This window comes from Sciurus carolinensis, chromosome 9 (genome assembly GCF_902686445.1).
Source record: "Sciurus carolinensis chromosome 9, mSciCar1.2, whole genome shotgun sequence".
NCBI classification, from domain to species: domain Eukaryota; kingdom Metazoa; phylum Chordata; class Mammalia; order Rodentia; family Sciuridae; genus Sciurus; species Sciurus carolinensis.
The window spans coordinates 71,113,568-71,185,656 of NC_062221.1; the positions used below are offsets into that span (position 1 = coordinate 71,113,568).

The window sequence follows — 72,089 nt, forward strand, 5'->3', positions numbered from 1 at the left end:
GAGCCTAGTGGAAGGTCCTTGACTCACTAGGGCACTGCCGTCAGAGGGGATTAAGGTAGCTCTCATGGGACTCTGAGCTTTCAGAGAGTGAGTTGCTTTAAGAGTGAGCTCTTTGGCTTCCTGTTTTGAGATGTGATCTTCCTCCCATATACACTCCTGCCACTGTGACACCATCTGCCATTAGGTCCTCACCAGAGTTCAAGCCAATGGGACCTACCTGATCTTGGAACTTGGAACTAGGAGCTAAGAAAAATTGTTTTCTTTATAAAGGGACACTGCCTTGGGTATTCTGTTATAGTAAAAGAAAATGGATGAATACACACATCCTCAGGGGTAGCCAGCATGGAGGCATAAGTACTGAGGGCCAGACAAGATGGCTCTCAGCCATGTCAACAGGAGTTGCTGATGATGGAAGAACACTAACCCCTTACACGACAAACACCTGCCTGGGAGGGAGAGGAAAACCTCTGAATTTAGTCTTAAATATTTAAATTGATTCAGAAAACTCTGAAGTTACTGAGAAAATCCCCCAATCTGACTAAGATAAAGCTTTTGTCACCAGGCTGAATGAGAATTTGCGATAGAAATTAGTTTGTTTTAGAAAAATAATGAAAATTCATATCTGATACTTCTGATTTGGTGCTGAGATTTGTGCCTACTACATATACATTGGACAATGATGTTGTGTCTACCTTTCTGACCAGAACATTGGTTGGATTATTTGCAAACTGAAGGCTTAACATAACTATTGCATGTTTTCCTGGCTGAGCCTCAGCCACCTTTGCGGGAGGCGGAGGAGTTACCTGGGTGAGGAGAACAATGACATCCAACCCCGGAAGGATGAGATATGATATTGTGACACATTTTTAGAAAGCCATTAAGTTTTCAGTTTTTTTTTTTGTTTTTTTTTTGATAGGGTCTGCTACATTGCCCCGGCTGGCCTCTAACTTCTGAACTCAGTCTTCTTTTTTCTGCTGCCCAAGTGCTAGGATGATAGGCATGCACTTTTATTTGTTTCTTTTATTTTCTATTTTTTTAAGACCAGATAAAATGTTAAATATAAATCCTCACTCAGCTGTGTTCCTTGCTCAGAGGCTGACCAGCAGTGTGGTAGCAGCTGGACAGGGGAGGCAGCATTGGTGCCCTTTTGGGTGGGGCTTTTCCAGATGTGGCCGCCTGCAGTGTCTCACTTCTGCTCCCCATTGTGCCCTCTCTGACTTTTCATCATAATCATAATGACCATCATTTCAACAGTTACCTTCAAAATCATTGACAGTCATCCCTTTGGAAAAAAGCAGTCACAGGAAGAAGTGAGGAAAAACTGTAAAATCTGAGGCTTCAGACAGATTGAATTGCTTTATGGTTTGGTCTTGCAGTAATGCAGCATTCAGAATGATCTGAGAATCTGCCGATTGGTGACAATCTTTGGTACTGGAGGTGGAGGCTCTGGCACCACAGAGCAGCAGGCCCTCTGGGGGCTGCCTGGCTATCTGGCTTCCTCATAAGGAGCCAAATTACTAGGCCTGTTTCATTGGCCTGGGTCCCAGAATTCTTGACTTTATTATGGAGATATTGTGGTCAGTGAGTTAGTCATTAAAATATGAATGGTTAATAAAAATTTTGCTTGGTATTTTGTGTCAGTTAACTTTCTGTCACTGTACCAAAATGCCTGAGATAATTAACTTATAAAGAAAAAAGGCTTATTTTGTTCCAGGCCATGATCAGACAGACCCATCGTGTTTAGGCCTCTGGTAGGGTTGCCACATGGCAATTGTGGGGAGTGCTCAGCAGAGCAAACTGCTCACCTCCTAGCCAGGAATCAAGAGACAAAGAGGAAGGGCCACAATCCCCTTTAAGGATATACCCCTGATGACCTAAGGACCCCCCACTAGGCCCTATCTGCTAAAGTTTCTATCACCTTCCATAGTGCTACCTTGGGGACCAAGTCTTAACATGTGGACCTCTAGGGGACACTCATGATCTAAACTATAGCATAGCCTAAGCAAATGAAACACAGTAATTGTGACATCAGTATTGGTATTAACTGACACCGAGTACTTGCTATGTGTCAGGCACCATGCTTACTTTACATAGTTCTCACTTATTCCCAAAAAAGTTCCAAGGGAAAAGGATGATTATTACCTGCATTTTGGAGATAAGCTGGGGCTCAGAGAGGTTGTGATTCCCTGAATGAGGTCATACAGCTTATAAGTGACCAAGCCTGGGCTTCAACCCTCATCTCTCTGGCTCTGTAGTCTGAGTTCTCAGGGTCTATCGCTTTAACTCCACTGCTGGAGCGTGGCGTTTGCCAGGTAGAGCTCACTTTCTTACCCCAACAACTGTGAGTGGGGCAGCCACCTGGAGCTTATCCTTCACCAGGTCAGGCATGGATCAACTTCAGAGAGCTGATAGGAGAGGGATGGAGGGAGTTCTGGACCCCTGAGGCCCTGAAAGGGCTCACAGAGGGCTCTGCTCATGGGGTGAGGGTGGTGGGATGGGAAAGGAAAATGGAGTTCAATTATACTGCCTTGTAGAAACCAGACTGCAACAATTTTTCAGTTTATATTGTCCACGGACCATTACAACAGAAGCATTTTTGTAAGGATAAAGCTAGATACAACAATATTAATAACAGATATAGCTCATTGACTTTACACAGTCCCTTCCTAACAATTTGAGGTGATTTTTGTGATCCTGGAAAATAAATGTGGCATCACTATCATGTTCTGGAAAAAACCAGACATATCACTACGGAAGGGATGCAGACTTTCTAGATGTCACCCAAGAGCAGCAGCAGGTAGGAGATCAAGGTGGAGAAAATCACATCTTATGGTTTTCATAAATAAGAGGGGGCACATCCCTCTGATGTTTGTGAACATTTTAAATTCTTTCCATTGTCAAGGTATTGGGTGGTTCTGGTGACATTATGTCTTCTAGACTCTTAACTCCAGTGGTGGCAAATTGGATGTTCTGCGTACTTTTGTCTCTGGACCATGATTCAGATCATGGCTGTCTATGATTTTCAGGGCAGGCATTTTTGTACACACACACACACACACACACACACCATTTTTTTTTCTTTTAAAGGAAGGTGCAGGTGGGTAGTTTAAAGCCTTGGTTTCATCTCTGAGTTGTTGGGTGAGATAGAGCAGCAGAAGAGACTTCAGATGGGAATGACAGCAAATCTGACCATGACATAACATTCTAACAAACATGATCACAGAACACACAGCTTTTCTTTCTTTCTTTCTTTCTTTCTTTCTTTCTTTCTTTCTTTCTTTCTTTCTTTTTCTATTATAAAGGGATCAACAGTCAATTGACATTGAAAACAGTGCAACCAAGTTCGGGTTGTTTGATGTGTCTATTATCCCTTCTTCCTCAGAGGAAAGGGGTCTGATGTGATTCATCATCCCTGTGGTTCCAAGACACCTCTCTCCACTCTTCCGGGCCAGGCCCTCTTCTGTTTTAGGAATGCAGTATGTTCTCTGTGACGGTGCTGCCTCCCCCACTGATGACGAAGCTCCGTGAACTGGACACAACAAGTGCTGGGGACATCTCCTCCGGGTCCTCCATCTCTGGCGGGTGGGCCCCTGCCATGGGCCCTTGCAGGCCTGTTTCCTGCACGGTCAGGTCTGAGTCCATCTCTCCACACTGCAGCGGGAGCAATGCCTGGTGTCTGGCCGGGGCATCGCTGCTTCTCTGGGCCTCCAGGGAGTTCTGATGGGTGGAGTTCCTGTGAGCCATGGCGTTCTTCTGAGGCTCATCAAAGCTCAGGGAGAAGGTGACTGTGCCACTGCCGAAGATGACCTTCTGCTTGCATCTGGGCTGCTGCTGCGATGGCTGCTGCTGTGGCTGCAGGGTCAAGGGCTGCTGCTGCTGCTGCTGCTGCTGCTCTTGCTGGGTCAGCGCCAGCGGCTGCTGCTGCTTCTGCCTCTCGGGCTGAGGGAAGGGGTCTTCGCTGTTGCTCTTGCTGCTGATGGAGGAGGAGGGGAGAGATCCCGTGGAGCCCCCGAGGCTGCTGGACCGCTTTCGGGAGACATTGCTGCGTCGCAACGTGGCCCGGGCCGCCACCTTGAAAGCGTGAGCAGCGGTGCTGCAGCGCACCTCCTCGATCGTGTTCCGGGAGGGCTTGAAGAGGATGATGTAGACCTTGTTGAAGAAGATGCAGGCCAGCAAGCCGAAGCTGGCTGCTAGGATGGCGATCACCTCCACGGCAGAGACAAACTTGCCATAGGTGCTGGCATAGGCTGGAATGAAGGAGATCCAGACGATGAAGAAGATGAGCATGCTGAAGGTAATGAACTTGGCTTCGTTGAAGTTCTCCGGCAGCTTCCGGGACTTGAATGCAAAGAAGAAGCAGATGGCAGCCAGGAGACAGGTATAGCCAATCAGGAAGCCCAGGGCCATGAGCGAGCCCTCGTGGCACGTGATGAAGATGATCTCATCCTCCAGCTCGTGGTTGCGGTAGCTGGAGGGGGGCGCCGTGTAGAGCCAGATCACACAGATGACAATCTGCATGAAGGTGCAGAGGAAAACCAGCAGGAACTGCAGGTTGAGCCCCCACCACTTGCGGTGGAAGCTGGTGGGGATCTTGGCTTCAAACACCAGGAGGACGCGGTTGGTTTTCACCAGGATGCACGAGATGCAGAGCACGAAGCTGATGCCAAAGGCCGGCTGGCGCAGGCGGCATGTCCAGTCCTGGGGCTCTCCGATGAAGAACAGGGAGCTGGAGAAGCAGCAGAGCAGGGAGAAGAGCAGGAGGTAGGAGAGCTCTCGGTTGGTGGCCTTCACGATGGGCGTGTTGCGGAACTTGATGAAGACACCCAGCACGAAGGCTGTCAGGAAAATGCCCAGCACTGCAAAGAGGGTGAGCGCGATCCCAAAGGGCTCGGTCCACGACAGGAACTCAATTTCCTTGGCGATGCAGGAAGTGTGGTTCTCATTGGACCAGAAGTCATCCGGGCACTTGATGCAGGCACTGGCATCTGTAAAACGTCCCAGCAACATCTGTGAGTATATGTGGCCCTGAGAGTGCATGGGTTATTGGATTTGGTCACTTTCTACTTTCTTTATTGATAAAATCATTGTGATTTTTACACTATCAAAAACAGTGTACCAGCCAGTAAAGGTGGCCCACGGCCATAATCCCAGAGACTGGGGAGGCGAAGGCAGCAGGATTGCAAGTTCCAGGCCAGCCTCAGCAACTTAGCAGGACCCTGTTTCAAAATAAAAAATAAAGTGTACTGGGGATGTAGCCCAGTGGTAAAGTTCAATCCCCAGAACCAACCAACCAACAACAAAAATTCTAAACTAAAACAAAAACTATGAACCTTTGATGGCTCTGTTTTGTTTTGTTTTTCCTTTGCATGTGACATTTGGTCCCTTTTACACTGTCTGCTGATGGTTTGTAGTAGAGATGGCCCTGTATGCCAAATGTCTACCATGGTCCATCAGCTCTGTACAGCACAACTCAATTCTGCCTGATTTATTTATTTTTAAATAAATTTTATGGTGCATACTAGAGGTTGCATACATGATGTTGTGGGATATGTACAGGTAGTAAAATGGTGACTATGGTGACGTGGATTAACATATTATTAACTTGCATTCATCTTGGTCTATTTTGTGTATATGGACGGACTCCTATACATGTCAGAGCAGACATTCTTTTAGGTCAGGGCAGAGCATTCCATGAATATGATCTATGTTTCCCTCGCTCCTTCCACATCCACGGATTTCCAATGAGAGAGGCTGCAGATGTATTCAAGCAACAAAGATTTGCTAAGTCTGTGCTATGTGTCAGGTAGTGTGGAGTTTGGGGCAGTGAAGGGAGCATGGATTTTGTAGTTAGAGATCTGGATGGGATCCTGTCCATGCCATGTACTAGATCTACCAGGCTCATCAACCTCTCTGAGCTTCAGTTTCTTCATCTGTAATATGAAACCAATGATAAGCCCATTACTGTGTTGAGGATGAAATAATAACAATAATAACAGTGCAGTTAATATTTACAAAGTGCTTTCAATATGCTAGTCAAAGTTTTATTTAACAAACATTTACCTAGAACTTGCCTGTGTCTTACCAATATAATTTGTTTAATTCTCAAGACTGTATAAGGCAGGTCTAATGGTTATCCCCACTTTAAAAGAACTTGAAGCACAGGAAGAACATAAAGAAGACAAATACAGTGCCAGGCACCAGTGGCAACTTGCCATGGCCAATTAACTCTGGAGTCTGGAGCAGATGGTTCTTTCTATTTCAGGGCACTGAATTCCAAGAAAAGGGAAGAATATTGGAGAGCAGTTTCAAAGTGAGTGAAAGACATGTCACAGACGTGTTTCACAGCTTCTATGGAATTAAAAGGACATCTGAGGTTCCTTTTCTCTTCCCCCTCTGCCTAGCACAGTGCAACACTGAGAAACTGTGCTAAGCATCATCTCAACCCAGCCCTTCTGTGGGCTTCGCTGACCCCAGTCCCCTGAAGGAGATAGAACCCCACTTGGTCTCCACCAGGGGCTGGGCCTTTACCTGTCTCATCGCTGTACTCCCCGTCTGCACACTCCACACACTGAAAGCAGCAGGTGGGCTCCCCCTCAATGATCCCTTTCCTGGTCCCTGCCAGGCACTCTCTGCTGCAGTTGGAGAAAGGCACCTGGAGGGCAGAGAGCACAAACTGAGTGGCTGCAGCTGTGGGGTCAGGGGTCAGTCCCACAGCTCCTTGGACACATGCAAGGGGGAAGAGTTTGGGCACAAGGACCAGTGTGGCAGAATTCTGGTCCATTCCAGGCAGAGGTAGGTCCAGGGGTCCTTGGTCCTGTTAGTCTGTGAAAGAGAGTGATTCCTGTTTCTTTTCCAGGGATGTAACAGCTTGAGACAAACTAAAAGATACAGGGACAATGACTCACACACAGAGGCTTAGTCACAAGGTGATGGGGTACTGAGAAAAGGGGAAATTTATTTGAAAGTGATACTCTGAACTTTGCAATGTATTATAATTTTGCTTCTTTCCAGGGTAATTTCTGAGATCCTTGCTACAGCTCAGAGTGGCAGTCAGGACAGGCATGGAAGAATCAAAAGTAAAGTGGATCAGAGAGATATGTCAGGGAACTAACTAACCAACAGAAAGCTGTAGGGCTCCATTAATTTCAGATAACGATCATGGATTTTGTTTTATCATATTTTCTTAATGGACTTCAGGTACACAATATTTGATTAATCATAATCCTTGCTTTCTTCCATCATGACTCATGTTTGACTTACTTATAGATAGGCATTTTTAATGTCTGCTCTCCAAAGCAAAAGCCAGAACTGGGACAATAACTTATATCTAACTCTGTGCTTCCCTCTGCCCTTTGATCCTGCCTCTGCTGTATGTTAATTCCCAAGAGGACATCACCATCCTGTGTCCATGACAGGCAAACAAAATCAAATGTGTAAGAAAGAGATCAATCTAATCTTATACAAACTACCAGAGAATAGAAAAATAAAGGAAGATTTTCTAATTCATTCTTGTAAAGCAAATATAATAATCCTGAAAACAACCAGATAAGGACAGTTAGGAAAAGAAATTGCAGGTGCATCTCACACATTGATTATTTTAGATGGTCTTCGGAAGCAGACGTGAGTTGAGGATTTGTGTACAAGCCATTTATAAAAAAAAGTCCTTCCAGGGGAAACAGGCAAGAATGGGGGATGTAGGATGCAGAAGAGGAGGAGGATGAGCCAAGTCCCTTAGAAGGTAGCCTCTGCTCCAAGAGGGGACCCTGGACGGTGAGTTCTGCCTCAGATAGTCCTGACCTGAGAGGGGGCTAGTTCTTCACACTTCCACTCTACTGACTGGTTTAGGCTCATTGTAGGAAATTATAAATTCTCAGATTTTTCTGCTGCTCTAAGTCTGTGGGCAAAAGTTGGCTCAATCAGCCCACAGCACAGTCTGCTGAAAAAGAGCCACGCATTCAGGTTACTGGAATTAAAAACAGTCAGGATTTTTGGTGCCCACAAAGTGTAGGCAATCCTTTATTTTGTTAATGTAATAAACTACATTTATGAAGTTTGTAGAATTTGGTTAACATTATATTCCTATAAATTCACTACCCACTCTACTGAATCATTATGTATTATATATTTTATGCATTGCTGCTCTAAGTTTGCTGAGATTTTATTTAGGATTTGAGCATTTATGATTAATAAGATTCCATCTTATTCAACAAGATTGGTCTATCGTTGTCTTTACTTGTACTGTTCTTGTCTGTTTGCGACCTTGAGATCATATTAGCCTCAGGAAATGAGTTCAGTCATTTTCCTTTTTGATTTCTGTTAGGCCGTGAAGCCAAAATCTCCAAATAACAAAATGGCTCCAATAGGTTGAAATGCATTTCTCTCTTACATAAACATCTAGGGAGGTGGTCCAGAGTCACAGGGCACTCGTGGTGTTGGAGACCCAGGCTCTTTCTACCTTGTTTTTCTGATACATTAGGTCTTTGCCTCATGGTTGTTGATGGTGGCGTCCTGTTTCTAGGAGGCAAGAAAGAGGAAAGGATACAGAAGAGAACGACGGACACTTGCAAGCAGTTTCTTAAAGAAGGTTCCCAGAAGCCAAGGCACAACGCTGCCACTTAGATCCCATTCCTCAGGATGTAATCACAACCACACTTAGAAAAACGGAGGCTGGGAAATACCATCTTTATTTTGGGCAGTGACGTGTCCCCCAGAGATAGAGTTCTATTATTAAAGAAAGAGGGAAGTGCGGCCTTTTTAGCCTGCCTCTTTTCTCTTCTTCATGTGGTTAATGAACAGCCCGAAGGTCACATTGTGACCCCATTGGCGAGTTGAATTCATATGCAGGTCAGTTGTCAAAGTCTACACTTCTCACCATAACAAATCCTGCTTTATACTAGTTAAGGATTAGAAGAATGTCACCTCTGAGACCTCTTACTTCATCCTACAACATCTGTCAGCCAAAGAGAAAACTTATTACCAAAAGAGTAGGCTGAGGTGGCCACTAGAAAGATCCACTGTGCAAAAAGCCATCAAGTATTTCTAGGTCTCCTCAAAGCCTTATTAAAGATACCCGTCCAATTCTGCCCAAGGAGGCTCATCTGAACTCCAAGCCCTGAATGAAGATGTCTATTTTAATTCTTATTTGTTGCAGCAAAACAAGGAAAGAATTATTGGCAGAAGAGTGTAGAGGATGGAGCATCCAGGTCTTTGGGGTCTAGTTTTAGTCCTTATATTATCCATTGGGTCTGGGAAGTCACCTTTGCATAATTGAACCTCAGTGTCATCAAGTTTGAATTGAAGGAGTGGAGATAAGGGTCTTTAAAGACCCTCCTAACTCTACATTTGTAAATAAATTGAGAACATTTTTTAAGATATAATGCTAGAGGGCTGGAGTAGTTCAGTGGTAGAATGCATGATTAGCATGCCTGAGGCCCTGGGTTTGTTTGCTAACCAAAAAAAAAAAAAAAAAAAAAAAAGGAAGAAATGATAATGCTATAGAAATATGACTTTGTATTCATATAGTGTAATTCAGTTTAAACTATACTTCTACATCTTTGATCTCTTGATTTCATTTGCTCTCAATAACAAATTTGTGAGATATATAAGGAAGTTATTAACATATAATTTATAGTTAAATATACATAGCATTTTTTGGTCATTTCCACAAAAATTTTCAGAAAAGTGTAGATTAGACTCTAAGATTTGTTGAGTGCATGCTATCTGTTAGTTTTGAGGTATAGTTTCTATGAAAATTAGAGTTAATTTATAATTCTAGCAACTATTCAGGAACATAAATGACTGAATGTATGAGGCTTCCCTGTGTTACTCACTCACTAATGGTTAAGGCCATGACACACATAGCCTGGTCAGGGACATTAAGTTTATAGAGAAGTGAACAGGAAATGGCTCCCATGCAGGAAGGGAGATGAGACAGGCACCAATTAGAGATAATAAATTACATGGGGGTGAAAGATAACCTGAATAATCCAAAGGGTGAACAGGTAATGAATGGTACAGCCAATCAGTTTAGACTCCAGTAATTGAAATGTGTGATAATTTAGAAAAGGATATAATTAGTGGGCAGAGGAGTATGATTTCTGGAATCCCAAATCCCCATCTGGAAAAGGTCAAGACACATTTGTAATTGAGATAGACCTGTCCCCTGTGGGTGGGGTTGACTGTCTGTAGGAGATTGTCCCAACCCGTCCTACATCCTGGGGAACAGTGAAATTGCAGCATCTCATCAGACACCCATCAATCTAAGAAGCAACTGGCAACAAGATGAAGTTGAGTCTTTGGACATATTATAAGAAGGGATCCAAGGGTGGTAGCAAAAAGCCAAATGCAAAGAAAAACGCAGTGGCTCTCAGTCAGGCATCCTGAGAATCAAGGAGGATGCCTGCCCAGGTCCTCAGCATCCTGCTGTATCCTAGGCTACAGCCAGCCCACAAGGGCCACCGCCTCAGCACATCACAGGTCTGTTCCACAGTGCATCTTCACTGAATGATGGGCTTCTGGTTATTGTTTGGGCTTCTGGTTGCAGTGACTGCAGGGCAGGGGGGCCTGACTATAGTCACATGCATCCTCCTCTTTGTTACAGGTCCCTTATGGTAGGAGAATACAGGGCCCTTTTGGTTTTTGACTCAGTTCTAGGCTATTTGGAGGACAGAAAGCCACCTCTGTGTGAATTGTCATGCCTCATCCTGAAGCATCCAACTCTGTGCTGGACTTGACTGTCTTCATGGCTGATACTGGGGGTTAGGGTAGGGGATAAATCCTTGCTATATGCAAGATTGTCCCATTAATGCTGGATAGCATCCCTGGACCCTCAGTGCTGAAGGCCATTAGTACTCCTTAATCATTGTGACAACCTAAAAAGCAGCCCCTTCCACTCTCTGACTTCTCTCCCTTACCCAAGGTAGGCAGGATGTCCCCCGCTGTCCCAGCCAAGAGCCTCTGACTTGAAAGATGTTTATGTTCACTTAAATGTTTTGCTCTGGTTGGGAAAGTTTTAGGTAGGGAGACTTTATTACTAGTAGGGAGTCATATATATATCAAGTGAAACTTTCCATATAATAAGAAGGCACAGGGCTCAGGCTCAGAGGCTTCTCCTTAGTATACTAGACTCTCGTGGAGTTCACAGAGCCCTGGACATGCGCAGTTAGTGAGTTAAAGGAAGGGCTCAAGTCTGGGATTGAGTGAAGCCTGAGGACAGTTTCCTGCCCACAGTGGTGACCCCTGGTGTTCTGACGGGCACGCACCTCCCTGGAGAAACCACTCCACAGAATCTTCTCCTCGTTGATGAAGAGTCTTTCTCCCTTCTTGGCATAGACATTGTAATACCCGACTTCCTTAAACACGATGGAGCCATCCTCTGGGGACAAGTGCCAGTTGATGATGGAATAGTTCCCCACCAGGTCACCACACTCGTCGAAAGTCACCTGTTCCCCCATGTTGTTGGTAAAGTTTAGATGCCGTAGGTGCTTCAGGACCTAAAGAAGAACAGAGCTGAATGAATACGAGCCCCAGGACTGCCACATCTGGTTATGTAGGTTGTGCACTGCAGAAGGACAGTAAACTGTCATTACAACAAAGTGGAAGGACATGACTTGAGGAAGAGGTGCTTTTTCCTAACGTTTACTGAAGTACTTGGCATGTGCCAGTGGCAGCCCTGGCAAGCCATGGGCTTTATCTACTACTCAAACTGCAAATGGGGCAGGAAACTCTCCCTCCCTCCCTCCCTCCCTCCCTCCCTCCCTTCCTTCCTTCCTTCCTTCCTTCCTTCCTTCCTTCCTTCCTTCCTTCCTTCCTTCCTTCCTTCTTTCCTTCCTTCCTATTGAACCCAGAGGCAATAACCAACGAGTCACAGCCCCAGCCTTTTATTTTATTTTACTTTTAAATTTTGAGACAGGGTCTTGCTTAGTTGCTTAGGACCTCACTAAGTTGCTGAGGCTGGCTTTGAACTTGTGATCCTCCTGCCTCAGCCTCTGGAGCCCCTGGAATTATAGGCATGCACCACTGTGCCCAGCAGGAAGCATTTTCTTGAAGATGGGAAAGAGAAAAGGACATATTCACCTGGCTATCAGCCAAGTCCAAGCTTCTGCAGGTGCACCATCACCTTGAGGTGCCCTAGGAGGGGCAGAGTTTGTAGTTGGAGTCCCTTCCTGGCATTGTGTGAGATGAGTGCTGGTGAAGGAGAGGAGGGATGCTTAAGGGCTCTAACTACATGCACCTTCTTTTGCTATGGTCTGGTTTCTGTGGAAGAGTCTTGCTGCTCAAAGTCACAGAGTGAGTGGTAGAAAGAAAGAAATGGTGTTGTGGGGGGAGCCCTGGCCATCACTATTGACAGTCATAGGAAATACCTGAATTTATATACTTTTTTCCAATGGGTCACAAAGCCCTTGCAAAAAAAAGTAATTGTAATGATTATTAACACATACTAATCATTTAAAATACTAGACATTTTGCTACCTTTGAGGCATGATCCTAAGTACATTATATTTATTATGTAATCTTACTTTTCACAACAAATAGTGTGATTACCCCTCACTTTATTGATGGAGAAACTGAGGCACAGAAAATTTAAATAGTTGTCCAGGATCACAAGCCTGTGCTCTTAATTGCTATACTGTAGAGTAGCATTACTGGGCTCCTGGCCTTGCTTCTGCTGTGCCTGTGATATAGGTCAGGTGGAGGCAGTGGGCACTAAGAAGCTTATCTTTCATGCAAAACCTGACCTGTGTCACTGTGGTACCAAGCGAGAGGAAGACAAGGTCCAGGCCATGATGGAGGGCCATTTAATTTGGCTGCACCTCAGGAGTCTACCATTCTCCCACTCTGAGCTCATTTCCTCAGCTGTGTAATGAGATCCAGCCCAGCACCTGTTATTCACGGTCACCTGAATCTGCACATTAGCAGCTCAAAGACATGTTTGGAGGCAGTCTGTGCCAGGAGCCTGTGTGCTCACAGGCCCACCCCGACCTCCTCACTTGACTGCCATTTGTGGTTACTTGAGTGTCCTCGCTGCTCCCCTGGCTGCCCTGACTTTTGTCCCAAGTCTATGGGGGAGGGGACCTTCCCACTCCTGTCCCCTGGTTCTGCATCCAGAGCTACAGAGCCATTCTCAGAAAAGATGGAGGATGAAGCCTATGAAGGTCCTATTACCCATGTTCTCCCTCTGGTCATCAAACTTGCTTCTGCCTTCCTTTGTACTGATCCTGAAGCAGTCTCAGTGAGGACGTGTCCCACACATGCCCCTTTCTTAGCTCTCTACCCCCCTTCCTTTTCCTTCTTGCACTTTGATTGGGCTGACCTCCTCCTGAACTCGTAGTGTACATCCCTTTCTCGTCCCCTACATGTCCATGTCTGGCTACATCCTTCCCCGCCTCCCTTAGGAGGAACATGTGGCTTTTCTGCTCTTTGATGCTGTCCCCTCCTGCAGCCCTCAGAGCCTCACTTCTTCTACCTACTCTGGGTCCTTTCTGACAGGGCCATCCATTCTTCTCCAAGCCACAGTAATGCTCCTCCCATTTCCTGATGGGAACCTACCACCGCTCAGATGAAATATGCTTTAATCTTCTCCCGGTAGTCCCCAAACCCTCCATACTTGGATATCATACCTACAATGTCTCCATGCTAATCGTACATTTCCACTGTCCATTCCACATGCCACGCTCTCTGTCTTTGCTCTGATGTGTGTGAAGGGAGATGAGAAGAGTGGAGTGGCAGGGAGCTGTCTCTTACATACACTTCCCATGTGCCAGCTATATATACGCTCTCTCACTCAGTCCTCACAATTGGATAGGCATCATCTCCATAGATAAGGAAGCTGAGGCATAGAAAGCTCAAGAAATTGCAGAAGTCATGCAGCTAGTAAGGGCTGGAGATGGGATTTAAACATGGGTCTTTCTACCTACCATCAATAGAAATTGCTCAGTGTCCATGACAAAGATTTGTCAGAGGTCAGTAATATTTTCCCATTAAATAAACATTTTAAAAAGCATCACTTTTATTTGAAGAATACTTTGACATACACATATGTGATGGTTTATTTTAGGTTTTTAACTTCATTGGATGAAGGAATACCTATAAACCTGGTAAAGTGTTCTTAAGGTATGTGAACGTGTTTCCAGAGGAGGTTTGCATGTGAGTCTGAGTGGACAAGCAGGAAGAATCCACCCTCACGTGAGTGGGCACCACACAGTCTGCTGGGGTAGTGGGGGAACAAATATAGAAAGTGAGTTGGTCTTTCTCCTCAAGAGAGGGCATACACTCACCTCCTGCCTTAGGCATGAAAAGCCCAGGCTCTCTGGTCTCTGGACCCCTGGACTTACACACCAGCAGTATCTTTTCCACATTCTCAGGCTTTCTGCTTCGAGCTGAGAATAACACTGTCAGCTTCCCTGGTTCTGAGGCCTTCAGTATCGAACTGAACCACACAACCAGCATCTCAGCCTACTAACTACCTGTCTTAGGACTCCTCAGCTGCTGTAATTACATGAGATGATTCCTAAAAAATCACCTCTCACGTGTTTATATGCATATCCTATTGTTCTGTGTCTCTGGAGAACCCCCTTGAATACAATATATAATAGTGAAGCTCAAGCAGTTAGCATAAATTTCTTTCTTCCTGTTCAGGTTTCTTGATTCTTAACATGCCAGGCAACATGTTGCCTCTCTCCTTTTTACTGTCTACTAGTCTCTGTGATGGAACTCTCCAGATATTGGCATAGGTGGGGGGAGGGGTGCTGGAACAACATTATTTCATAATTCGATGGCCATCTATTACACTGGTCATTGAATAGATGACTTAAAAACCTCTGGTTATAAGCCTTTTGCATTTCCATTGTCACAGAATGGAGATTTGAAAGAAGAACTTAAAAGAGGAAACAAGTAAAACCATTTTCATAACGATTCCAAGTTTGCATGAAGAAACCCATTGTTCATAAGACTGGACTTCTATTCCATCGGGATTCAGCTTGACCTGACTGCAGCCCTCTCGAGTCATAACTGCCATGATTGTTCCTGAGAAACCCTGATCTGTTTTCTCCACGTAGGTAACCAGCCTACTATAAGCAGACAGACCATTAGAGTGATATGTAGAGCTTTAAAACCTGGACGCTAGCACTGTCAATGCCAGGAATGTGCTTGATGTCTTTGACATTAGCCTGAGATAAACCAGGTACATTCCAGTTCATATGAAATCACTTTTGTCCTGACCGTCATATAAATCCCCTCCTTTGGATCTAAATTATTGGGACACACTGGTCTCACTGCCATCTAGGACCATGCTTCTGTCAGTAACTCTCCAATAAATGTACTTTGTGCCATCTTTGATCTGCCTATTTCTTCAGTTCCATGACATATTTAAACCAGTGCTTCTATATGAGGACCAGCTTTTTCTGGAACAGTACACTGTTGGAATTAATCAACCAGCAAATATTTATACAATATTCACTTTGTGTTCTGAACTGTTTTGCAGAAATAGAAGACACCATCATTCAGCCCTTAGGAAGTTTATATATGGATTAAGGTGACAAAATATAAGACATAAATACTCAATGAAACAGCAAGATAAAACATAGTTAAGGGCTAAGTACAGAGAAAGTCAGGGACAATGGAGATTAAACAGACCTGAAATGGTCAACCTGGGCTTGAAGCAGGGTAGGGATTTTCACTGGCAAAGGTAGAGGGAAGAAGGTGTTAAAGACAGGGGAACAGCATGGGCAAAGGTATCATATCAGGAGTAAACATGACTTGTTATGGGGGCACTGGAGACCACTTTCTCCAAAACTGTGTAAGTGGTGGAGAATAAGGGGAAATACAGTAGAGAAGTAAAGAGAAGCCAAGGCAAAAAGTCTAGATTTCATATCAAAATAGCATGGGGTCAGAGAATAATGAGATATGATGAGGATGTCTAGAAACAGGAATCTTCTACTTAATGCTGGTGGGAATTTAAATAGCATAGCCACTTTGGAACAATGACTTGCAGTTTCTCAAAAACTGGATTACAGTGTCACTATTCAACTCGATTCCACTCTTGTGAATGTACTGAACGGAAATGAAAATATATGTCCACACAAAAACTTGTACCAAATGTTCATGGCAACATTATTTATAATAATCCAAAGTGGAAAAATACCAATGTCCACCAATTGGATGAATGGATAGATAAAAAGACATTAAATGGAATACTACATTTGTCATGCATCCAAAGTACAGATGCATGCTACAACATTGATGAGCCTTCAAAATACAGTATTAGACTTTAGAAGTCACAAAAGACCACACATTATACCATTTATGTGAAATGTCCAGAAATGTCCAGAAGGTATATTAGTGATGATATAGAGATGGGAGTGTCAGGGGGAGGCACTAGGGAATGATAAAGGTATGAGGATTTTTTATGATGTGATTCTAAAATGGGCTGTAGTCATGGTTACAGAACTCTATGAATATATAAAAAAACACAGAATCTAATAATTTAAATGAGAAAATATATGGTATCTAAATTATATTTCAATAAAGCTATCTTTTTTAAAAGGAGGTAATGGAAAGGTATTAAGAAAATCCAAATATTACTGTTTTGGTGGAGCTTATGTTCAGCAGGGATTGGGATAATGTCACCTCTATGATACCTGCCACTGAGAAGTGACCAAGGAGACATAGCGAGTCTAGCTTCAGGGTGATAAAGCATAGGCAGAGGTAAAAAGGTAGAAATTCAGACATCTTGTCCAGAAAAGGAAACACCCTGAAATCTGCGTGGCTGCATCTGGCTTTGCATGATATTTTACATTTTTTTCCTTATCGCACATCCTAACCTGAGGTATTGTAGTGTTTCATCCTCACAGCAGATGTGTAAATAAAATCACAAGAGTGTAAAATATATTGTAGTCAAAGTTTATGCCTTATCCATTGGAAACCAATTGTTTGTTTACTAAGTACTATCCCTAAGTCATCTCTGTCAGCGTCTTTAATATTTCTTTTGGCATGTTGACTTGAAAGTTTTGTATTTAAGCACTTTATTTTCTGCCTAATATTTTGCCTTTAATTCACACAACAGGGAAGATGGAGAGGAAAATCATTTTAAACTTGAAAGCAATGATTGAGACTCTAAGTTGATCATCACTGACCCAAGAAAAAAAGCAATGTAAATTAAAAAATAATTTAGATATTCCCCTCAGAGAGACTGTTCTTTTGCTTTTACAACTTTAAAAGAAGGAGCCGATAGTTCCATCAAAAAAGAAACATAAACATTTACCTGAGATCATAATTCAAAATAGTATACTTCAAAATTATTTTATTTGGGAATAATATGAGTGAAAAAAATAAATGAAGGAGAAGAGAAATGAAACAAAACGATGGACAGGCTCACAAACAACTAAACACTAAGAAAGACACAGGTCTGAAAGAGGAGCCAATACACGTGGAATGCACACTCCTAGAAGGTCATGTCCTCTTCTATGTGGTGATATTCCCATCTTGTGGCATCTTAGGGTATTTCCTCTAAAGGATTTCAAAGTGGAACTATGCATAATGAGCATAAACGAGATCCCTGATTTGTACATACTCTTAGCAGCAACTGGATGTAGCCAAAGACAGGAAGCTAGAAATCCTCCACTGTAGAAGTTTAAGCTGGGCATACAAACAGAAAAAAAATGAGGAATAAAGAATAGCCAGAGAGTATGTATGTGGAAGTCTGATTTGAAGAGACATCCAGAAAAAGTGAATTTTGAAAAAATTTAAAAGTTGGTGGTGGATGATGCTGGTGGACACAGAGAGTGATGGCCCTCTAGGTGTGGGCCCAGGCCTAAGCAAAAATGCTATGCTAAAAACCATGAGAAACAAAGACGTGTCCAAAACAGATACATGGTTTGAAGGGAGATGCCAGGCAGGTTGGCTGATGAGGGAAGAATTGAGAGAAGGCAGGCACAGGATTACAGGCTGAGACATTTAGGTTAGATTGTGCAGGTGACAGGTTTCCATCTAACGATGACAGTGAGCTGCTGGTCCACCTGATGAACAGAGACATAGCTGAGGTCTCACGGTCTGGGATGCCCCCCTAACAGCTTGGGTTATTGAGGTTCAATGGAGACGTGCAGCAAGCACACAGGACCCTGGAACCAATGCCCAGATGGTATTCCTCCCTAGAGCTCTGATCCCATTTTTCTGTTCCTCCCTTCTTCCGGGTGAATTGTACCAGAGCATGTCTGAGCCAGGACACATGTTTATCTGGACAAGGGTCAGGTGAGTTGTCTGTAATTTGCATTTAAGTTTCGTCTGCTTTTCTTCCATTTCCTCCTCCTTTTAGTAACAGTGTCCTAATTCCTTTTGGGGATCCACTCCGCCCTTACTCTTGCACAGTCTCTTTAGTTTGAAAGGACTTAGCATCAGGATTGGATATATGTCCCAGGAGTGGTTAGTCAACATGATTTCTGGGGCATTCACAGGAGGTACTGGGAAGTAAGGAAATCCTTAGTGGCAATGGGTTTTAGCTCAGAGCTGCAGCAGAGGCTGAAAACAGCTAACCCTGGGGACAAAGGAACAGGGAGATGTAGATGAAAGTATTTAGCAGTCCCTGTCTTTGAGATTTTCAGCAACAGGAACCACTACACTTCCTCTTTGGGTTTTTGTTGGTAGTGTGTGTGTGTGTGTGTGTGTGTGTGTGTGTGTGTGTGTGTTTGCTCAAGCCAATTTGGTATGGGTTTTCTATTATAACTAAAAGTTCTAATCTTGACTATAGCCAAACTCTCATGTTGTTTTTTGTTTTCTTTTTTTCCTTTTCTTTTTAGTTTTCTCACAGGCCCAAGTTCTGGCCTTACCCATCTGAATCTTACTTCCTTATCTGAGAGAAGAGTCATCAAAAAGCCATTTCCCACTGGAAGTCTCTTTTCCCTTCAACTCTACTTTGCCCTTGCAGTCTTTCCAAGAGCTGGAATGGTCCTTCTATGGGAAATGGAAATGAAGAATGGAAAGACAGTATATTTACCAGCCAGAGATGGTCCCTTTATTCCTCCTACTTAAAACCCCACACTTTAGCATCATGGTTCTGAAAGTCATTTTAATCTTTGACCTTCATTTGAACTCCTATATCTACTGGAGTAGAGGTTCAGAGCAGAGAAGGAAACTTTCAGGTTAAAAACTTTAGCCAACAATGATGTTCGAGTGAGATTTTTCTACACAAGAAGAGCTGAGGACTTTCAGTCCTGGTTCACTCTATCAGCCCAGACAGTCACTCCTTATCACTCATGAGAATCTCTAAATTGATGGACGTGAGTTGTATACTCCTAGTTTCTTGGTACCTTTCCTGAAGGATCTGTGATGGCTGGATTCTGTTTACAAAGCTGCTCAAATTATGTTTTTTTCCCTGACTGCTTAATTAGGTAGGCATATACTAAAATATTACTATGATAATCACATCTCTGTATAGAGTTAGAAAGTTTACAAATTGCTTTTACACACGTCATCTCATTCACCTTTTGAAGAACCATGGATGGACAGTAGGCCAGACACTAGGTCCATTTTACAGAGGAACAGGCTTAGAGCAGAGTCTTGCCTAAGATCATACAGCTCAAAAATGGGGTGCTGGAGCTGAAGCTTGGGGCTGGGTCATTTGATTCAAATTAAGGGAACCTCACCCTACCCCATGATTATGTACTTTCTCTGATGGGTTAGTCTTGAACTGAGGAAAATACACAAGGAAGCAGAAAGCACAACCTGATTGAAAGAATAAGGTTCATGTGCAAGACATGAGCAGCTGTGTAGGGCATGCGGGAGTAGACTATTTCCTTGAGAAGTTCTACTAAGTGAAAAACATTATGTTGTCTTTCCTACAAAAACAAGACTAAACTATAAGTGTAGGACCAACACTTAAGTTCTGATATTTATATGTAGCTACTTCAGTGTTTCTTTTTAAAACATTCAATATCTAATCTTTTTAAAAAGAGTTTTCTGTGTCTTGGGTCCTAAGGATAGGCTTATATGACTTGAGGGTGGTCCAGCACAGGCGGCAATATGATGGCCAAAGTTGTACGTGGAGAGTGGTGACAGAGGACAGGGGAGCAGTGACTAAGATTGGGGGTCTCTGATGACCTCGTGGCTGTGGCATGCCTGGTGCCTGGGAATGATCCTGTGCAAGGGCACAGGCTGCTTAGCTGTTGTGGCAATGCTCTGCATGAGGAGGCTCTGTGCAAGAGTCCCATCAGCTCTGACCTTGATCTCAGGCACATAGCTGCTGGGAAGGAAGGAATTCTTATGCTAGACAACCACAAGGTTTCACCAGCTCCACTTCTCCTGTTCCTACCTGCTTTACAGTAACTTTTAACAATGGACTTTCTTGAAAGCTACACAAAGCTCCTAGCATTACACTTTGCAAGTGTGGAGGGCTCTTCACTGCTTAATAATACAGTGAACTGCTCTCTAAATGAAGGACTTACCTGCCAAGCCTCAACCTTCTTGATGTCTGCACAGGAACCATTGGTGAAGAGCCCCCTCCCAGGTAAGCAGGTGTATATATCTTGCAGAGCATGAGCAATGGAGTAGACGGCTAAGTACACGTTGTAGGATATTCGAAGATGTGTGTAATCCATGTAAGGGGTCTCCACACTGCTGATGTTCTCGTCCCCTGTGCAGAGGGGCCGGAAAGCAGTGGAGCTGTTGCTTAGCCTGCTGCCACCTTCCTCGTGACCTCTCAGGAAGGTGTCCATGGGTAAAGGTCCTTTAGCACCTTCTTGGAGGTGGCAGTTAAATGTTTCTTCCCAAAACTCCTTGGCAAAACCATTGTGGACCGACTTCCTGGGGTGAACTTTCTGCAGGAATTCCCGGAACCCTGGGATCTGCCCAGCCTTCAGAGCGAATCCAATGGTGCCTCCCACTACGTGGAAGTACTCAGGCATGGCAATCAAGGAGGAGCTGGCCCAGGCCTCGCTGGCCAGCCAGATCCTGCCTGTGATGTTGCGCCGGACGATCTCCTTGATGAGGGGCTCTAGGTCTGGGCCGCTGGAGAAGACGACGATGACCTTGGCTGTGGAGTTCTGGATCACTTCCACCACCTGCTGGATCTCTTCTTCATCAGAGTACTGGGAGATGAGCTCGCTGAAGTCGATGCAGATGTCCCTCTCCTCGGCTTCTTCTCGGAACTTCTCAATCCCTGGGCGGCCATAGTCATCATCGGCTGCAATCGTGCCCACCCAGTTCCAGCGGAAATACTCGATGATGTCTGCCATAGCTGTGGCCTGGTGTTCATCGTTGGGGATGGTGCGGAGGAAGGACTTGAACTGATTCTTATTGCTAAGGAGTCTGCTGGAGGAGGCATAGCTGACCTGGAAAAGAACCAAGAACTCAGAATGAGTGAGTGAGGGAGGAGCTGGCTGAGCCTTGAGGCTGCCTTGGAGGTGGTTTTATGAGTATACTTTAATCTCAACTATCAAACATTGACTGTGAACAGGATGAAAGGGTGAGAAAAATCAGAATCTGTCCCACTCCAGTGTGAGCACCCTAGTACCTGTGAGTCCATCCAGGAGCTTCCTAATTCCTAGGGGTTGATTCTTCACAGCGCTATCTTCAAAAAATAGGTCCAGCCACAGAATCAACTCAACAATAATAGGATGTACTTTTCTTTTTTTTGGAGGGGTGGTGCAGATTGAACTCAGGGGTGCTTTACTACAGAGCTACATCCCCAGTCATTTTTATTTATTTATTTTTGTTTCGAGACAGAGTCTTGCTGAAGTTGCTGAGGCTGGCCTCTAACTTACAACCCTCCTGCCTTAGCCTCCAAAGGGGTTAAGGGAGCGTGCTACCATACCCAGCCTGTGCTGGTATTTTCAAAGAGAGTCTTTCTTTATGCACCATTTCATCCTTCTTCTAACCCCCTCTCTGTGTTGCCTCCCTGGTTATAATACATCCATGTACCCATATCTTCTGCTCCTTGGGCCCAGGTTCTGATCTGAACATTATAGCTTCCTCTTATTGTGAGGACTATTTTGTCCATAACCCATCTCTGGAAGAATCAGGTTTCCCATGGGTTATAAACTTCAGGCTCTTCAGAGTAGCTCTAGATGGGTTCCCTTTTTCTATTCTTCCCAGGTTTCTTCTTCCCATCCTTTAGCTATTTCCCTGCCTCCCTCCTTTTTCCCTCCCCCAACGATTTTAGACAAAAGTAACCACAACTGCAATAATTTTGAAAAACTGTTTATCTTTTAGGCTTGATTAACTAGTTAGGATAATTAAGCTCAGTCCCTGTGCACCACAATAACAGTGATGAATATCATTAAAGGGCATCAGCAGAGCCTCCTTCCCTCTCCCTGTTATCACTAGTTCCACCACCTTCCAGAGCCCTTTTGTTCACTCTGCTGCAAGCGATGCCTGAGCCCTTGGACAGGCTTCTGATGTGTCTCCACCATGTACAGAGGCTGACAAGGAACCTTGGAGAAGCTCAGCTGAAACGGCCCCACTCTCTACGATAGAAGCAGTTCTGCATCTGAACATGGACAGGCACCACCAAGGAGTCCAGAAAGTCCTGCCTTTGATGTGAAGAGATTATGAAGTGTCCAAACGCTGTTAGCCAGTACAGGGCTCCCCAGCTGTTTTTTGTTTGTTCGTTTGTTTGTTTTTTCACATTGTGGCACAGAAGCCCTGGTAAATGGAAGAGGCTGATTAACCCTGGTGGAGATGCTCCAACCCCCAGGCTTCTCCTAACCACCCCAAAGTCTGAGAAGGGTCATATCTTTGACGGGCAGGCGTAGGCCCACATGCGGCACTCTGTGTCATATGGCATACCAGTTAGGGAGCTCCAAGTCATTGGCCCATTTCTTCTGAACAGCGGAACATTTTTACCCTTTATGAAATTTCTTCTAGGGGATGAGGTAGTGTTAAGAGCTCTTGTTCTCTAGTTTTATAGGGAGTTTTAAAAATTCTAACTTAACAAAACAAGTTGAGAAATTTGGGAGAATACCTTTTTAATATTTTCCCTCAATTAAAACAGTTATTTTCTAGGTTCAATATTTTTACATAAAAATTTCCAATGTTTCTTTTTTAAATCAATAATAGTTTTATACTTTGAAAACATAAAAAGGGTTGGTCTGTGAAAGAACTACACCAACTTTCCTAAAGGGCAAGCATGATTTTTTCTGACAAGAGCTTTGATTTCAGAAGCTATAATATGAAATCAATAACTTTTTTCTTTTGTCAGAATAAGCCCCTCCTGCTGTACTCCAGAAATTCATGAGGTAGGTGGTTGAGATGTCGTTGTTTGTGAGAGCTCTGTTTTCAGGCTCAAATGACAGGCTTCTTAATTTAGTTTTTGCAAATCCAACACCACTTTGTAAGTTCATCCATTATTGCTTGTTTCTTGACTTTCTTTTGGAAAAATGAACCCAAAAGGCTATTCAAAGGATAAAAATTAAAAATCAAAATATCCCTCAAGGATGTGTTCTCTGTAAGGATGTATTTATAATATTTGACTTTGTTCTTCCCCCTCAAGGGGAAAAACAAAACCCTTAAAAACACACAGAACTTTTCTCCTGAAGAGGGGAGAATTTCATGAATCAGAAAATGGTTGCAACTTCAATCTGCTAGCTGCTAGCTGCTTTGCTTGTTCCATCCACTTGGTGGCGTGACTGGCATAAGAAATACAACAGGGCAGCTGATCCCACTCTGCACGGCAGAGGTTCCAGGCCCTGCTGCACCCTGGAATCAGCGGGGAGCTTTGGACGCTCCAGGTGCCAGACTGTGTTTCAGCTCAGTTAAGCCACATCTAGGGGTGGACCCAGCCAGCGGTATTTTTAAAGCTCCCTGCGTGACTCCAACTTGCAGCCATGACAGAGAACCACACTGGCAGACAAATTTAATTGGTTTGGTTGATAATCAACATCGTCTTCTCAGTTCTCTTATAATTCCAATTCAACTTCTCATTATCTTTCATTCAAACCATGCTGAATCAGAGCTCTCCCCTGCGAGTTCTTTCTTGACTTCTTGCATCTCTTGGTCATAGGGTGACAACTTACTAGAACTGTGTATTTAAATTAATGCTGCACAGTATGTCAAATTTATGCCCAACACATTTACTAATGTCAACTTTGTCAGACCACTTTGGCACAAAAGTTACAAAACCAGGGCTTCCCCCTGGGGAACACCTTTAATTCCCTGAAGTAAGGATTCGGTAAATATGACAAGGCTTCCTGTCATGCCACATGCGTATAACGATATAAAAGCTATCACCAGGGGCTGGGGTCGTAGCTCAGTGGTAGAACACTTGCCTTGCAAGTGTGAAGCACTAGGTTCAATCCTCAGCACCACATAAAAGTAAATAAAAAATAAAGATATTGTGTCCATCTACAACTAAAAAAATTTTTTTAAAAAAGCTATCACCGAAGAAACAGAGCCCCCCCAGCAGAGAAATGTGAATTTATTAAAGGTACATTTGAAATACAAATTTTAAATATTAAACATTGAAAAAATTAAAATGTGACTTATAATTTGATGTAAAATTTGATACAAAGGGTATATCATAATTGAAGTAATTCCTCAAGCCCACAAACATTTAGGTTGTTTCCAATTTTTCATTATTATAAAGTGATGTCATAGATCTATAGATGTTTAAGAGAGGTTTGTTCTATAGGGTTATGGGGGAAAATCAGTGAATAAAATGGCATTTAGAGTTTGCTGTTACTTTTTTGGGTGTGGACAATGCAACTTTGAAGAAATTACTACAATATTTGTTTCAGTGAACTGTTAGTATTCAAAAATGCAAACCACATGCCCACCAAGACTGAGTCCCTACAGGGAACTGGACAGGAAATAGCAGTCGTTCATATAAGATCTATACATATTTGTTGAATAATTAGAATGTTCTGCATTTCTGGCATGTGCAAGGCAATGATTTTCTGTTTTCTGAGAAAATATGCTCTGCTTCCCTCTGAGCTAAACTTTCAACCAAAGAGTGTGATGCAAAACCAGACCTGGTTGTGAAATGAAATTACAAAAACATTTTGGGAAGAGTCCAATGTCTGGGGAAGGGGTCACTTCCCTTCCCCTCTCTCAGCCTTTCTCCAGGAAGCCTAATTAACCATGGGTCCCTACCTTTTGCATTGTCAATAACTGCCCAGGAGTCTGACTACGCCTTCCTGAAATGTAATAGATGTCTGTGAAGAGAGCTGTTTCTTCTCTGTTCTGTGAGATGCTTTATGTTAGGGACCCTGCACAGGCCGTTAGCCGCATAGATTAGGATTTTTAAAAAAAAAAAGAGGAAAAAGCCTCAATGATAGCATGAGTCTAAGATTACATCAAATAACCTATAAATATTGTGAGAAACTGTGGATCAGGACTCAGAATTTTGGAGTGCTAATCTCCTTTGGGCCCGCTGGCATAAAATAAAGTTTGGTTTCTCCTACTTTTTGAGTGCCGTCTTCTGGTTCCCACAACAAAAGTACAGAAGTAGAAACTTTGAAGGAACAGGATCAACGGCAGATGTTTTAGGTTTGAAAGGTGGGATTTACATTGTATGGATTTGTTCCTTTTAGTAAATACAGAAGAAAGGTCATGTACTAAATAAATGGACTTGAAAATAACACTGAAAAAACCCACAAAATTGTATACTTACAAGGTACATTGAAAATAATTTTGGAAGAGTAGTGAAGGTCTAGTTGACATTATTGACATTTGGGTCTCCAAAATCCCAAATGGTCACGACACAGCACCCTGACTAACTGAAAGTTCTTTTTTTTTTTTTTTTTTTTTTCAGTCAATGTTAAGCCAGACAAAGGAAAATAGCAAACTATATAAACACTGTCAGTGTATCTCCTCTCCACACCTGCTTCTCCTGCCCCTGCCCCTTGTGCCATCTAAGAAGGTGTCAGTACCTGGGGAATGTAGAAGAGCCCCAGCAGATTGGCCACCGCCGTGGAGACGCCTGAGCCAGTTGCTCCCACCACAGCAATAGTTGAAGGGATGTGCTCGGAGCAGTTGCAGAACTCATCAAGGTTCAAAGAATCGATTTTGTTCTGGGCAACAAAACTCAGGGTGGCCTCCAACGCCTTAGAAACGGTGTTGCAAGTGTCAAATATCCTGTAACCCAGCGTCATGTTGGGAAGAAGGGCAGGGCTGCTGTTGATCTCCTCTATGGCAAATATCATAGCTTGTAACCAGCGAAACCCACGGAAATTGTACCTGGAAGAAAGAAAGTGGAAGAAAATGGGAGGTTTTCTGGTCAACTATGTTAGTGTGAGGACTGGGCAGAGCTGGGTTTGAATCACGGTTCTGTTAGGACTTGGTATTGTGGTGTGCTCTTTGAGACTTAAGGTCCTCTCTGCAAAATGGGGAAGATGTTTGTCCCTTGGGGTGGCTGTGAAGATGTTGACATGAGATAATTTGGCAAAATTCTCAGCATGGCACCTCCCACAGAGTTGGGAACAATGATAATAAAAATTGTTATTAGTAGTTTATTGAACAATTTATATCTGCTTCTTCTAGCAAAGAATTTGTAGTACTTCATGTGAGGTACTTCAATAAAAGGATAACTTTAATAAAAGGGATACATAGTCTTGCTCAGTGTGTGGTGGCACATGCCTGTGATCCTAGGCTGAAGAAAAGAGGATTGCAAGTTTGAGACCAGCCTAAGTAACTTAGAGAAACTCTGTCTCAAAATAAAATTAAATATAAAATTAATAAAGGGCCAGGTGGGGGTGGGGTGTTAGCTGAGTGGTAAAGTACTAGCCTAGCATGCAAGAGGCCTGGGTCCAATCCCTAGAACTGCCAAAAACAACCCCCCAAAACAAAAAGCAAGTATCATATTTAAAAAAGAAAGGGACCAGGGAAAATATAAACAGATTAGAATATTAATATGTGGGAGACTAAAAATAATTTCAGATTTGCAGAGTCACATATTTAGACTATGACACTCCTGGAGGTCAAAGGGCAAGGAGGTATGATGGCACTTTCGTAAACAAACAACTAACATATAAAGACCATATATAGACAGTGATCCTTTCTGGATGGTGAATGATGAGCTTTAAAATTATGTGTTTTTGACCTATTTATACTTTCTATTAAAAATGAGTGTGCACAATAATCTTCTTTCAAAGAAGATTAAGTAAAAATCAAGCAAATTAACAAAAAGAAAAAGGGTTCGTGACATGGCTTTCCCTCTTCCTGCACTAGGTTCAGAGTCAGGATTGAATAAATGTGCTGACTCAGTGCACCAAGTTCCAAAGGAAAATTCCTCTGAACACAACAGCTTGTCCCATTATGTTGTGGGTTTCATGACTCAAATCGATGACAGGAGAGAAATATGATCCATAATATTCCACTGTGACTTTCAGGCTCCCAAAGTTCAGGGTCTGACTTTCAATGTGACATTTCCTCTTTGTCCCTTTCTTTATGTTTAGCAGATATAGTTGTTCAATTGTTTGTTTTAAATCTGCCAAATTATTAAGAGATATTAAAAATATTTTTTGTTATACAAAGTCAATGATAAACTGATTTTGCTACTTTTCATTAATGTAGTTTTAAGATATATTATTTCAGGACAAGCTTCTTGCTTGATTTTAGGTATGTACATACGTGGCACATGTATCACTCTGTCCAGAAAGAACAACACAGAGAGCATTTGTCCATACAGGTTATGTAAATGAAATAATCATTAGTGAGATTCTGCACTTAATTTTTCTGCATTCTTAAGAAAATGTAAAAACATTATTTAATGTACTAGTTCTCATTCAAGCACGAACAGAAAGGCAGTTTTTGGGGGATAATCTTGGTTTTCATTTTCATTTTCCAGCTCTCAGGAAGATCAGAAGTGCTGGATTCCTTCTAGAACTTGCTAGTCTGAGAGAGGAAGTGCTGCTCTCTCCTAGAAGTTGGGTCAAAACTTGGAGTGAGGTCATGGGGCCTGATGGATCAATTAAGGAGGTGGTACAGAGTCTCATTTTCTCTGCAGAAGTCAAACCCTACTGCTAAGAGTTGCCTACTCCTGGATAACATTCCAAAAGGGTCATGATAAATTAGGGAGCAACAGATGGAGGGAACTGGAATAATGATGGGTCTAGAAATCATGTCACAGGAGAATTGATGAACAAACTGAGGGTATTTGATCTGGAGAAGAAAAGATTTGATGGGACATATTTGCTGTCTTTGAAAGGCAGGGAGTCTGCAGAGAGTTGGATGTCTTCTGCACTGCTCCATCTGAGTTAGTGGGAGCAGGGTGTGGGCCAGTGGTGGGTGGGATGGGGGTGGAGGTGGGGTTTGGCTGTTATGAGACAGACTTTATAGTGGGAATAGTTCCAAATGCATTTTGAAGGTGCCTGGGCCTTGCTGAATACTGAAGTCTATTTCAACTCTAAGTTCCTTTATGAAAACAACAACAACAAAAAGAGCCAAGGCGAACCACACTCAGGCATTGCTGACCACTGGGGCAAGTAAGGTCAGTGGGGAATTTACTACTGAAGTTTGCAAGAGCAAACTAAGCACCTAGAAGGTACTTAGTTTTCCATTAAGTGATACTGTTGTCAGGTGCTACCAGCAGGTAGCATGACCTAGTTACCAAATGACTGGCCTTTAATAGGCCATTGATTTTTCTACTCAATATCCTTGACATTTTTATTTCTAGCAAAAAAAAAAAAATCTTTAGGGATAAAAAAGGGAGGGACCAATAGGCTTCAGCACGATAACCAATCACCATATTGGAAAAGAGAGACTCAAGTTTCAAAAAATTATTCTGGCTTTAGGGCAGCTCAGCTCTTCTCCAACAACCCAGAAATGGACCCAGATTTGTCTCCTTGCTTACCTGATACATTCCACTGATTCTGGCCTTGATTTCAGATCTTGATCTTTGGCTGCTACTCCAAAATGAATAGGGAAGAGTCCCCCAAGGATAATGTCCCCTTTCTTCTGGGCTCGCTGGTCGGGCCCATAGGCAGAGGAGTACCAGGAAAGTGTCAAGAGGACCAAACAGTAGCTATATGGAGCCATGATTCTGCCTTCTCTCCAGGGAGCAAGACAGTGGTGCTAGTGGTCTGGGGCTCTTGGTGAGAACTTCCCCTTGGTGCAGTTCACACCCTGCAGTGGAGACACATGCCTACAGAATGATTAATAACAGAATGGAAGCTGTGGGGTCACCATCTCCACTTCTGCCTTCTTCTTTGTAGATGTGTAAGGTGGGTGGTCCTTGCGTCTTGAGAAGCCACATCATGGAGAGACTGCCTGTGATGCTTTCTGAAAGAACAGATACACAGAATGGATCCAACTGAACTTAAATCCCATCTTGTTATGATTGCAACAGTGGTGGTTCAGAATTTCCATTTAGAGGGGCTTAGAGGTAGCAGATTGAGAAGCCATGACTTAGAGTCACATTTTTATAGTACTTCATGTAAGACATGGAAAATTTTAATTGGCCATATTGTAGGACTGTGTTCCATTATGAGAGGCTCCATTTTTAAAGAGACCCTTGATAAGCCAAGGTCTCCCTCCATTGGGGTTGCTGCTGGATTGTGATCCATTCATCTTCTGCATAAATAATGCATGGGGTTGGCCTAGTAGCAGAAGCAGCTTCCTCTATCATAATATTAATGATATTTTATTCAGCACACATGTTCTCATAGAAAGTCCTGAACAAATCATTTTTAAGTTTAAATCTGACTTTGAACCAGACAGAAATGTCACAAAAGACCATTAATTCTTTAGTTATTATGACCCGCCCCACTTTAATGCGGGTCTCTGGTTCCAGTTTGTAATGTGACACTCTGTGAGGTTTTTAGAAACAGTTCTTGTAAAGGACACAGATAAATCGTGGGTCAGATTATGTTTTGCAAGGCTTAGCTGTTGGATCTAAGGAAAAGCCTTTCTGCTATAGCACGATTAGTTTAGAATGTACTCTCTGCTCTCTTTGCTGCACCCTATCTCATCCACCTTGGATCAATTACCGACTTCATGTTGATATTGGCTAAATGTAGGGACTTTCCTGAGGCTGGGGGCCAAGCACTGAGCTGTCAACTGGCACCTCCACTTGGATGTCCCAAGGTGCTTCACCCTAATTTCACCTCCCTCTCAGACTCCTTCTCCTTCATTGTTTTCCATTATGGAAAATTCCATGCCATTCACAAAGACCCCAAATTAGAAGGCATTTGTAGCCTCCTTTCTCTTCTCATAATTGCCCTTTGTGTTCAAACAACCACCAAGCCCTATAGATTTTTCTTCCTAAATTTCTCTGGAATCCATCCACTCTTTTTTCTGATTGCATCTAAATCGACCATCATTTCTTACCTGAATTTCTGCACTTGTATCTAATTGGCCTTCCCACCTTTGGTTTTATCCCCTTGAAATCCACTTTTGTTCATCTTTGGATTTGGTAGAATAAGTGGTTTGGAGCACAGGCTCTGGAGCTAAACCTGGCTTTGATTCATAGTTCTACTACTTCCTAACATGACTTCGGGTAAGTCATGTTATCTCTGTAATTTCCATAAAATAATGTGTGGAGAGCCAATTGCACAGTGCAACCAGTTAAGTCACAGAAAATGCTAGCTGTGATGAATCCCTTTCCAACCTCTCTTGCTGGTTTTCCCTTTGAACTTCACATTCCAGTTTTATTGAACTTCCTTGTTCCTGAAGGCCACTTGGCTTTTGAAATACCCAGACCTCCTACATTCTGTTCCCCCTCCTTGGTCCCTTTGGTTCAAATTTTTTTGTATAGCATCTGCTTATCTTTCAGATTTCAGATGTCCACAAGTGTGGGGCATGACGTGGTGAACTGTGGCACCTTTGTGTGAAGAACAAAAGAGCTCCTTCTGGGGCAGGCATGGCCTTGCATCAAGGTGCACAGATGGGGAAGTGGAGCAGAGGTTGGATCTCAGCCCATGTTGACCTAAGTGGCACAGTGAGCAGTTTACAGGACTCCATTGGGAGGCCTTCCCTGAACCACCAGGCTAGAAGGGCCCACCCATAAGGCTCTTGGAGCTCCCCTCTTGGAAGGGCCAACATTCTTGCAGAGCCCAAGCTCTTCACCATTGTCATCGGATACTTATTGTCCCATAGGAATCTCCAGCGGACATTCTAACTGAGGGATAGGTACTTGGCCTCACATGGAAGGAGCACCCAGCAGACACTCAGTTTCCATGGAATTGATTCTAGAAGTGTCTGAGCACCTGTGACCATCCCAGTTTTCAGACTCCAGTCTTGCTTTTAGATTTTTGGCTTCATTTCTTGGACCGTGGTCATATGTTCATACATGGATTTAATGAGACCTTGTGCTGAGGTCTGGGTATATAAAGGTGAGAAACACATGCGTGTTTCCATTCTCAAGAGCTCCCAGTCCAGTGGGTAAGAGCACTGGTGTATGATATCAGAATTTACCTCCATACTCAGAAGCAACAAACACAATTATAACTTTGCTACCTCTGACTAAATTCAATTTTGTCCCCCATGACCACCCCAGCATTTAGTATAATGTCTGAAATAGTAAATGTTTAATAAATGTCTGTCAGATGCCTAGAAAAAGAAGGTACTTTGTTTTTTTTTTTGTTTGTTTGTTTGTTTGTTTGTTTTTTGGTACCAGATATCGAACCCAGGGGTACTTAACCACTGAGACACATCCCCAACCCTTCTGTTTGTATTTTTTATTTTGAGACAGGGTCTCACTAAGTCCTTATGGCCTCACTAAGTTGCTGAGGTTGACTTTGAACTTGTGATCCTCCTCCTCAGCCTCCTGAGTCCCTGGGATTACAGGTGTGCACCACTGTACCTGGCAAAAGAAGGTATTTTGGAGAGAGACAAAAACTGGCATTTATTTATCAGGCATTATGACACTCTTGAAACTTCAACACACACTAAGCTTTACAACAATTTGGAAATCCCACTTTCTAGATGGGGAAATAGATCCTCTGTATATTCAGTTTACTCAAGTGAAAAATGCTGTTATTTTAATTGAGTGCCTCAAGAATTCGAAATTTCAAGGAGTACTGCTGTTCTGAATCAGGCAGGAGGGGGGACACTAGAACTGGCTGGGTAAGTCACTAAAAACAGTTAGATTTTTCCTGTGAAAGATTAACTACTTGGAGAAGTTTATTAACTTCATTAGCCTACTCAACAGAAACTTCATGGTCAGAAGCAATAGATGAAGGAGAGATTTCAGGTCAATTTGTGTCAGTTAACTCCACCAGTCTAATGTGGTCTCTACACCATTCTTTATAGTCCCATTACGAGGGTCTAAATTGCTTTCAGTGCTGAGACTCACTCTTGAGCCTTCATCTTCTGTTATGGTTTGGATAGGAGGTGCCTTCCATGAACTCATAATTAGATTATGGAGCTGTAACCTAATCAGAGGACTAATTCATTTGATGAATTAATAATTTGAACTGGCTACTGTATGGGGTGATAAGCTGCAGGCAAGTAGGGTGCAGCTGGAGGAAGTAGGTGGGGTGGGGCTGGGGCCGTGCCTTTGGGGTGGGGCACCCCGCTTTCTCTTTGCTTCCAGGCTGCCATGAGTGGAGCAGCTTCCCTCCTCCATACCCGTTCCACTGTGATGTTCTACCTCACCTCAGGCCTGGAGCTCGCTGGCCCTGGACTGAACCTCTGAACCCATAATCCAGATACACTCTTCTTCTTTACGTCATTCTTGTCAGGCATTTTGGTCACAGTGAGGCAAAGCTGCTTAACACATCTTCCTTTCCTCCGACATCTGTCCCCTCGTCCTGTGATTCTGCCCTCACTCTCTGCTCTGCTTTCTTCCCGTTGCCAGTGCCTCTGTCCTGGCTCCCACGCCTCCCACCTGCCCTGTTGCAACAGCTTGCTTCCCTCTCCAGCTCACTCCTCCCACTCCATAGACACGGACAATCAGGGCAGAACACGTGTGATTTGAGCTCAGTGGCTGAACATTGGAGCTCACTGCTATGTCTTCAGCTTGCGGCAGTTAGAATATAAAAGCTCTTGAATCATCACTAATAGCACTTGAGTTTTCACATCTGTGGTACAGACGTCTAATTGTACTCCTGTATCCGCATTCCTTTTATGCTACGGTAGAATGATTTTTGGCCGGACAAGTGGTTGTCCGAAATACAGACTGCTATCCCAACTCCCTTTATGATTATGTGTGGTCATGGGTCTAAGCCTTGGCCAGTGGGATGTAAGCTGAAGTGTCCAGTGACAGTTTCTGGGAATCCAGCTGAGGAGGGTTGGTGTGCTTTGTCCCTTCATCCCCTTTCCTTCATTCTGCAGCATGGAGGTGGATAGGACATCAAACCCATCTGGAGACAAGAGTCACATTCTAGGGCATGATGGAGCCACAAGCAGAGGAGCTCATGGAACAGAACCTCATTATTGGATTATTCTTGAATTTTTACATGACAGAGAAAAACACTTGTATTTTTTTTAAAGTCACTGTTGTGATAAATTTTTTCTTACTGAAGTTATCTCTAACAGTATCTGAGTTGCCAGGAAACTTATTTCTTCTCTTCACTGTAAGTTTACTCCATTTAAATGATCATATCCTGTTTGTCCTCCTGCAAAAAAGTTTTAAATACGAGTTGATGCTAATATTTGTTCTTTCTCTCAATGGCAAATGCATTCAGGAAGAAGAAATGACCCACGGACCAGCTGGTTTATGTCTAGGAGGTCCTTGACATCAGGAGGAGTGTTCCAGCACTGACAGGTGCTGGCTCATGAAGTGCCTCATCCAAGACACACGGGACTGGAGACAGCGCAGACTGCTCAATGGGTTTCATGGTCCCCGAGTTTATAAATTCATGCATTGATTGATCCACTCAAAACACATTTTCTTAGCTCTCAATATGCTAGACTTTAGGGAGTGTAGGACACTAGTGAAAGAAAGTTGAACTTCTTGCCTTCAAGGTACTCACGGTTTAAAAGTAGACAGAAAATGCATTCTAATGACAGATGCTACTGCGAGGCAGGAACTAAGTGCTGAGGGAGCACAGAGGTGGAGTGGTGTTGTCTGGTGATTGCCAGGAGTCAGAATTAAGTCAAGGTGGGGTCTGGTAGCTTCCTGAGGAAAGGACCTGCCTCTTCCTCATTGTGGTAGCCTAGCACCAAACACTGCACCTGAATTTAGTAGGTATTTCACAAATACTTGTTGAATGAATGAATGGAGTGTGACCAGTACAGGCCAGGGACTGGTTGGGCAACTTCAGGACAGAATGGGGAAGGGGTCAAACCATGAGACCCAAGGTCCTGGAAGGCAGGGGCTTCATCATGATCACTCTTGTATCCACCAGCATCAACAAGAAACCTGGTACTGCACAGATGCTTTAAAAATGTCTATGAATTTGTCTTTGGCACAAAAGTAGGTACATAGCTCATCCAAGTTCCATAACCAAGGACAGGTCAGCAGAGGATAGCGAGGAAAAGTTAGTAATCAATGTTGCCACGGTTTGATTTTCACCTGAGTAAAGACCACCCCCACTCTTGCCCCTTAGTTTTAGCATTTCTGGGAATTGCATAACTCTCAGCAGAATGATTTTGCCCACATTTCAAATTGAGAAAACAGAGGCATGGAACTTCTGAACACAAAAATGCTCTGTAAAGGTATGTCAAGTTCAAAAGCTACAATTTCTCAATTCTTAGATTGCAGAAATAATTGTAGGTTGTCTAGGGAAGAAAAATGGTTATGAAGTCAAATTCTATTTCCAAGAGAGACTGTTTATCTCCATAGGCTAAGTACACTGATGTCTTTGGTTTATTGTACTATAATCTTTGCCCTCTTTCATCACATTGATCATAAAAAATGCCAGCAATTGTATCACAGAAAGGTGAAATGTGTATGTTTTAATGAGGTTGAACAGGCAAAAATACCTGAGAAAGTTCAACTTATAATCACAGAACCTGTGTACCTGGGTCTGGTTACGGTTTTCTTTACCTCTTGCGGAGGATGTGTCGTGGCACGGGTTTCTGTTCTCACCTGGTGTACATTTGCCTAAGGATTGGGGAGGGCCACCTGATCCGCATCCTCAGTGTGACCTTCTCCAGCTCCGTCAGACTTCATTTCTTCAGTATGAAGGCAAGACACATCTGATGTTAAGATGAGGGCCCTCTTTCAGCACTGCGGGGGGGTGGGGGACAAACTGCCTGGTCACACTCGGCTGCCTCCCTCCAGCCTGGCTTGTCAGCTGGCCAGCTCTGCCCAGGTTCTGACCCGCCATCTCCCTGACAACAGGTGTGACTTTGGGAGAGTCCATGCCTCATTTAGCCTTGGTAATGGCTTAATTGAGTTGGAAAAATGCAAGGACAGGAGCGTGATAAAAACCAGCTGAGCTGGGTTCCTGTTAGTCAATGGAAAAAGCTATCGGGGAAAGGAGGACAAAGGATGAACGCGCGCGGGGAAGAGAGGGCGGCTCCGAGCACCGGCCATGTGGGGAGGAAGGAGCCCAGACAGAGCAAAGAAAGGAGAGAACAGGAGAGGAAGCTGACACTGAAGCTCGTCCTGAGCTCCTTGGTGACATGAGTCCTGCCTGCTGCCTGGGATGTGGACGGGCTGCAGAGGGTGTGGAGGGATGCATCCATGGTCAGTGCCCACCACGTGCCAAGCTGGACGTGAGGAGTCCACCGTGCTCTCACAGGAAGACAGGAAGAGGAACTGGGCAGATGGAAGTTGAGGGGGGTGAAAATTCAAGGTCAAAACCTGACTGGAAGTGCTCCTTGTCTGCTCCAGGGTCTTGTGACTTGCATGCTGGCTTGGGGCGTGCGCAAGGCCAATGCCGGGAGCTTCATGACAGGACAGTTGCTGGGGACACAGACCACCAGTTAAGAACTTTCTTATCCTGACATGCGTCCTTCAGGTCTTAACAAAGGATGGTTGCTTGACGTGTGCACACCCCCAGAGTTAGTGAAATGGTTCATTGGAAAAGCAGAGATTTTTTTTTTTTTTTTTGTCAAGTCATGTTTTTATCAAGAAAAATACCTGCACTTCAAGTCCTCCATGAAGGACACGTTTCTGTGCAATGATGTCCTGGTATTGCCTTTCAAAATCACAGGGACCCTGACCAGACACTGTGGCATTTTTTCAGGTTGATGTCCCAAGAGGCATCACTGCAAATTGTTCTAGGGTAAAATAAGCTTGGGAACCGAAGTGCATTCTGAGCCAAGGGCCCACTGGCCTCCCAAAGACTCTGAGAAGTCCTGCAGTAAAGAAAACGGCTTGATTCGGCACGGACACTCGCACACCTCTCCCCAGGACACTGGTTATGATGCTGTGACACTCAGGCTTGGCAGGAAGCACTGCCCTCACGGGGAGCACCTGAGACTCCTGTCATCTTCGGCCTGTATAGTCTTTGAATGGGGAGAGATTTCTGCCCTTTGATGGGCATAGCTTGTGTTTTGAAATTGCAGCCATGAAATGCCAAGGGTAGTAACGGGAAGAAGGAAGGACTGAGGCGGGCTGGGTGAGGGCTGACACAAACCTCCAAGTCGACCTCGGTCTCGGCATCTGTGCCTACTCTTTTCTGCGCCCCCAAGATGCTTCTGTGGACCATAAAAGCCTCGGGCATGGAGTCCTTCTCCACCCACTTGCAGCACCCTGGTCTGGTTTGGCGTCCCTCTGTGAGACACTGGGGACATGCAGTGGTGATCTTGCAAACTGTCTTTCTGAAGCGGGTGGTGGGAAGGTCCTGACTTACAGTGTCTGCTCAGGATTCCCCACAGAGATCAGCTTTCAGACGAGGATTCAGCATGTACAGGGTGGTATGGCCACAGACCCACCAAGGTCAATTCCGAACTACCAACAGTTTAACAAAGAATTTACACAAATCTAGCTATTTAACCACTGTCTGTCAAAAGCCCGTGGATGGCTGCTCTAGCACATGATTGGGTGCATATCTCTTAGCACATGGAAACACTAGTTTTCTTTTGAAAAAACTGGCCAAAATTATTTTATCTCCCCATTTCCCTCTTTGCTTTGATTATTATGAAGCTGTGCATCAAATTTGTGGCCCAGATCTAGCTAAGATAGAAAACAAAAGCTATATTTCAGTGTTCTAATGTTACTTGCTTATTTTTTTTTGTCCTGTTCTTATTTTACCCCTATTTCCTCTCCACATTAAATATTTCCTTTTTATAAACAGTGATATGAACATAAACACAAAACAAATAGCTACACAAATCTGGAGTTCTTGCCGTAGACAGCGAGAAGTGTCCCCAGGCAAAACTCCCCGTGTCCTTATCAGGCAGGGATCTGGAAAAGCTGTTCCGGTCTCATTAACTAGTGGGTAGATGTAAGCACACCAGGACATTATGTAGAATATAAGATTTTAGAAGTGGAAGGGACCATCAAAACCTTATGACACATTTGTGTTTGAATCATGGTGGCCCATTTGGGAAGCTGGAATTCACAACTCACTGAGAAAGCTGCATGAGGTTTAGTGATCAAAGAGAAGACATTTTATATTTAGTAAATGGGCAAGTCACACCCCCACCCCCATGTAGGGTTAACTCTTCAGAGGCCTAAACTTTCAATTATAGCATAAAATCCATCTGCCCTGGGAATTCTTTTCATTTTAATTGGACCCCAGGTGCACAAGAATCCATTAATCACAATCCTTGGTTGATGACACATCCTCATCCTTGGTCCATAAGGCTCACTTTTATTTCTTTATTAAGCTACTTTTGATAATGAATCTACCATCTAAAACAAAGAACTGCAGTAACTTTCCTGCAGTTTCATTTTTCTACATTTCTTTTTCCTGTCTATTCCCACCAAAGAAGCCATCATCCAGAACCACATGTTCATCGTCCCTTCCCCCATCCCATGACTTAAATGAGAAAACCCTGTGAACTGTACCAGAAGCCTGGGAGGATACACACCAAATGGTAAAGGCAGTTAGAGCTCAGTGATGGAACTGTGTACTTCTTTCTAGTTTTGTTGCTTGTGTTTGAAACTTAAAATCCACATGTATTACTTTTTTTCTTCTTTTTGCAGTGCTGAGGATTGAATCCATGACCTTGTGCATGCTAAGTATACGCTCTACCACTGAGCCACACCCCTGGCTTGTATCACTTTTTTAAAAATTGTTTTTTCTATTTAGTTATACATGACAGCAGGATGTATTTTGACTCATTGTAACACAAATGGAGTACAACTTTTCATTTCTCTGGTTGTACATGATGTAGAGTTGCACCATTCATGTAATCATACATGTACATAGGGTAATGATGTTTGTCTCATTCCACCATCTTTCCTTCCCCCTACCGGGGCCCCTCCCCTCATTTCTCTCTACACAATTCAACATTCCTCCATTCTTCCCTTACCTCCCCTCTCCGTTAAGTATCAGTATCCGCTTATCAGAGAAAACATTTGGCCTTTGGTTTTTGAGGATTGGCTTACCTTACTTAGCATGATTTTCTCCAACTCCATCCATTTACCTACAAATGCCATATTTTATTCTTTTTGATGGATGAATAATATTCCATTGTGTATATATACCACATTTTCTTTATCCATTCATCTACTGAAGGGCGACTAAGTTGTTTCCACAATCTGGCTATTGTGAATTGAGCTGCTACCAACATTGACGTGGTTGTGTCTCTGTAGTATGCTGATTTTAAGTCCTTTGGGTATAGGCCAAGGAGTGGGATAGCTGGGTCAAATGGTGGCTCCATTCCAAGTTTTCTGAAGAATCTCCACACTGCTTTGCAGAGTGGCTGCACCAATTTGCAATCCCACCAGCAATGTGTGAGTGTACCTTTTTCCCCACATCCTCACCAATACCTATTCTTGCTTGTAGTCTTGATAATAGTCATTCTAATTGGAGTGAGAGGAAATCTTAGGGTAGTTTTGATTTGCATTCTCTAATTACTAGAGAAATTGAACATTTTTTCACATATTTGTTGATCAATTGCATATCTTCTTCTGTGAAGTGTCTACTCAGTTCCTTAGCCCATTCATTGGGTTATTTGTATTTTTTTTTTTTTTTGGTTATTTGTATTTTTGGTGTTAAGTTTTTTTGAGTTCTTTATAAATCTGTTTTACTTTTTAAATCAGACAATATGTTATTATAAAATGTTATTAAAATAATGGTTTCACAAATGGATATAACAGTAAACATACAAAACTCTGCAAAAAAATAATCTACCACCTTATTGTATGTTATATCCTTCGAAATAAATGCTTGGGGATACTTCCTCACATCTCCCTTCTGTTCTGTTTGTCTTGACTCTCTTTCTCTTTCTTCTTTATCTTTCCCTCGATGGCAAGAGAAACTTTTAATTGAAATATAACAGACACCAGTTGGGCACAAATTGGAAGTGAATTTCATAATGGAAACACAGTCATGTAACCAGCATCCAAATTAAGAAACAGAACCAGACCCTGGAAGCCCTTCCCATGCCTCCCCACGTCATTACCCTCCCCAGGGGGACCGGGGACTCATGGCTACCACCACAGAGCGGCTTTTCCTGTTTTTGAATTTCATATAAATGGAAATATGCATTAGATATTCTTTACCTCAGACATGCTAGGCAAACAATCTACCACTGAGCTGTGTCCTCAACCCTGTATTATTCTTTTGCAGCTGGCTTCTTTGTCCAATATTAGTAGGTTTTCAGGATTTAGTTTTATTGTTATGTGCAACCAATTTGGTTTTTATTCACTATGGTATAATACAGTCATGCCCTGATGTTCTGAAAAATGTGACCTTGTGTGATAGTGAACGTCAGAGAGTTCTTACCAAACCTAGATGGTACAGGTGGCTCACTTGATGTGGCCTCTGGGGGGCATCAAAAGTGGGGGTCAGCAAGCAGATTTAAGAGGCTGCTGCTCACATAACATGGGCCGTTGTTTTGTTGTAAAAATTTTCTAAGGGCTGTAAAAATATTCTAAAAAAGCAATAAAATACAGCACGGTAAAGACCCAAAGTAGTAGCATCAAGTACTATCCACCATGCATAACTGCATGTGCTGTATTTTTATACAGCTGGCGGTGAGCAGGTTTGTTTACACCAACATCACCAAAACACACGGGAAGCGCACTGCACTGTGACATCATGACTGCAGCAGTGCTGGGTGAGAGACGTTTTCAGCCCCATTATGACCTTATGGGACCAGTGTCACCTGCGCAACCCAGCACCGACCAGAATGCCCCTGTGGTGCGTGACTGCATTTTTATATAATTGTATCACACATTATCCATTCTCTTGTTAATGAATGGTTTGGGATTTTAATCAATAGTGCTGCTATAAATATGCTCGAACATTCGTGAACAAGCCTTTTGGTGATCACTTGTGGAATATTTAACCAGAAGCAGGATTGCTCGATCTTAAAGTTTGTGTATTTCCAGCTTCAATAGAAACTTCAAAGGGTTTGTACCAATTTCTTTTCCCACCATAGCATGGTAGGGTTCCCATTACTCCATACCTTGCCTACATTTGGTATTTTCAGGCTTTTCCAATATGATTGCCTCTTGCTTTCCTTTTATATGGTCATGTTATATTTACCTACATTCCTAAAAAGTATTTGAACATTTTTAGTTGTTTTGAACTGTATAAAAATATATCATACTATATGTAATCTGAGTGTAAAATTTCACTTATTATTATAAAGATTCATCTATGTTGTTGTGTTACTATAATTCATGATTTTGACTGCTGCATAATATTCCACATTTGAATCATAATTTAATCATTCATGATCCCATTAATGGGCCTTTGGGATTTTTCAAGAGTTTGGCCATTCTTTAAAGAGTGAAACCCTTCATGTGAAGGGACCATGGAAACCATTTTAAATGGATAACTGCTATTAACTTCTTCCAGATTTCTTAGGCTCAAAATGACATAAGCCCAGTGTTTCATCTTCCCATTTTAAAGATTTTCCCTCCAGTTGAAAAAAAAAGTCATGTCTGTTTTTAAATTAAGGCTATTTCCTCTTGCTTAGTTTACCACTTTAATGAAGGCCCAGAGACAGAAAATTCTCATTTGTAAAGGTATAATGGAGTTGCCCTCACTTTTTCTGGGCTTCACAACCCAAGTCCCCTTCAAACCTTTCCACTTAGGATTATTTCATATTTTTATAGAGATATCTATTTACATACCATAGGCTTTTCCTAACTTTGTCATGTTATTTTTTTAGAGTATGCTAACAAACATGAGTGCCGTGCTTTGGACCTGGCCTTAGATGGAGAAGAATTGTATCCCCGCCTTTATGTGAGACTCTCAGGATACGCTTGTTGCTTTTTCTCAGCAGCGGCATGTTTGGCGAACTCATGTCCACATTCAGGTGAGCTAGATCCTTCTTGTTATTCTACTATACATTTGCTTGGGCAGTTCTTTCAGAATTGATATATCACATTGCAATTGTTCTGAATTTTATTTTTGAAGAACCTATGCCCCTGTCAAATTCATTTTGAATTTTGTTTCCATTTTTGAGGGAATATTTCTCCTTGTCCAGAAATGTCAGAGAAATTTTATAGATTTAGTAGCTGACCTCTCCAGCTTTGCCCAGGAACATCACAAACCACCATTAAAAGAAATAAATCCTAGAACAGGCCTTGTTCAGTTACCTCTCTGCAAAGACTCTCCATTACTAATGACACCTGCAGCTGTTCTGGAGGAAGACTGTTCCAGATAAACCTTCCTCAAATAAAGCCCATTTAGAATTCCGTAAGCTGCCTGAGAAGCTCGCTAATCCAGAATGTCCTCACTCACTGTGAAACCCATCCCATAGATTTCCTCTAACATGGCAATCCTCAGGTAGAAACTTACTGTTAGCATTAAAGGACCTCCCATCTGTCAGGCCAGTGAGTCTTAAAATGTGTTCCTTGGACCAGAAGCAACAGTATTACTTGGAAATTCATTACAAATGTAAATTCCCAGGTATCATCCTGAATTCCTGAATCAGAAACTCTGGGAGAGGCATCCATCCACCTGCAGGTTTTTTTCTTTTTTTTTGTACTTTATTATTTTTTAATACATTAATACAGCAGTGCATTGGAAAAGCATGGGCCTCTACAAAATACCTTTTGATGAAAGTGATTTTTTTCACTTACACAAGCCTAGGCATTTAAATATTTCCACAAGATAACTATCTCAATTAAACTATGAGCTCACTCTAGAGTATGCTATGGTGATGGACTTAGGAGACAGTTAAACACTTTAGAGATTCTAACTTCAGTGTTATTTACACCGACATGTCCAGTATCAACTAATCTGAAATGTCAATAAACAATAATTAGAATGCAGCTGAATTTGTGTCAACTCAACTGGAAATGGTATAGTTTTAAGTAATCACTTACAGAACACATATTGTGACTTAGATTTAACTGTGAATTTCCTTCATCCCTTTTTCCCCATAGTGTGGGAAACTTTTAAACATCAACAAGGAACAGACAGGAGCCATTGCTAAAGCAGATCCTTTAAGACAACAACGGACAAAACCTCACAAGGGTACGTGATAAATTATCAGTAACAGAAATGCTATGAATTCAACTGGTACTGAAGTTAGAATCAGAAACTTGGAGAGGGGCCCAGAACCTGTGTTTGAACAAGCCCTCTGGTGAATCTGGTACATTTAAGTTTGAGAATTATTGCTGGACTACCTTTCAACTGCATCAGTTCAGGATCAAATTGTGTTCTAGTTTCTGAAAAAAAAATACAAGAATGATTTTTAAAACTGATCTATTTCTTCCAACACTATAACTTGCTCAAGTCCAACCTAGCAAAGCAAAAATGCATTTTGCACAGACACATCACAGTTCCCGTCAAAGTCAATTTATTCTTTAGTTTCCCTGAAGTCTTTCTCATGTAAAAATTGCCAACATCTTATGAAATTAGTGTTCTAGGAAACAAGTTCAGAAATCATTGCTCTACAGCTAGGGTAATTTTCTGGATCTATAATCAGTGTCCCTTTTCTGTGAACTAGAGATGATGGTACTACCCACAGAGAGACCACTTCTCACCCTCTCTTCCAGCTCCAAGGAGGGGACTTACGTATCTGGTTATTATTCTCCTCTACCCTTCCCCAGAAGACTTTTGCCAGCTTTACTTTAGACTTAAATCTTTCATTGCTAAATTCCTTTCTCAAAATCGCAAAATGAGTACGTATTCTTCACAACCATTCCATCAGGCCCAGATGGTAAGGTCTGGGACCCTGTTTACATGTGGCTGTTAGAAGTCACCTTTGCAAACTCACTGTGAGCAATCCCTGCTGTTTTCTGCTCCCCCAAGACCCTGTCTTTCCTTCCTGTCTTTCCTTCTATCAATGCATTATAGTTATGCATAATATTGGGATTCATTTGACATAATTATACAAGCATGGAATTTGATTTGCTCCAATTCAGTCCCTCATACTTTCCCTTTCTCTTTCCTCTATTCTACCAGTCTTTCTTCTATATTTTTATAGTTTTATAAAATCAGTGCATTATGACCATACATAAAGATGAAATTCACTGTGATATATTCATATATGTACATAGGATAGTTGATCAGTTTCACTTCACCGTTTCTCCCTTTTCCTATCCCTCCTCTTTTCCCCTCAATCCCCTTCCTGTTCCCCACTGAACTCTCTTCTATTTTCATGCGGTTCTCCTCCACCCCTACTGTGACCCGCCCCCCCTTATTTTGGTCTAACTTTTGCAAATGAGAAAAAACACTCAACCTTTGGTCTTTTCTAGCTTATTTCACTTAGCATGATGTTCTCTAGTTTCCTGAGACCTCTTTCTAGGGACTCTGCAGGGCTGTTCTTCAGGAGCTGGGATGATCTTGGGCATTCTGCAATCTGTGCTTATCCACTGTATTCCCTTGCCTGCTCCTTACTCCTGATGAGCTGGTCAGGGTGAGGACAGATGACAGGGGTCCGTCTGCTATTCAGAGGACTTACTGAGAGATCTTTCCACTTTGATTCTATTCCTCTTTTGAAATAAAAAATCTACACTCTCATTTTTGCTTTCTCTACTCTTTATTTCCTCTTTTTCTTTCATCTTCCAGTAGTTTCCAAGCTGATTTTTAAGCCTTTTTCCAACCCCTCTAATGAGAAGGATTTAAGTCCTTTGAAAGTCAAGGATAAAGGTTAATATCTCCCTTATTCTTTTTTTTCTACCCCGTGGTACTGGGAATTGAACACAGGGGCACTTTACCACTAAGCTACATCCCCAGTCCTTTTTAGTTTTTATTTTGAGACAGGGTCTCATTAAATTGCTTAGGGCCTCACAAAGTTGCTGAGGTTGGCCTCCAACTTGTGATCCTCCTGCCTCAGCCTCTTGAGTCACTGGGATTACAGGCATGTGTTACCATGTCCAGCTCTTATTCTTATTCAGCTGTGCCCGAGTGTTGGTTTTGTTGGACCAGGGCACATTTTGTTGACATACAGGCATGCCTACTCACTTGCATAATATGTCTGGTTGCTTTTGTGCCACACGTGTAGATCTGAGTAGTTATGACAAAGACTGGCCTACAAAGCCGAAGATTTGCTGCTATTTGTCCCTTTTCAGAAAATGTATTTTGGCCCCTGCAAAAAATCCCTACTTTTGCCATGAACTGGACACTGAGAGCTTAAATGGTGTGCTTGGTGTGAGTTGAAAGGAGCTGATTTCACTAGCTTTCTCAATTGGAAGAGTAAGACTCCAGTAGTCTGTCTGTGGCCAGAGACAGAGGTCATATGCTTTCTCTGTTGTCACCTGACTCAGGAGGCCTCAGGAGCCTGGTGTGTTTACCATTTGCTCACATCAACAGAAGAGAATGGGTTCATGGTGGGGACTCTCCCGAACTGAAACACTTTCAGCTAAGAGTGGGAAGTCCAAGCTGAGGGTCTGAATCACCAGCAATTTTTGCACCTTGGACTCTGAGGAATGGGTCAGTTTCAGGAGGCACTGGTTGCCTTCCAGTGAAATGACTGGAGGGGAGGATATGTTAGGTGTGGCCTGGCCGGGAAATGGATCCATCACTACCTCCCAGGCAGCCCAGGCATGATCTGGGTGGGGTGTGGGCATGCAAAGAAGCAGCCCAGAGCTGCCAGAGAGGGAAGAAATGTTCCTCTGGAGAAGTGCTAATTCTGCTCCCTCAGGTAGGTGGGTGGCAGAAAATCCCCCTGTGAAGTTGCCCTCTGTGTTTCTCTTCCTCATTTTCTTCTCTTCCACTTCATGGCTCCACTGCCCAACACCCTGAAGCTCAGGACAGGGAACTGGTGGAGAGATTCGAGGAGAATATCAGAGAGAAGGGGGCTGGTGTCCAAGCCCTCGAGCCAAAGCCAGGACAGGGCCGGGCTTGAAGATGCTGTTCTTGGTGCCATCAGAAGCTGGCCTAATTCTATCCTAACACATCTTGTCTTGAGGGGAGGAAGACCAGCGTGAGGCTGCAGCCATAGCTGTAAGGTAGCAGTGGCCACTCCTCTGAACCAGGATAGGGAGACATTTGATCATTCCTATGGCTCGGACAATATTCTTGTCCGTGTTCAGGCACGATTGTGGAGGTGCCTTATTTTTGTCTTCACCATAGTCACAGAGTGGCCTTGCCTGATGTGATGTTCTGTGGAACTGTTGATATTCAACAGGACAACAAGAAGGCCTAGCTGAGGGCCCCTCCCCACACTCCTGCCTCTTTTATGGGTGACCTTTTCACTTTCTTTGAAAGTCCAAAATCACAGAATAGAAGAGTAGGAAAGGACTCTTGAAATCAGTTAGTGCAGGCCTCTCGAGTTTAAGTTAAGAAGAGGGGCCCAGTCCGGTGGTGCATGTCTGTAATCCCTGCAGTGTGGGAGGCTGAGGCAGGAGGACTGTGAATTCAAAGCCAGCCTCAGCAATTCAGCAAGGCTCTAAGCAACTTAGTGAACCCCTGTCTCAAAATAAAATTTAAAAAGGGCTAGGATGTGGCTCAGTGGTTAAGTGCTCCTGGGTTCAATTCTGGGTATAAAAAAAAAAAAAAAGGAAGAAAGAAAGGGAAATTCAGAACTGTTACCTGCCTTTCCAATGTCACAGTCAGTTAACATAGCTGGTGACTCCTGGAGTCCCATAATACTGGCTTGGCCTCTTTCCAGCCTTGTCTCTATACTGCTTTTCCTCTCTGCTTTCCAACCTATCCTTTCCTTCAGTACCTCCATTGGCCCTGGTTCTTCATAGTCTGGCTGTTTCCTCTGCCTAGAATGTCTTCACCCCTCTGACCTGCACCTCCTGCTTGACTCATCCCTCCTCAAACACCACTTGTCAATGAAGCCCTCCTGGCTCACAGTACTCTGTGCCTCTGCCTGGCACTTCTTTAGCAGAGTGCCTCTTACTCTCCACGCAGCCAGGGACCTGGTCTTCTTGTTCACTGCAATATGCTTACGATGTGGCAGATGCCTAATAATTAATGGTTGCTTTACCTCAAGCCTGATGGAGGCCCCATGACCAGCATTCTATTTATAGTTCAATTATAGAAAATGATTCTGAAGGGCTGGGGCTGTAGCTCAGTGGAGGAGTGCTTGCCTCGCACATGTGAGGTACTGGGTTTGATCCTCAGCACCACATAAAAATAAATAAATAATATAAAGGTGTTGTGCCCATCTACAACTAAAATATTAAAAATAAAAGATTCTAAAATCTTTTCTTGGGGCCTCAATAGAAACTGAGGTTCTAGTTGCAAATAAAGAATACAACAGGCTAAAATAAAAGTGCTGAGGTGTTGCCAAGTAGGTGGAAGATGAATTTGATGATCCTGTCCCAGTGGTGTCCTTCCTGTGATTGCTATCAGGACATGCGGGTGTGTTGGAAAGGCCAGGAGTCCTTCACGTCCCTGGACACACAGGGGCTATTTATTGTTCAGAGGTAGTAGCAGCCTGAAGCTGCTTTGCTCCAGCCTGCCTGTAGTTAAAATGTAGGGTAGACCACACAGTATGAAAGGGCCTATAGAGAGGAGACCGTCCAGGGAGTTGGGTATGGGGGTAATGGGGTCTCTTCAATGCTAATGAAAACTATAGTTGTTCTTTCCAGAAAAATACACATAAACATATAATTTTATCTATTCCAGATGTTTCATGTACTCATGGAAAAAGCAAGGTTAAATGACATGACCAAGGTCGCATGGAGGTAGAGAAAGAATGGAAGTCAAGTTTCCTTATCCCTCACTGAGCATCCTTTCTCTACACTAGTGTTTATTCCACTGTGAGAGGAACAGGGCACAAACTGTGGATAGACCCAGGTTCAAATCTCTGTTTTGACAACTGCTAGTTGGTGATTTGAGAAAAATTGTTTAATCTCTGTTACTCTGTTTCTTCATCTGTAAGAGGTATAACAATGGTAGGGTTGCTGTAAGGATTATATTAAAATAATACCAGTGAGCATGTACTAAAGCCTAGCACATAGTAAACGTTCAATAAATATTAGTTCTTAATATGAGGCACTCCTCTACCCCTTTACTAATTAAATTGAGGAGAAGTGACTAGTTACCTCTCCAGTGGTCCCAGAATGCTACTGGTTCAGTTTCCCCACAGCCTGGCTACCTTCAAACAAGTGGGTGATGATGAGACTGGACTAGGGCAGAAAACCAGGCAAGCCACCCAGCAGCTGGATCACAGAAATGGAGCCCTCTGAGATGCAGAGGTGTCCTCCAGGGTGAGTGGAATTAGAGCGGTGACACACCCCTACAATGACATCATGATCCCGACATAAGTGAACTGTAGCCCCCGGTGTCCCTCGGGAAGCTGTAGATGATCTGAACTAGCAAGGAAGATGTGCGGTAAGATCTCACCGGGAGAACTGGATTACATATGGGGAAATTCCCGATCCTTTAAGTATCAAGCAGAAAAGCAGGCCCAGGCAACAACTTGGAAACGTTGTGAGGAAACTAAGGGAAGGGAAAGCCCTTCGCCTGAAGAAGCCTGGAGGTCTGGCAGAGGACTGGAAGGGTTCGGGGGAGGGGGATGCATCTGGCTCTGCCTCTCCCCCTTGGGAGCAGCTGCTGCGCTTCTCTTGGCTTCGGTCCTCCTACAGGGAGCTGGGCAGAAGCAGCTCGGCGGGTCCCTGGAAGTCCCTTCAACGCGGGTGGAACCTCAGTACAAAGATGGGCTTACAAGTGGCCGCTCTCCCTGTCCCCGCTCCTCGCCTTGTTTAGGGGACAGGGCCTCCCTCCTCTCACCCACCCGGGGGCCCGAGCCTGCCCTGTGGCCTGGGGCCGCGCAGGGAGAGGAGCCGCTGGAGGCCGGTTCCTTTCTCCGCCGTCAGCAGCTCCGCGGTTCCGCCCGCATCCGCCGCGGCCCCGCTACGCTGGAGCTGAAAGATCGGGTCTCGATTTGCAGCCCCAGCCGGCCGTGGCGTCAGCAGGCAGGACAGGTTGTTTTGCTTTGTAACCGAGTGGCCTTCTCGGGTTCCTGATTCCGGAGCCCACGGCGAGCGGACGCGGGTTTTGCTTTTCACAGATTTTACAAAGTCCAAGGGCGACTCCTGAGCACCTCAGCTGGGCTGGGCAGACCCAGTCCCAGCGTCTTGGCTTTCTTCAGAGGTTATTATTGCCTTGAAACCAGAGAGACACTTCTGTGCAGAATGAATACATAATCAGAATCCAATAATGCCAGGGTCAGGAGGCATCTCAGTACACCTTCATTATAAATTTCCGATTTTACAAACGGGTAAACAGAGACTCTGAGAGATATGATCCTCGACTCACTAAGATCTCAGGGTCAGAGACCTGCAGGGATAAGAATAGGACGCGACTGTGCACTCTCATTCATAGATGTCGTGGTAAGGATTGGAAGGCTTCTTATTTCTAATTTTTAATGTGCAAACTTAACATAAAAAGTAAACCACGATGGAAAGATATCCCCCTCTCCCGCGGGAGTGGGGGGCATGAAGATGTGTCCAGATGACACATATTCTTAATTTTTGGAAGGATATGAGAAGTCTTCTAGCTCACTTCATTTGTTAGCAACTTGGAGGACTGGAGGATGGATTCCGGTGGGCCCTGCTCACTCCCATAGCTGTTATTAAGTTAAGCAAAGAAGCTCACCTTAAGAGAAATGCAAATGAACTCCACCTTGGGCAGGAAAGTAGGAAATTTTGCTACTAGTGTGCAATGATGTTGAGGGTGGGTCAATGTAGCTGGGAAGACTTACAGAAGCTGGAAAAATATGGATAAAATGGGATTTAATTTAAGACTGCTTACAATAAAACATCCATTTAGTGTAGGGTATCCATGTTGTGGAGAGTATTAAATTTTAAGCTCAAACAGGGAGAATTTTAATCTTGAAGGGACTTCACTGCATGTAGGCAAGGATATATACATAAATTGTTGCAATCTTAAGAATCTGAGCATTAGGTTGGATTGTAATAAGATGCTGAATATGTGACTGAGAAGTCCAGAAAGGATACATCAGAGGGCCTCTGAAGAGCAGGGCGATAGGATTAGATGGGGAAGGAAGGTGTGCACAGGCAGAGGAAGGTCAAGTGTCATGGTGGGAAGGAGAGGGTGGTGAATGTTCAAGAGGCGCAGTGCAGTGGGGATTCTGGGTCCCTGTCAGTCAGGTAACTGTGAGCATGGGGTCAGTTCCGCTCTTGCAGCTCAGGTAATGGGGGCAAGTTTTACCTCACAGGGATGTGGTACTAACACACGTGTCTCACATGATGGTCCCCAATAAGCAAATGCAGCTCCTGCCCTGTCCTTCTCAGCCCCTTGCTCTTCCAAGTAACCAATCCTTCATCCCCTCCTTTTTAGGGTCTCAATTCCGGCCAAAGACAGATGGGTCTTTCTAAGTGGAGCACGGGAGGTGTGATCTCATTTAAGAAGCTCGATTTTCTTTGTACCTGGCAACACATTATTTCTAACAGCAAACAGGGGAACTCCACGTCCAACAAGGGAGAATGGGTATGCAAAGATGGTGCAGTCTCAGAGCAGAACACTATGCAGACTTCAAGAACAAGTCATAAAACTACCTAAAGATGGGGGACGAGAGCCATGACATGCTATTAAATAAATTAAAGAACAAGCAGAGAATAGCATGTACAGTGAAACCAATTTGCTTTTGAAAATGTGAATAGACATGGGAAGAAATAATGGAGAATTATTAACAGCCCTGTGACCTAGGCAGAAAAGAACTGACTAAGCCTGTGATGTACAGACAACATCAACATTACTGACACTTGAAGATTAAGTGACTTGCCCAGCATTACAGTATTATATTATACTGGCAAAGCCTCACCTGGAACCACTTCTGCAGATAGCTGGACACATCCCAGGAAGGCTGTGTGGTTTTGAAGTAGCCATACTGCTACAACTATATAGTCTTTTACATGCCCTTAGAGTTTTTGTTTTGTTTTTGCTTTTGTAAACAATGCAGATAAATATTCCCCCCTTCCCAAATCTTTTTTGGGAGAAGTGGCATGAGCACGATACCAGTCACTTTATGCACACACTTTGTATATGCAGGATATTAGAAATGGTTAGAACAATTATCTAGCAGATGAGAAAATCAAGGGTCAGAGACAACTGTCTTTACCCTCAGCTGGGCTCTCCTAAGGGCAGAGAACCTCTTCCAGTACCAGTGATCTCATTTCGTAGAATCTACTTCAAAATAATGGTATCATCTTTTAAAGGCTATTTCAGAAAAAGATCAACCTTGGGGCTGGAGACGTAGCTTAGTAGAGTGGAGTGCTTGCTTAGCACGCACCAGGTCCTGGGCTCAGTAGTCCCCAGCCACAAAAACAAAACAAAACAAACACCCCCCCACCCATAAGCAAACAAAAATATTCAACTAACTGAACAAACCAACCCTATCCCAAGCCTGGGAGAGAGCAGCCAGCCAGTTCTCCCTTTCTTCTATGATTCTGAGTGAATGCACTGGAGCAGGAAGGAGGAGCTTGAATAAATGTGGATCTAGGTGTTGGTGTGGAGACTGTGCTCGCTTAATGGATGTAAAAGGAAGTGGCAGAAGATGAAAGTTAATGGATAAATAAGTGGGGGTGAGTGGCAGGTGAAAGGTGTTTTGTATTTGCTACTGTCATTTGTTACACTCTCTCAAAAATCTCCACAGATATTATCCCTACTCCAAGGATGAACTCTGTGAGAATCAGAGAGGTGAAGAGACTTCGGCAAATCACACTAATACATGATGGAGAAAGAATTTAAACCTACATTGCAGAGTTCCCAGGAGACTTGGCTGGTGTACTGGAGAGTTTTTTTTTTGATAATTTTTATTACTACTGTCTTTCTAGTGGCAACAGAACACTAAAGATTCTACATCTTTAATAATCAAAGATTCCATGAGTTTGGGTTTCAATTCTCAAGAATTTAGAACTTCCTCTGAACCTCCATAGGTCCCTGCTCTGCCCCACTGTGGACCCTCCAGGCACAGGTTCCTCATGGGTAGTGATAACCTGGAGTCGTGGTTGTGGGGAGACGGGGCCCTGAGATGGCAGTTGGAAGAGTAAAGATTAATGAATCTCCAAGGAGGGGAGGAAGCGGGAAGGAAAACAAATGATAGACTTAAGTACCATTTTGCAAAGCACTGCTGGTCAAATACACATGAAAACACCGGGTTAAATAAAACTAAACATTTCTCTTTACTGCAGAACTTACCAGTCTAATGACCTAATGTACATGGTAGAATCTCCAGGAAGAGGATTTAGCAAATAAAATGGAAAGTTACAAAGAAAAAACAAGGTCATTCTGTTAATTTTCTTGTTCTTCTTTCCTCCTCAAAGTTCTGGAAGTTCTTGTAGTTCTATGATTTATTCAATTCATTTGTGGTTAACCATAGCCATCAGGGATACTGATGACTAATAGGGATGTTGCTTGGTATTTCTCTAGAAATTTTCAGTCTGTGTCACTTAGGATTCCTAATATTTGGAAATGATTTGTTCTACCTGACACTTCACTGGCCCCTGGCTTACCATCAAAAGTCGCCAACCTCTTCTAGATGCTGCTGGGTAGACTGCAGCATTGACTGAGGTCTGAGACTGGAAGAAGAGCAGGAAGGAGTGGTCAGACGGCAGTAAGTTCTGAAAAGGAGGCACATGGCTGCACTTTGTGATTGACATCTGAGTGAACCACCCTTCTCTGTCTTATTTTGTCTTGGGATCAGGTGTCTCCTTCTTGCTTCTAAAATCATTTGCACTGAAGTCTAACATACTTAATCACTTGCACAATTCTCTCTATCTCTCTGTCTCTCTGTCTCTCTTTGGGATTAGAGATTGAACCCAGGGTCACTCCACCACTGAGTTACATCTCCAAGCCTTTTTGTTTTTTTATTTTGAAAAAGGCCTTTTTAAATTCTGAGGCTGGCCTTGAAACTGCCATCCTCCTGCCTCAGCCTCCTGAGTTGCTGGGATTACAGGCATGCACCACCATGCCTAGCTTAAGTGAACAATTCTTAAGACGACAACTCAATGAATTTTTACATATGGGCAACATCCATATAACCACCACCCAAATCAAAGACAGAGCATTTTCAGCATTCTAGAAGCCTCCTTCATGACCCTTCAAGTCAATGATACCTCTAACTGCTCTTCTGATTTTTGTCACTTTAGATTCATTTTGCTCATTCTTTAATTTCATCTATGACTCACGACATGGAGATAGATACCTGTTGCTCTGCAGGTTAACCTGTCTTGATGTAGCCATTACTCACACCCTGGCTTCCACACAGGCTCACTGTATTTGACCCAATGTGTATACATACATGTGTTTGCAGGTATACTGAGCTGAAATTCAGCATTGTCACAGAAGGTCAGTTATTTCACCTTATGTGCAAAGTGATGTTGAAATGGCAGAGAAAGGAAGAATGGAATCAAGAAGGCAGTAGTTTGATAGTCAGACTACCAAAAGGTCTCACACTTGAGGTGGAACGGTCTGCAGGCAGGGATTCCTCTTCTCTAAATCACAAAAACGAACAAAAACAAAACAACCCTGAAGAACACTGGAGACCACACTGCTTGCTGTTCTAAAAACAAATCTCTGAATCACCTAATCTACAAACAAATGTCTGTTCCAGACATCCCATCTCAACTGGTGCTGTAGGTGGCACCTCCCCATCTCTCTAACCTCTCACTGGTGCTTTGCTACTTTAACCTCCACTGTTGACCCAACTCTACCCTGACCCATGTTTCAAACCAGTTCCTACTTCTGGCCCCAGGTGGGATGAACTCACAGAAACATAGCTCAATAGATCCTTCCCTTCACTGTGGGCTGATACCCACCCTGATGTGACTGTGGTAACCCCATCTTGGTGATCAATGGCCCTGATCCCAGTTTCATTGGGTGCTAGGCATGGGCCCCTAATTCCTGATCTGGGTCTCCCTTATGTCAATGACCTGCTTTCCTGAGGCTTGGAAAATGACAGTCTCATCCTTGCCTGGACTCAAGTGATGAATCCAGTCTGTTTCTGTAGGTGAACCGTACCACGCTGTCAACCTCGGTGACTGAAATGTGCCAACACATATGTAAGATGATTTGGACCTTCATGGAGGTCAGTTGGTTTTATGTGCAAAATGCACCTGATCCTTGGTCCCCTCTGCTTGACTCACTACTGCACCCTCAGCCCTTAGACAACGGCACCGTCGTCCTCCATCACTTGAATGGCTGACTCCTGAATGGCCTCCCTGCTTTCACCGTTACTCTGAAATAACCATATTCTTGTCAAATTTTCACAGAAAAATGTAACCCTTTTCAACATTAATCAGATCATTCTAGTTGTACAAAGAAGAAAAAAAAAAAACCCTCTAAATCTGAAGTGTGATCTACAAATCATGTCCCGCTCCATTTTGTACAGCTCACTGCTTTCAGACACCCTGGTTTCCAACCTATTTCTGGAACACGCTGAGCTCCTTGGCCTGCTCTTTCCTCTTTCTGGCATGTTCTTCCACTGGCTCTTCTGGCTTTCTCCTCCTTCAGGTCTTACCTTCCATATCACCTCCCTGAGAGCTGCTATCTCTGACATGCTGTCCATTTTTTTTTTTTTCCTTCCTAGAACTTATCTGTAACCACCACTCTGTAATTCAAACAGGTCCTTATTTATTTGTTTACTTACTTATTATCAACTCTCCAGTTGCAACTTCAAACTATAGCCCTCCGAGGGCAGGAACTTCCCTATCTTGTCCAGAACTGCCTCCTCAACACTTAGTGTGATGTCTAGAATTTAGTAAGGGCTCCAAAAATATCTGCTGAATGAATGAATGGATTCCTCACACTTCTGTCTCTTACCTCCTAGATCCAATTCATCATGGGATCTTTCAGACTTTGTTTCTTACATAACTCTTAATTCTTTCTATTTTTTTCCAACTCCACCACTACCATTCAGGGTCAAACTGCCAACAGCCCTCCTGCGCCCTGCTGTTATGGCCTCTGACTTTGATTGCCTGCATTCACAGGGCTCCCTTCCAATCCATTCTTCTCCTCCTCTCAGTGGCATGAGCTTTGAATCCTGGTCATCTTGTTTAAATCACTTCAATGCTTCCCCTTTGCTCTAAGGGTCTCAAGCACAACTCTTAGGATTGGTCTTTAAGGCTCTGGCTGGTTTAATTCCCTCTAGCCTTCACCCTCAGGTTTTGCTCTATAACTCCTTATTCTGCTTCAGATGTGAGACCATGTCCTGTTTTTTCCAACCTCAAGGCCTTTGTACTTGTTGTTCCTCAGGATGGAATCTGCTTTTCCTCACTCTTTGTTCATTCTTTGGATTTCAACTCACATGCCAATTATTTGAGAAAATCTCCCCTAAGTCCTCCCTGCCTCCTCCCCATCCATCCACATAGGAGTGGGTTCCCTCATCTATATGACCTCGTAGGATTATACTTTCCCTTCATTGCACTCAGAACAAGTTCTGGTTGAATATTCATTTCTGTAACTACTTGTTTACTGCCTGTCTCCTTTCTGGGACATGAGGCATGAGGGTCCTGTCTGGTTGGCTCACTGTTGTACCTGTGATACATCGCACAAAGCCTGGCACATAGTAAGCACACAATAAATACAAGATGAGTGAATGAGTACAACTGAAAAGGCAGATATTCCAAATGGCAAAATTCCACCCATATGAGCAACAGTAGCTCATTGTGATGAGGCATGCTTCCATGTGTCCAAAGTCCCCAACGTTACACATGCTGACGTCTTTCTAACTCAGAGTCTGTAAGTTCCAATTCTTGTATTAATAATAATAACAACATAAAAATAATAATTAAACTTTACTGGATACTTTTTATGTGCCAAGCTGTACTGAGTGCCTGAACTTTAGCCCTTACAACCACTATTAGAATGGTACAGATTACCTCTATTTTTATAGATAACTATGTCTTTGAATCTTTCTTTCCTTATGCACCCTGGGAACCCCTGAGAAACCTTCCAGATCTCAGATTCTCCTGTTCTGTGAAAGATGGTTTGATGAGGTCTGAATCCCCAAAGACTTCCAAGTAGCCAGGAAACTGACCAGATCCTTACAAAAATTGCAAATAGATACCCAGACTGAAATAATTCATCACATAGCCTGTAGGAAGCTAGAAATCATGGTGATGGTGATTCAAACTGGTTCCTTCTCTGGTTCTTTTTGTCCACACTTGGGTACTGGGAAAAAATTTGGTAAAATTATGATCAGGTCACAGGTAAGGCAGCCTGGAGAGGACAAACTTGTAACCGAGTAGAGCAGAAGGGTGAGAGAACAGCCCCACCCAGTTAGGCTTTGACAATGTGACTGTCATGAACTGACAGTGTCTGTAGAAGGTTGCCCATCCAGAAGCAAGATTAATTTGACAAATATACTTAAATAATCAAGCCTAACATTTGCATAGGGCTTGACAGCTTGCAAAAGAGCTTTCATGTCCCTGACCTAATTTGATTCTCATAACAGCTTATGAAAAGTGGACATTATGAACATCCCATTAAAGATGAGCAAACAGACTCAGGGAGGGTAAGAGCCTCAGCGTTACCTTGTGGCCCAGAGCCCTCAAAGGACAACCTGGCTCAGTTCCAGCAGCTATGGTCCCCAGAGCTACATCCTGCCTCCCCACATACATGTCCTTCCGAGAAAGTCTCTCTGAGGCAGTGCTCATTGGTCACTTCCAACCTGGGTCTCCTCATGACAATTTCTGAGCTGTCCAAAAAACCAATTATACCTGACTTCACACCCAAATCTTTACTCTGCTTAATCATTACCTATTCACCAGACTTAAATAGCACCTGGCAAAAAAATAGCACCTACTTCAAAAAATCACATCTTCTCTACAAGGTGGAAACATTGCCAAAAACAATGATATTCAAAAGGAAGGGATATATAGTGAAAAGTCCTGAATGACAGTCAGCAAGTATTGATGATGTGGACTTTTAGATACTTTGAAAAGTCTTTTAATTTTTGCTATTTTCTGCATTATTTGAAATCTAATAAGCCATGTTTCACTTTACTGAGAAACAAAAGAAAAAGATGTCTTGAGACAAATACTGGAAGCAAATGTGCCAAACTATTAAGAGTAGCTAATTCTGAGTTGTAGATGCTGCCATTTTCTTTTTGTTTTCCTTCACTCAACTCCCTAACAATATTTTGAGCAACACCAACACATCATGGAACAAGTGAAAAGTTTTTCAAGGGGCTTCAGTTAAAAGGAAACCACGGTCACTCGGCTGTGTACGCACCAGCCTGTGGGGTTAAAGTAAGTCAGCAGCTTATTTTATGCCTCATTCATAGCCCACCTGTGGAGGTGTGCCGTTGGTGCATTTCTGGAGGCAGAGGGCTGTAATCAGAGCACGGCCCAGCTTTCTCAAATGTGTAGATAAGGTCTCTTTATCCATAAGCCATAGTCTGGATCTTCAGTGGCCTCCAAAGACCCATGTGTAAAAGGTATGGTCCCCATGGTGATCCTCTTAGCGAGGTAGGGCATAGGGAAAGTCTTTAAGTCATTGGAGGGGTGTCTTGAAAGGGACTGTGCCCTTCCTTTTCCTTTCTTTTACTTTCGGCCATGAGATGAGTGGCTTTGCTCTACCACATGCTCCTGCTGCGATATGCTGCTTCTCAATGGGCCCGTAGTGATGGAACTTGTCAATTATGGGATGGAAGCTCCAAAACTGTGAGCCAAAATACACCTTATCTTTTATAAGTTGATTACCTCATCTTCTGTTATGGTGACAGAAAGCTGACTAATACAGCATCTCTTTTTAAGGCATGGGATGCAGCAATATGTGGAATAGTAGCAAAGGCAAGGGTAGTCTGACTTATTTTCTTCCACCCTCCGCTTACCAGTTCAACAAACTCGGGTTTATGTCCTTTGAGTGTGTGGCATGGATTAGTCTTTCAGTGATGCATTCCACACTCCTGAAGTTAATAAATGACTCTGGAGAAAGAAAGTCATTTACCATGGGTTTTTTTTGACCCTTAGTCCAGTCAATGAAAAAAAAATGTGTCATGAGTGTTTTTTTTTTTTTTTTTTTTTTTTTTGCGGTACTGGGGATCGAACTCAGGGCCTTGTGCTTGCGAGGCAAGCACTCTACCAGCTGAGCTATCTCCCCAGCCCGTCATGAGTGTTTTTAAACAAGGAATTTGCTTACTACCTCTTGCCACATGTCCAGTTAGGGGACATGGTCTTTACTCAGTCATTTTCATTCCAAAAACTCCTTAGCAGCTGTAAGAGATTTTATCTGGTTAAATTCTAGCTATTAGAGCCCAGACTTGAAAAGTATTACTATATAGTTCAAGTACACAGTGAATGACAGCTAAGTTCATTTGAATAATAGTAACACCTTTCCCTGTGGTCAAAAGTGGGCCTCAGGTGGGTTCAGCATGTGATGTTAGATGATCTTCATGACCTGCCCATCTCTAACCTGCTTCACCAGCTCCTTGAGGGTTATGGACATTCTAGACCAAAAGAGGATAGGGGTATTATGTCCTTATCATCTTGTCTGATCCATCTAAGTGAGAGATTACGTAGACGTGGTACAAAGGTTCTGAACTCAGAGCTAAGAGAACTGGATTGCCTTCCAAATATAATTGCTTGTCCATACTCCCTTGTACCTCATTAAGTTTGGCATGCTTTTATAGAAGTTCTAAAGAAAGTTTATTGTCATCGTTGTTCTTAGAAGCCAGCACAAATCAAAAAGACTTTAATGATAAAAATGGATATTCTTCATTAAAGTATCTTCAAATTGATACTGCTGGCAGACAAAGGAAAACGGGGTCATAAAATAGCATCAACAAACCTAAAAGAGCAAATGTCAGAATCTGGCACAGAGTTCAGAAAGATGGAGGGAGAGGGAAAGAGTAAGCAGTAACAAAATCCAGGCACTTCCCAAAGTCACCTTGGGGTTTCCAAGTGAGAGGTTGACTCAGGGTCAAGTACTGAGGAACTAAGTGAGTTCAGACGACACACTGAAATAAACCTAGAACAATTGGCAGATCGTGAGAAATAACCATGGGGAAGAAGTGAGAAAGATATTCTTAGAAATAATAGCTTAGGAGCCAGCTTGAGCAAGTCATCACAGACTGTCCCTGACTTCTCTCTGCTATGTCACTGTAATGGCAGATGAAAGTGAGTAGTGATTTCAATAATTCAGATAGGTGTTTTTGACACTGACTATCCAACTGTACCCACACAGTAGGAAAAAACATAGAAAAATCTGGATGGCCTGGAAGGAAATCTATGAGCCACAGGGCTGGGTGATGACTGAAGTTCACAAGATCCAGGAGGACCAAGACCCTTGTACCCAGAATTCATATGGGACATGTTGCCTGGTATGTGTATTTTAGTCTTAGACAAGCTGTCTTATGCCTGGAGAAGGCAAACAGGACAATAAGAGCTTGGAAATGAAGTCACAAGGAGGAAACAACTTTGGGCACCAATCCTGAGAGTTTGCCTAGAGAAAAGAATTCTAGTTGAGACACCACTGGGGTCTTCAGGAACCTGAAAGAGACCTTAAGATTTTTTTTTTTTTTTTTAGATAGATATGGGCAAGAGTACTGGACAGACAGGAATAAATTTCAGGGAAACAGATTTGGGTATGATGCAAGGAAGATTTTCTAATCATCAAATTTGTACAATAATGCACTAGGTTTCCAACACAGCATGAGAATAAATTTCCTATTACAACCATGAGGAGTATGCAATAGTGGAAATACATATGAGGGTGTAAAAGTGTTCAGAAGGAGTGTGAGAGAGCAGAGAGGGCACCTGGCCCTGGGTAACAAGAGATCTCCAAGTCCCGCTAGAAGTTACCATATGAATTTCAAAAATTCAAGAACTCCCTTGAATTTATATCATAACTTACCTTCTTGGAAATTGAAGTATTTTTTACCTCTAGTCTCACAAGAGTCAGTGCATCACAGAACAATGTAACAATTTGATTAAAAATTGTCTGCAGAAAATACAGGGTCAAAAGTCCTCATAGGGATGAAATTCTCATTGGTTTCTACATACTTATTCATATGAAGTTATTTGAGTTTACCCAGAGACAAGAACCTATGCAAATCCAAGGCAAGCTTTCAGACTTATAAATATGGCAAAGATTTATATGTTTTAATATAAGTTAATCAATTGAATCAAGAGTCTTAATGGCAAATAAGTAAAATAAAATAAATGAAAGCCATTCCTCTGGTTACCTCTGGCAAGTCACACCTACTTGTGGACTCAGCTGGAACTGTGAGGATCACCTCTATGGTTCCTTCTAGCTCTGACATGTTAGGCACTAATCACCAAAGTCAAAGGTAACTTCCAGACATGAAGTCCCAGGGAGTGAGCCAGCCCCTGACAGGGAGGTGGCTGGCTGGGAAGGAGTATGGAGAACTTAGGCCCATCCAAATTCTCTGTTTATTTTTCATGCTGTTGAGGCTTGTATGACTCAGTCCCCTCTGCAAAGTTAGGCTTCGACCATCCCTGGCACATCTGGTATTGCTCTCCATCCACCAGGGCAACAGCTCCAACTTCTCCTCCTTGTGTGACTCTGCTTGAACCACCCCTGCCAACTTACTGACCCTGAACCCAAGTCAAAGTGTCTCTGGTGAGCACTGTGGTCCTTGCAGTAAATGTCGTGACTTACAACTTAAGATACCTCTCTTTTCTTTTCTATTTTAATATAAACTTAGTTTTTTCGCTTGATAGGAAACTTGCCTTATGTCTCTTACTTCCTAGGCCTTGGGTTGCTGGTACGCCCAGCACTTCCTGTCTTAACTTGGTGAGGCCCATCTCTATGTGGGACAAATCTTTACAAGGAATGCTCCCTTAGATGGCTGCCCTACCACCCGTTCCCAGAAGCTTCACAGGTCTTGCTTCTGTCCCACCCCTCTTTGTTCTTTGTGGGCTGCAGACTCAGTAGCTCACCCCGCCTGACACATTTGCTTATTTCTGGTCCCCCTTTACACTTTCTCATGTGTTCCTTCCATTGTTCTATCCCAAATCCTCCATTTCTCCCTGTGCCTCCCTTTCCTTGGTTCTCCCATGTTAGGAGGTGGCCATCCGTCACCCTCCAAGGGCAGTACTCGTGGCCGCTCTGTAGTCTTCTTCCTTCCCTCTCCAACACTTGGATATTTTGTTTCCTTGGCTCTGAACTGACACTGTCCTGAACTGCCACTGTCCGGATGTTTTAAGGCAGCACCAAGACAGTGTTTTTTCAAAGTATGACTTTGGGACCAGCAGCATCAGCAACATCTAGAAACTTCTTAGAAATGCAAATTTTCAGACCTTCTGACTCATAGATAGACTCTAGGGCAGGGCCCAACAGTGGGTGATTCTGATACTCGCCTGAGTTTTGTGAACCATTAGTGCCGTAGGAGGTGATTTTTCACTGGGGACTCAGAACTACAGAAATCCTCCCCTTAGGTATTCAGAGAAAAATGCATGTACTGAGAATAACAGGTGACCCCCATACCACACTCTAGTGACTGAGGAGGACCACACAGAAGGGGCTTTTTCTCCACTGTGTTAGTGGAAAGAAACCAGATTTCAAGCATGCTGTCTTTCCTCTTCTCCAAGGCTCAACTCCAGCTTCCCTCTTTCCAATCAAATATGAGAAAGGTGTGCTCCAAAATATGTAGCAATTCAGCACTAGAGGGAAAAGTGGAATTTGCTTTCCATATATTCCAGGCTTCCCGAGGCCAACTGAATAGTCCTAGATCTCTACTGCCCCTGGGGAGAAAAGTGTTCTACAAAGTTCTACATGCACTCATGGTAAGACTTTAGTAAGCCAGGTGTTTAAAGAAACTTCATTAACACAAAATAAGTGCTTCTGAAAAAAAATCTATGTCAAGCACAGCACTCATTGATGAAATATAAAAAAATCTTTCCTTTAAAACCAGGAACAAGAGAACATGCCCCAACAGCCCTTCTCTTCAACATCTTCCCGGAGATTTTAGCCAGTTGAGTAACATAACAAAAAGATAGTAAAGATATAAGGTTGAGAGAAAAAAAGATGATTAAGTATAGACAACATGATAATCTTATAATTCATTTACAAATAATTAGAATTAATTAGAAAATTTAGGAGACTTGCCAGATATGTGGTGTGTAAAAACAATTTGTTTTTCTCTTAATCATTAGTAACAAATCTATGCTGTGCAAATGACACACTGTAAAATGTACACTTGGTAAAACAGACGGCACTGTGCACGGGTGGAAGGAAGGGGAGCCTGTTGAGCAATAGTAACCAAAGTAAGTTTCTCAGGAATGAAAAGAATCGAAGATGTGCAAGAACTTTATGGAGAAAGAATAAAATGTTTAAAGATATTAAAGAAAGTTTAAATAAAGGCAGAGTGCTCCTGTGTTCATGGTTCATGCATGGGGGCGGGGCACTCAATATTGTTAGGATGTCAGTTTTCCCCAGATTCATCTATGATTCCTCACAGTTGAATTTAAAAGAAAATCCCCATTGGTGTGTGTGTGCGTGTGTGTGTGTGTGTGTGTGTGTGTGTGTGTGTGTGTTGCATGGCCACAACTTAACTAGTTGATTTTTTTCCTTTTTTTTTTGGTATTGGGGATTGAACCCAAGTGCACTTAACCACTGAACACATCCCTGGTTCTTTTTGTTTTTTATTTTGAGACAGGGGCTCGCTAAGTGGTTTAGGGCCTTTCTAAGTTGCTAAGGCTGGCTTTGAACTTGAGATCCTTCTGACTCAGCCTACCAAGTCGCTGGGATTATAGGTGTGTGCCACTGCACCCAGCCTAGTTGGTTCTTAAAAGTCCTATAAGCCAGGCTGGGCAGCACATTCCTCCAGTCCCACATCCTTGGGAGACTGAGGTAGGAGGATCACTTGAACTCATGAGTTTGAGACCAGCCTGGGCAACATAGTGAGACCATTCTAAAAAGGTCATAAGGACCAACAAAGAACTGAGAATAGTTGATATTCCTGGAAAAAAGGCTTCCCCCTCCCACGCAACCCTACTGCCCAAACTTAATACTCTACTGGAATAATTGAGATAGTTGATAATGGCAGGGAAGAAAAACAGTACAGAACAGAGAGCCCAGAGACAGACCCGAGCATTCGTGGAAACTTGATAATGGACTGATGCCCGGTGCGCTGCTGGAGGAAGGGAAAGCTACTCAGTAATAGATTTGGGGCAGCTGGTTATCCATGCAGAAAACAGACATTTGGATCTGTATTCAGACCAGACACAAAAATCAACTGTAAATGCTTTGAATATTTAAATGTGATAGGCAAAAATTTAAAACATTTAGAAAAAAATACAAAATGTCTTCATAACTTTAAGTGTAGTAAGAGTTCTTAAATTAAAAAAGCACAAATTATAATATAAAAACTTGATAAATTCAATTACACTAAATTAAGAATGTTGTTCATAAAAAGATCCTATAAAGTGAAGAGACAAGTCACACACTGGAAAGGGATAGTTGCAGCAACGTAACTGAAAAAGATTAGTTTCCAGAATAGATAACGTTTCCATGGAAAGACAAACAGACATTCTAATGGCAAAACAATGGGCACAGGACATCAACAGGTATTTTATAGAGGAAAAAACAGGATTTGGCAAAGAAAAGAAGCATACACTCATAGGCGACCAAATTAGAACGCAAACGTTTTGGAAACGATTCAACTGTTGGCAAGGATGTGCCTAAGGAACACTCTTTTACACTAATGGAGGAAGTTTAAATTGGTAAAATCATGTTGGAAATCTATTTTGCATGTTCTAACAAACACAAAGATGTCCATACTCCACGGCTCACATAATTTATTCCTAAGTATAATTTTTTAGAGAGTTTTACACATGTGCCAAGGAGTCATGTACAAAAATATTCATACTACTTTTTTATAACAGCAGGAGACTTTAAAAATACCAGTTGCTCCACTGACAGGAGAATATATAAATAAATTTTGGTACACTCATATAATGAAATTTTATTTAGTAGTGAAAATGAATGAACCACAGCTACAGTCACAAGCACACACACACATATACATACATAAATTTTAAAAAGGATATTGAGAAGAATGCAAAGAGCATGCATGACTCTTGTACAAAATTCAAAACAACACAAACATTAAGCAATGCATTGTTTAAAAATAAAAGTGTTTCTGGTATAATATAATAATACATGCATTTAAAAAACAAACCCTCACATTCTGTAAACTCATGCATTAAGAGTAAACAAGATTAAGATTATGAACTTTTTTTTTCCAGTACTGGGAATTGACTCCAGAGCCTTGTACATGCTAGGCAAGTGCTAAGTAACATTCATAGCCTATTTTAAATTTTTATTTTATTTTGAGACAGAGTCTCAATAAGTTTCCTAGGCTAGCCTTGAATATGTTAATCCTCTTGCCTCAGCCTCCAAAGTACCTTGGACTATAGGTGTGCACCACTATGCCTGGCCTATGGACTATTTTGTACAGAAAAAAAGAAAGAAAAGAAAAAAATCCTGTATCAGTTTGTAACCAGAATATTAGTTAAGTCAATAAAATCCCAATAAAACATTATGATGATTATAAGACCCATTAAATTCTTAATAAATACTACTTCAAATATAAAAATTCATAGAAAAGAGAAAGATAACATTTTGTTTTGAGGTGCTAGATATTGAACTCAAAGCCTTAACCATGCAAAACACACATTCTACCACTGAGCTACCACCTGGGCTCCAAAGAGGAGGAGATTTAGGAAGGATTAGGAAGCTGTCTTAGGGCAAAATCCTGGAAATCAGGACGAGCTGGGTAAAAAGCACTTCAGAAACATTACAAGGCCAAACTAAGCCAAGTTTAAGAACCTGCCTGTGGTGGAAGGTTCTGCTACTGAACTTGGCAGCTTAGTGTACCAGCTGCAGTTCCCTGGTGGCACAGAGTTTTTGAGTTGGGAAATATCTTTCATAAGCAATGGAATTTCTGTGTATAGCATCACAATTCCCTTATTTACCGATTGCATACATGTTAATGTGAATTACAGCAAGGTAGTTTTATACCATAATGAACAGAACAACCAAACACACATATGCCATCAAACTATAAAGAAAGGGAATATGAAATAGAAATTCAGAAGTGGTCACCTATTTGTAAGAAGGAACAGGAAAGACTCGATTAAGGGCACACAGGGGTTCCAAAGAATTATTTTCTTAAGTTGGATTATAGGTTCACAGGTATCCATTTTGTTATTCTTTAAACTATGGATATATATTACACATTATCTCTAGTATGAATGACATATTTCAAAATAAAGAATCAAGCAAACAATGAGTAATTTTATGGCAAAATGTTAGGAAAATATGAAATGAACAATCAAGAATTGAAGTTAGCTAAATAACCTACTAAGAAACAAAACTAGATTTTTTTTTTGTTGTCATTTAAGGACATTTGCTAAGTGAAAAATAACCAAGCAATGTAGAAAATCAAAAAGAAGGAACAAAATTTAAAATCATTCAAAATTCCATCATCACGAGATCTTAATTTGGTGATGATATAGACATAAATATAAATAATTTTACTGAAATTTTACTGAACTAGGATTGTATTATACATTCTGGTTTACTCCCTGACTTTTCACTCAACAACATATTTATTATCATAAATACATAATCATATTTAATGACTTCAGTGTGGTTCACGGTAGGTATGGGTCAAAATTTACATAGCCAATCATCTACTGTTGGGTATTTTAGATATTTCTTACCTTTGTAACTATTGCAAATAATATTTCGATCAGCCTGTTTTCAAATATATCTTTAACATTAGGGTTCATTCTGAGAAGAGGAAAAGTGTTATGAACTCATTTGGAAGTGTTGGTCAGGGATAATTTGCTCTTTATAAAAATACTTGCTGTTTTGAAATCCATATTTTAAAACAGACTGCTAATGTTTTGTGTGAATATTTAATCTTCTGAGGTTTAACTTCTCCTTCTATAATCGATTATGCTCTAAATAAAAAGCATAAGTCTGAAGGTACTGAAGATCTTTCAGGAGTCTGAGGGGTGAGAATTGGTTTTGAAAGATCTGAACAAACGCTTCGGAGAAGGCGCAAATCAAAGGATTGAATGGCCAGACAAAGGATTACCAACCAAGCAGCCAATAGGGATTATAAAGAGGAGAGAAGGAGCCGTGGTCTCTCTAGATACAGAAATGGGGAGAGAAAAGGGGTCAATCAAGGAAGCCTGCAAAGACCTGATCAAAGCCAGGAGAGCAGAAAGGCTGCGAAGGAATGAGGCATTTTTCATAGACATTTTAGAGGCTAAGGAAGGGGTGTGCTGGGGAGGGTATAGGGGATTGATCTGTGTCAACAGCACGAGGTGGCTGTTGAGTGACCTAGTCACACTGAGTCAAAGAGAAAAAAACCCAGCACAAATCTGAATTAAGAAAAAAAGGTTTATTAAAGAGATTGAGAATAGAATTCAGCATCTGAAGAAATGAGGGGGCATTACAAATATGAAATGGGAACACTGGTAAATAAGAACAGTGGTCACAGAGTTATAATTTAAAAAGTGTAGAATTTCCTTCACCAGGTGAGTGAGGGTAAAGAAAGTTGCTATTCCAGGATTCTGCTGGGGTGCACCAAACCAGGCAGTGGCAGGAGGTGGAGAAGATATTTAGTTAGTTTAGATCAAGAAAAGGATTTTGATTCAACAAGCTATGGATTTCCTACCTGAGTCACAGGAGGACACCCAATGCCAGACATGAGCTCTGTTTTGTGCAAATATTTCCAGCATGAATGATTAGCTCTCAAGCTCAGCATAGCAGGCAGGTGGACAAAAAGAACTACTGGAGTTGTTAGCATAAAACACCATCAGAGGACATACCAAGATGGAGTTCTGAAGACCCCACCTCTAAATGGGGAGATGTTGTCCACCGTTACAAGCCTTTTGTTATGTGATGAAGTTCTAGGGTTCTGGCGTACAGTGTGGTGACTATAGTTAACAAGAAGGCACTATATATTTGAGGTTTGATGAGAGAATAGATTTTAAGTGTTCTGCCCACACACCAAAAGTGGCACCTAGGTGGTGTGATGGATATGTGCACCAACTTGACTGTAGTTAGTGGACTGATCACAAAATACATGTTTAGCAGATCATCACATGGGATGTCAATTATACCTCAATAAAATTGGGGGCGCATAACATGAAGACTTTTTTTCCTATTAAAAATAGTAAGAGAAAATGAAAAATTAAAAAATCTAAACTTCAATTTAAAAGTAATTATTATATAGCAAGAGAAAGAAAAGAGAAAATCAGTCTTATTTCAACCCTTTCATCTCACGACTCTTCACATTTTAAATGTATAATATATATACTTGTGTTTCTAGATCTATAGTATTTCTCTTTGACTATGTTTTATAGTATCTGTTTTTACAAAAAAATGGATTTAGTCTCAAATCCTATGTTACTTACTATGCCTTAAACACATTTCTATGCCACTGAATATTCTTTTTCCACATAATATATAATGACTGACAGTGTTTCACTGGCTCCAAGTATCATCATTTATTTAACCAATTCCCTTTTGTTGGACATGAAACCTGCTTCAAATTTTTCTTATTATGAATATTGCTCTTTTGAAGTTCCTCAGGGTAAAATCTTTGCACATATTAATGATAATTTTCTTAGTATAAACTCAGGCATGGGAATTGTTAGATTAACGAATAAGAACATTTTTAAAGCTTTTCACAGGTATTGCTAGATTTTCCCACCAAAAAAGTTAATTAATTTATACTCTCATAGCAGATTGTAAATGAACTTATGGAAAACTCATCATAATTTTGAAGGAGGGAAAAAAATCCCATAAATTAAATTTTGATTGTGGGTTTTGGAATAATATGAACTGAATTTGAATGTAGACTGTTCTACTTACTGGTCAAGAGACCTCAGACAAGTCACTCAACATCATTAAACCTCAGTTTCCCCAAGTGCATTGGGATGATGTCTACCTAAAGCTTCTGGTAGGATTAAACAAAACAATATACAAAAATACTTAGCACAATGTCTGGCATATTGCAAACCCTAAATAAACAGTTAATGGTATTCCTCACAATAATTATCCCACCTAGGATTCTACTATAAAAGTTATCAAGAACAGCACATGGAAGTAGGCACCAAAGAGAAGGAATTCAGATCACAGGATACACTGAAGGAAAGCATCAAGATCACCATGGGTCATGAATTTGGATCAGGAAACAGCCTTCTGAACAAGAGGACTCGTGACTCTAAGATGCTGTAAGGTGGGGTCAATGTGGCAGTGTTCCACATGGTGCTGTAACAGACACAACCAACACTATGTGGACAGGGAGGAAATGAAATCTTGCCCTTGCTCTGAGGTCCAGCTGCTCTATAGACTGTTACAGGGGGGAAAATGACAAGTTTCGGGAAAATTACAAAAAGAAATGTCACAAGCCCTGGGATGTATAAGTTGGGTGCTGTCCTAGAGAGTTGAAAACACTACCCAAGCAATAATAGGTATGATGATTTGAAGAGGGAGGAAGGAAGAGCTAGAGGGAAGGGGAGAGAGGGATAGTAGGGAGGAAGAAGAAAGAAGAGGAGGAGGAGGAAGAAGGAAGAGGACAAGGAGGGAAGAGAAGGAAGAAACAACCAAAGTGCACAGACCAGATAGATGAGTGAGTCCACCATGCTGGCCCCAGTATACCTCACCAGGGGGAGGTAGCTCCACAGATGTACAAGCCGGGCCCAGGCAGGCAAGAGCTCTAGGCATACATGTGGATGATGACAAGAATGTAGGGTGAATCTAAGAAGCACAGTGATGAAAACAGAATTGAGAATACACACAAGGAGGGAAGAGGGTTCTGGAAACCCTCAAGAAGAACAAAGGTTTACAAGACATTGTTGGGATCTCTCGGTCAAGTGCAGAGGCTCATGGAGAAGTTTCTTTTCTTGATATTGTGGACCAACAAGGTCCACACTAACCAACCACCCATGGCTGGAATATAGGGAAGGGGTTAAGAAAGGTTAGAGCTGGCTTATGCTCTGCCTTCTTGTTGGTGTGACCTGACTGCACCACAGGTGGATGGAACAAAGTGGTAGAGGTGGGGAAATAGGAGGGAAAAGAGTCAGAAGTGGGGGTGAAGGAAGCAATCACCCCATCCCATTGCTCTTACAAGGGAGACCCAGATGCATGAGAAGAACCTGCCTCTCAGAAACTCCAAATCCAGAAGGAAGACAAAATCCCCTGTCACAGCATGCACATATGATAAATGGATAACAGGAGCAGTAGGCACAGCTGGTTGTGGGCTCCGAGCAGGTGTAGCTGGAAAAGCTTCCTGGTGCAGAAGGTCTGGACTGATCTCAGAGAGGGGAGGTTCCACGCTGTGTGCACTTGGCAGAACTCAGGAGGTGTACAGACTGCAAACCTGGTGACAAGTACTGCCAAGTGAAACAGGCAGGACACTAAAAAGGACAGAACTTGGCTGTGGGACCAAGAAGACTCATCTCTACATTCTCCCTTCAGGGTTCTTTGGAGGACAAAAAAAATAATAGGAATATAGTAACAGTTACTGACACGATAAGTGCTCAGAAAGTGATGGATAATTTTATTATAGCACTATTTCTAGTAATAAAAGCACAGATAGAAATGAGAGGGTAGGAGAAGGGTAGCATAAAACACAACCTGAAAACTTCCAGGAATAAAAGGATTGAAATTAACAAGGGACAAGGTTAAGGGTGATAAAATTAAAGGGGTGGATAGAGCGGGACTACTAAGGGTAGTGCTTGGACCAGCACTCCCAGCATCACCTGGCCTTGTAGGAACCATGGACATTTGACCCCATCCCACTCCTGCTTAACCAGTTTCTGGGATGAAGCTCAGCAACCTTTATGTTAATAATAATCCCCCTTAAAGTTTGGAAGCCCTAGGGTAGAGGCTTTGAAACATTTCTTGGTCAACAGATTAATTAAAACTACACACTGCTCTCCAGTTAGCTGTGACCTCAAAATTAATCTTTTCACATGTGCAAGAGGTTATTTAGAATTTGTGAAGAGAAACTTGGAGATTCCTAAGGAAAGAAAAACTAGAAAACAATTAAGATTGATGATAGGTGTTGAATCTAGCCACTGTAAGTGGATACACAGATTTATGTTGGGTCTATCATATTTTGGGGCAAATTAAGTCATAAAAAATGCTTTAAATTTTTTGAGTTTTGAATATTTTGAAACTGAAGACCTATATTAATTCATTTAACTCACATTAAAACCCTATGTGGTTGGTAGATTGCTTGCCTTGCAAGCTCAAGGCCCTGGGTTCGATCCCCAGCACTGAAAAACAACAACAACAACAACAAAAAAAAAAAAACTATGTGGTAGAAACTCTTATCATCCTCCCCAACATACGAGGAAAGTGGGATATGGAGAGATTTCCATACTGGAGGAAGGATTTGAGACTGCAGAATACACGATTTTAGCTGCTAGTCTATGCTGCTTCACACCCACTATATAATGTTTACCCGTTACCTTTTTATTGAACACATAGGTTATTTCTAGTGTTTCATTTTCAAATACATACCACAAAGAACACATTTGGACATGAGTCTTAAACCAAATTTATGGTGATTTCTTTATTATATGTTCCCAGAAATGGAATTCCTTGGTCAAAGCTGTGAATAGTTTTAAGGCAATTGTTTTCTAGGTCATTTGCTATAAAGGTAACTGTTTTGTTTTACTCCACCAGCACTGTATTTAAAATCTTAGTGTTCTTGGTACATAAACTGTATAACCTTTTAAAGTTGCTTACTTCTTTGATTCAAAATAAAGTTAGCACATTTTTGTGTTTCTCCACTCCTGTTTTTCCACATTTGAAAACTGTCATGTCCTTTATTTACTTTTTTGCAGGGAGGTGGGGGTACCAGGTATTGAGCCCAGGGGTGCTCAACCACTGAGCCATATCCCCAACCCTTTTTAATATTTTAAAAGACAGGGTCTCTCTGAGTTGCTTAGGGCCTCACTAAATTGCTGAGGCTGGCTTTGAACTCTCAATCCTCCTGCCTCAGCCTCCCGAGCTGCTGGGATTACAGGTGTGCACCGCTGCGCCCAGTCCTTTACTCACTTTTTAAAAACCAAGGTCTCAATGTTCTTCTTATTAAATTCTACAAGCTCTTTCATACTGAAAATGTTAACCCTTTGGCATGTTTGGTGCCCAGTAATTTTTTGAGTTTATTTTCCTTTTAATTATGGCAATATATATGATATTTAAATGCTTATGTAATACAATCTATCAATATTTTCCTCCATAATTCTCTGCTGCTTTCACACTTAGAACTTCCTCATTCTCACAGTCTACTGCTCTCCTTTCCAAAAGACAAAAACTTTCCAAATAAGTTACCACCTGAGTGGGTGTATTCACAGCGGAAGGCTCATTTCTTCAGAGAGCTGAATGAGCCTCACTCTCAAAGGTGGATATCCTTGGAGCTCCATGCGGCCAGGTGCAGGCAGAGCTACGAGCTAACAGAGTCAGCCTCAGGCAGTAGGCCTGTTATTTACAGTCAGGCTGCCCCAAGCAAGCCACCCCACCCTCAGTGTCTAGAGGCCTAATTTGTAAAATGAAGATGGTAATGCCTATCCTGATAATTGCCCTTATTTAATTCCTGCGAGGTTATGAGGATAAAAGGAGTTAGTGGTAGGAGGGTGCCTTATCAATCACTGACCCTTAAAACAGTCTGCATTTTGAGATTTGTTGGATTCTGGGGTTTCCACATTGAATAAGACATGCTTTCTGTGCATAGGGACAATATACATTAGCTTATGTAAGTCTTTCTAAAAAATCTTTGAAATATATTTCCTATAATTAATAAATGTGATTACAGATAAGAATAAGTCATTCTTAAAGAGAGCAGAGGCAAAACAGTGAAAGGTAATAATTGCCAAAGATTTTGAATATACTCTAAGTTTTTGAAAAACAGTTTTTCAGGAAAGCAAATTTAACTTGATAGCTTCATGCTACCATATCATATCAGATTATTAACTGTATTTTAATTAAAACAAGTAAAGAGATCAGAATACACAGCATAAGTTCTGAGGTAGCTTCTCCCATGTGTCTGTCATGATGACATTAGTGTTCAACATGACCCATTGATAGTTATATATCAAGTGTAAGGGTGGACAATGTTCATATAAATTTTTTAATAATCAACAATGTAGGTAATATTAAAGCTTAGTTTATAGGTAAGAAATATGGGGCACAGAGAGGTTAAACAACTGCCCAAGGTGACAAAGCTGTGGAGCTGAGCTATAAGCCCAGGTAATCTAACTCCAGAGCCCAGGGTTTTGTTTGTTTTTTCCATATATTTACTTTTTATTGAATTCATTAAAGTTATAGAGTTCTTGCACTGCCAAACTGTGCCTGTGAATCCAAAGGAGGAAATGATATAATGAACAGCCTCATCTACCCATCATACAGTATATTAGAACTTGATTCATATGCATTTTGAGAATTTTTCAGTCTTTCATAAAATTTTAACAAGAGTTGGAATTTAAGTCTGCTGCAGTTCTTCAACATCTCCACTATAGTAGGCCGTTACATAAAACCTCATATTCATCTCAGTTCATCCTCAACAACACAACCCAACAAAAGTTTGTTGGTAAAATGTACACTTTAAGGAAAATATGTGGCTCAAGGTCCAAGAAATTACTTGTTAAGGTTTTTAGCTCCCAAATCATGTCTTCAGTGTAACCAAGAATCTTTAACCATTCTGCTGTACTGCCTCTGAAAAGATGAGTAAAATTTTGCTGATGATTGCATAGGGCACAAGCAGAGTGTAGAAAGAGACCACCTGGCCTCCTCATTTCCATTGTCTCCTAATTCCTCAACCAACAAAAATTTAGC

The 72,089-nt window shown here is 42.4% G+C and overlaps 1 protein-coding gene across 2 annotated transcripts; it reads right to left on the minus strand.

Moving 5' to 3' along the window:
* Positions 1–3,417: 3,417 nt before the first annotated feature.
* On the minus strand, positions 3,418–28,962 carry Casr (calcium sensing receptor). 2 transcript variants are annotated; one of them, XM_047564899.1, is made up of 7 exons: positions 28,778–28,962; positions 25,857–26,163; positions 20,436–21,320; positions 11,262–11,492; positions 6,906–6,914; positions 6,529–6,673; positions 3,418–4,985 (listed from the first exon to the last, which is right to left on the minus strand). In XM_047564899.1, exons 1-7 carry the CDS (start codon positions 28,960–28,962, stop codon positions 3,466–3,468), a joined length of 3,282 nt encoding a protein of 1,093 aa, XP_047420855.1. In that variant the 3' UTR covers positions 3,418–3,465. The 2 variants fall into 2 exon arrangements, with proteins under 2 accessions (XP_047420855.1, XP_047420854.1); XM_047564898.1 differs by lacking the exon at positions 6,906–6,914 and having other exon boundaries at positions 6,529–6,652.
* Between the last annotated feature and the right edge of the window lie 43,127 nt (positions 28,963–72,089).

Coding starts and splice junctions, on each gene's coding strand:
- Casr (XM_047564899.1), bottom strand. CDS start 28,962: ATGGCTCCATATAGCTACTGTTTGGTCCTCTTGACACTTTCCTGGTAC. Junction 21,321..25,856: donor GGCTCTTCTACATTCCCCAG/GTACTGACACCT, acceptor GTTCTTTTCCAG/GTCAGCTATGCCTCCTCCAG. Junction 4,986..6,528: donor GGAGTACAGCGATGAGACAG/GTAAAGGCCCAG, acceptor GACGTTTTACAG/ATGCCAGTGCCTGCATCAAG.